We start from the raw sequence: 62,633 nt of genomic DNA, 5'->3' as shown, positions 1-62,633 counted from the left end.
TTGATCGTGAAAATTTTAAATACAATTTCAAATTATATTTGAAATTTTTTAAAAACACGTAAAATCATTTTTTTCTTCAATTTTTTCACTTTCAATACATTTAAGCAATCAAATATTCTTTGCAAAAACTATAACCAAACACAACTTCATCTTCAATTCAAACTTCAAAATTTCAAATAATTTGAAAAACATTTGATTTTCATGGCCAAACGCCTGCAAATTTTATGGGGAGCATTTCATTGGGTTAGCAATTTAGTTTGAATGCTCTTTTTTCTTTTTTTCTTTTTTTGGATTGGAAATTTGGTGTTTACAACACAATTTTTCTTGGTTTGTTTGAGTGGTTGTTACATATTGAATTATAATATTATATTATTATAGCTTAAATATTAAAAAATTCTAATTATTATTATTTTATTATTAAATAACGATCGATTTAATGTGATTGCATCGTTACTTTATTTTTTTATTTTTATTTTCATTTTGCCCTTAGTTATTATTTAGTAAGTTCTACTTTATTGTTTATTTTTTTTATAATAATCCTATTTCTTTTGTAATGTCATATTATTCTTGATAGATAATGCAATCTATCTAAATATTGAATTCATAATAACAAAATAATTGTTTAACACGATACGGTATTTATGTGGCTATAAATTATTTCATTAAAGGTAAAATAAAAAATTAAAACATTGATTTATTTTAAAATTAACGATTAGTTCATTAAGCAATTTTAACTATTGAGTAAAGTATAGGATATCCATGGGGTTCTATACAATAATAATAATAATAATAATAATAATAATAATAATAATAATAATTCAGAGAAAGTAAAAAGTTGTGAAGTCAGACAAAACCAAGAGGTTTCAAAATAGAATCAACTATTTTCAATGAGTTATTGATTTTCACTAAAAAATAAATTATGCACGTTCTTCTATAGATATGGAAATAAAATGAAAATATAGATTCTTTAAGAAAAATTAATTGAATTCTGCAAATAGATAGATGAGGCAAATCAAACTTCTCATCTTGAAATAGAAATGATCTTTATTCTTTCGCCAACAAAAAAATTATCCTTCACTAAATAATAAATAAAAAATTTCTTGATATTATTATTTTATATATCAATCAGAAAACCAAACAGAGTCCCATTACATATTAATTGAAAGCTAATCAATATGTGGGTGTCAGCACGCGCGTGCATGCTTGTCTCTATTACAATCTGGTATGTGTCAAGATTTTAATTGAATTCAAGGTTATTAAGTTTATGTTGAAATTCTGCCAAGGTCATGAACAAATATAATACGATTTAATAACCACAAGTATATTGAAAGATGAAAACTAAGTTTAAATTTTACCGTCAACGAGATGGGCTGAAAATTATAAATTTTTACTTCAAATCTTGAATAAGACAGGATCACTTAGACATTCCTTTTTTATATATGTCGAAACTTTTGTAAATAAAGGTATTTGATGTATATATGATGATGAGTGATAATAGGCATCCGCAAAATTAATTAACTATGTATGAGTTGGTTCGGACACTAAGCACTCATTTGGTACGAGAAATGAGAGATAATGAATCCCGTAATGAAATTAAATATGAGTATATCCCATATTTGGTTGGAATAAAATCATGTAATTAATTATTATAGTGTTTTTTGTTCCCGTGGAAGGTGGATAACAATTCCGAAATAATTAATCTTGAGATAACTTGTTCCCCAACTAAACGACCCTTAAGTAGTTATTTGGTTGGCATACTAAATTAATATTTTTAACTATATTAGAAACATGAGTTTGGAGGTGGTATCGTCGTCCACCTCCGACTCATGTTAATATGTATATATATGGTGGGTCCACCTCCTACTCATGTTAAAAAAAAAAAAAATTAAGGTTGGTCCACCTCCTACTCATGTAAAACAAATAAATAAAAAATAAGGTGGGGATCCACATGTGTGCTGTGGGTGAAAAAATATTTACCCAAAATAACTCATATTTTTAGTATTACCCAAAACGACCCTTTTATACATTATTATATACTTTTATGTAAGATCGACACATTATTTACAGTAGTGTATAATGTTATATATCGTGTGTATAAACACTATTGTAAAAAAAGTTGGCTATACAGATGTAAATTAAAAATATAACTACGTGGATGTAATATTTTATGCTGGATTGTATATTATTAAAACTATTCCTAAAATTAATTGCTAAAGGCAAAAATTAAATACCAACCCATTTGAAGGACAATTCGTGCAATTTTTTCCATTTTTTAAGTTTTTAATTTGTAATAGACAAATTCCCTTTTTTAAAACTAATTTCAATAGTGAGCTATAATGAAGAAAATTCTATTATGCCCTATCCAACATCTCAATCATGTTAATGACAAGAATCACCTCACTAATTTACCAATTTCAAATATTTGCTTATCAAATTTTATTTTAAGGTCAATTTTTTTTTGTCAATTTGATCAATTTCCAGAGCAAATGAGGAATCAATTTACTTTTATATGAATTAACAAATGCTTCATTAAAAACAAAATATCCTACCAACCTAATACCTTATAAATGGTACAACATATTTATTTTGAAAGATGGAATTTTTTCTTTCAACAATTTGTGGAAAATATAATGAATTAAGCCCATAATAGTAATATGAAAAATTGAAATGATTAGTAGTGTGCTTCAATATTTTTACAATGATAGGATCCAAATATTTTATTAGGATAATTTTTTTAATTTGTAATAGACAAATTCCCTAATAGTTTAAAAGATAGGAGACAATTGTAAAAAAAAAAAAAAAACCATTTAAATAATGAGAATAAATTCAGAAAATGGTAAAGGTACGCTTAGAGAAAATTTAAAGAAGAGAAATTCAGGACAAAAGAAATAACGATTTAAATTGAACACAAAAATCGCTAAAAAAGTCATAAAACCAAAAGATTTAAAACTTATACCTTTGGGTAAGGATAAAAATGCACTAATTTTAGACACATACGTCTCACACAAATAATGAGGAATAACATCAAGAAGACGAAATATAAACAGTCAAGAAACGTATATACATATTTTCTTAAAATGATAAAGTTGGTCTATACTTAAATATTTAAGGCTACAACAAATGCTAACACATGAAAGCACTTTTTAGTGTTGTTGAGTAGAAAGAGATAATGACATGAAACTGGTTAGGAGAAGGTGTATTTCAAATCTTTCAATTGGAGAACCAAACCAGGAAAGTCATATATGGGAGAAGCAGGCTAAGTAAAATAATTTATTGATATTTTCAATTAATTGAATTATAATACTTTTTATAATAAAAATTTCATAATTATATTACTAAAAGGTACTCTTTCTGTCCTAATTCATTTGACATAGTGAAAGTCAAAAGTAACAAGTAAAAGTACATGAAGGAAATAAATATATGTCAGAGAATTAAAATTGAAGTGCATACGTCTATACATGAGGAGAGAATAAATATTCAGTACTATGACATATGCCCACCTGAGATAAAAAAGTAGTTTAGTAATGTGATCAAGTAATATGGGGCGAGGAGAGCACTTCATTTATTAATTCTTAAAGAACTTGAAAAGTAAAAAATTAACAAGTACAAGTATACAGAGGAAATAAATGTGTCGGAGAATTAAAATTGAAGTGCATACGTGTATACATGAGAAGAGATAAATATCAGTACTATGATATATGTCTATGTGGGATAAAAAATAGTTGGTTATGAAATGAAAGATCTTTGAAACTTGTGGTATAAAATAAGTCATAGATATTTGTGTGGATTTAAATTATTTCATTAAAGGTAAAAAAGAAAGTTTCAAGTTAAATAATTTCTAAACATAATTTTTTTTTTTAGACAGACTAAAAATAAAAATGTGATACTATTTTTTGTGTTGGGCCCGTGCTAGCACGGACTTTCATCATCTAGTCCGAACTATAATTCTATCTTTGGACTAATTCCGCCTTATTTCTCGTACCAAACGATTTATCAAATTGCACTATAGGGGTCAAAGTATTAAATTGTACCATATTTGTATCAAATTGTACCATATTTGGTACAAAATATAAATTTATCCACTTTCTACCAAACACGATACAAAAATTAGTGCTAGATATCCCAGCTTATAGCTTCTTTGACCAAACGACCTTCTTTGACCAAACGACTCCTAATTCTAATTTCTAGAAATCTCTTTCTCGAAAAAGGGTACACCAACCACTTTATTTACTTCTAATTTTAGCATAGTCGAAAAACACACAAAAACACATCTTCAAAATTCCGAAGCACACAATAAAGAATTATGGCTTTGGTCCCAACCCAAACAGTGAACGAAGGGCCATTGTTTGCTGAAGTGGAAATGGCTGGTGATTCCTCTGCCCCCACTATCCGTGCCACAGTAGTTCAGGCCTCCACCATCTTCTATGACACCCCTGCTACTCTTGGTGAGTTTAATCTATGCCGGTTTTGACTTTCTTGTGTTGTTGATAACATTTGGTGTTGTTGGTATTTGCTTGATTAGCAACTTGTTTGAATGATTGTTGCCTATTGTATTGTGTGGTGTCCTAATCTGTATATTGGTCAATGTTTACAAGGAAAATCGTTACCGTTGAATTTGTGTACGTGGTCAAGGACACGAGGATCAATATGACCGAATAATGAGATAATATGTAAAATTAAGCAAGATAATTATAAAGAAAGCTAAAGGAATTTAAAGCAATTGCCTGAGCCTTGGAGAAGCTTTTGAGCTAGAGTCTCCGGGCAAGCGAACAATTAGATCTTAGCTTAGTTAAACAAAATCAATTAGGAGCTAAGAACAAAATAAGAGCAAGGTAATTCTTGTATATATTTTCAGATGATTCTTACAATGAGATGAGCACATCTATTTATACTAGAACTATGGGGTGCATGATCCACAAATCATGCCCTCTTCATTACCAATATTAATGCCAAAGGTAATAAAGAGATTTAATGCTATGACAATGAATGATAATGAAGGGCAATAACACACATTTAAGACTAGAGGAAGACTTGGGATTTCTTGTAACGGTTGCACATTGAATGACGTTTGAAAGGTGAGTTGGCATGCTTCTCCGGACCCTTTGTAGTTTCTGTCTTCGGACCATTTAACTTGACGGCTTTATAAGAGAGGCCCTTATGTTTCGGTGGTTATGAAGAGGACGTCTCCTGTTCATTTGGGCACAATTGTTTGGATTCGTAATCCTTATTTGCTTTAAGCGTGAGCAAATTTTGATTGATTTCGTTTCATTCGGACGTATACGAGAATATTCAGAACGTGCAAGTTTTCCGTCATTCCATTTCTTGAACGTACAAAAGTGTTTACAGCTTTGCGTATACGACAGTTTAAAGGAAATGAACAAAAATAAATTGCAAGAGAATTATGGTCGGGCTGACATCTACTGGGTCTAGCCGGTTCCTGATTCTGGTTCCTTCTATTTTTTCCAGGATTGATCTGGCAGCCCCCATTTCTTTTCTTTATTCCGGAGCTAGTTCGGGCTATCTCCGGTATGATGCCTTTGGGCACACATTTTTTTTTTGGTTATTGTTCTGGAGCCATCTTTAGATGCTTCCGATACTTATTGTTGTGGTTTCCGCTGCTTTGATGCAACAGTCCCCAGTGTCCGTAGACATTACTGTTCTTTATCTGAGTTGCTTTTCGGTGACTTGCTCCGGAAACGCTCCTGCCTTCTGTTAGTCTGTGGTCTTGACGGGTATGGTTCAAACCGGTGTCTTGAATGCCTCCGGTCAAAGTTCAGGTGACCTTGATTTCGTGCCGTAGAAGATGTCGGTATATTTATTTGTTCATCTTCTACACGAATCTTCGACGTATACCGATTGTGAACATCTTCCCACGTCGCTGCCTCGAACTCTAGCAGGTTTCCTTGAGTTTTCGTGAAGTCACGGAGCAGCTCGGTCTCCCCTTGTGATATGCGGAAAATGTTTGCCTTTCGCATTTGCATGTGCCTTTCGCATGTGCTTTAATAAACATATCTGCGAGCCTAACAAATGAATCAATAGAGTGTTCGGGTAAAAGATTATACCAAGTTAAGGCCTCTTTAGCCAATGTCTCTCCGAATTTCTCGATTAAGACTGATTCTATCTCATTCGGTTTCAGGTCGTTTCCCTTATCAGCCATGGTGTAGGCCGTTGTGTGCTCCTGTGGATCTGTTGTCCCGTCATACTTGGGGATGTCCGGCATCTTGAACCTCTCTGGCATCAACTCCGGCACGGCTTCGGGCTTATATGCCGCTGGTTGTATCTCTTTGCATCTGGGCCCTCCACGACTGGCGGAGCCCCCAGTATTTGATCCATACGGGCTTGCAACTCCTTCGCGTTCTTTTCCGCTTCCTTAGTGCTTTTGTTCATCTTATCAGTTATGTCTTTCATAAATTGCAAGACTTGTATTCGGAAAGGATCATCTCGGACGGATTCCCTCCCGGATGCGTCTTCATTCCCAACGGTCCTTCCCTCCGTTCGGTCTCCACTGGGTGTATTGTTTCCGATAATTGGTGCTGGAGGTGTTCCCCTGGGCCATCTGACTTCGGAGTTTGGGTTGCTAGGAAGTGCTGTGATAGTTTGTCACATGAATTTCATCTCCTCCATCATTGACCGATGTTGCTCCCTCACGATCTGCATTGCTTCTTGGGGGTTTTCGTCAGTAGGTGTTATTTCCTCTGTAACCCGTTGATTTAGACCATTTTCTGGGACAGTTGCTCCATCATTGTTCTCGGTAGTGAGATGAGTTTGGTTATCAACAGTGTTTGTCATATCTGAAATATATGTTCTAACAAAAAAGACTTAAGAGAATTAATATAAGAAAGTGGGTCACAATGATACCACAATTGTCTTGGCCCCACGGGGGGCGCCAAACTGTTTACACGAAAAACCGTTACAGTTGAATTTGTGTATGTGGTCAAGGACACGTGGATCAATATGACCGAATAATGAGATAATATGTAAAATTAAGCAAGATAATTATAAAGAAAGTTAAAGGCATTTAAAGCAATAGCCTGAGCCGGAGAGCTTTTGAGCCAGAGTCTCCGGGCAAGCTAACAATCAGATCTTAGCTTAGTTGAACAAAAGCAATTAGGAACTACGAGCAAAATAAGAGCAAGGTAATTCCTGTATATATTTTCATATGATCCTTACAATGAGATGAGCACATCTATTTATAGTAGAGCTATGGGGTGCATGATCCACAAATCATGCCCTCTTCATTACCAATATTAATGCCAGAGGTAATAAAAAGTAATAAAGAGATTTAATGCTATGACAGTGAATGATAATGAAGGGCACTAATGCACATTTAAGACTTGAGGAAGACTTGGGATTTCTTATAACGGTTGCACATTGAATGACGTTTGACCGATGAGTTGGTATGCTTCTTCGGACCCTTTGTAGTTTCTGTCTCGGGTAGCAGCTGTCAAGTTACTCCTCCGGAGCGTCGTTATACTTTTCCGGAACCCCTCGCTTGCTGACTCGAATCTGACATGTCACCATAGCCACGTGTCATTCTTTGATACGTCCACTTGGTGTCGACGGATTTTACCCTATACAGTCAAAGTCTTTCACTGGTGTCTCAGCTCCTTGTATCCGGATGCGACTTAATCATTGGAACTTTAAGCCAAAAACAGAAGAAAATAAAATCATTGGGCGCATTTGCCCCAATAAGGTCGTTATAGAAGACTTGGATGAGAATTGACAGCGTTATGCGAGGAATTTACAAAGTTTAGTGTAGCGTTTGAAGATTTCCATGGTGTCCTACTAAATATGTGTCTTTAATTAAAGAAAAAAGCTTCTGATTTGGGAGGTTATTTCATCTTACTTTCAAAGCTTTCCTGTTTATTGTGCTTTGCGTTCTTTTGGTATAGTATGCGATGTTCCCCTAAGTGTTAATAATACTATTGACCTTATAGAAAAGGATGCTTTACATTGATTTTTTCTCCTTCAAAAGTTCAGTTGGCATAATCGTTAAGCTTTACCACGTGGTTCTCTTGAATTAGAATCAATGATACTTAATTTCTCTAACCGGTGATGAGCAGAGTTTGTGAGCTGATCCGTTATATTGCAAGGTTGAATAACATGTTTAGTAGTAGTTCCTATTAGCATAAATTATGAAAGTTCAGAGTTTGAATGTTCTTGGTAGTGTGCCTATCCTCAATCAATCATGTCTTGGTCAATTAATCGAATTATGCCTTTTTTATTAACCTTCTTTACTCTCTGTCTTTGCACATCAAAGGAAAGATTCTGTTTCAGTGCATGGAGCGGAAAAGAGCTAAAACTTCGAGTTCACTTCATGATTATATGTTTGGTTACTTTATGGTTGGGAGGCTGGAATTTTCTAATTTCATCTAGATTTTTTTTTTTTTTTGATGAAGAAGTTTCTTGGTTTTGCTAAATTCTTCAATTGGGATTCATTAAAAAAAAAAGTAAATCTTGAATTATGATAGTTACTGCTTGGCATTTTTTCAGATAAGGCTGAGAGGCTGCTTGCTGAAGCAGCTTCTTATGGTGCTCAACTGGTGGTGTTTCCCGAAGCATTTATTGGTGGTTATCCACGTGGATCAACTTTTGGTGTCTCAATTGGGAATCGGACAGCCAAGGGGAAGGAGGAGTTTCGCAAATATCATACTTCCGCCATTGACGTGCCAGGTCAAACACTTTTTGATTTCTTGACCAATTTAATCTTTGCCAAGAAAAATATTTGACTAGAGATGATCTCAAATGAATTCAAATTCGGAAGAATATATTTAACTGAATAGCATACAAAAAACTGAATATATTTAAGAAGATAAGGACTTTGTGACACATTCTTAGGATTAAGTTATAAATTTTCTCTAAACAGTATAACATAGTTCCATTTCCAGTTAATAGTGGTTAGAGGAAAATTCAAGGTATTCAACATTAATTCAGCTTAAGCTGAAAAGGACCTTAATTTTAAAATTCAGAGCATAAAAGTTAAAAATTGTTGATTCGGGGTAAAGAGAACCAACAAACATGTTATGAAAATTGAAATTTCTTTCTGGACTTTGTAGCTAAGATACGTCATGCTAAAACTTACTAAGTCCTTTACATTTCACTAAAACATATGTATGTTGTTTGTCTGTATGTTTCTCTAACCTTTCTTCCCATCTTCTAATTTTTCCCTCCGATAGCTTCGCATCCCTCCCCCACAAACATCTTTCTCTCTTTTACAGAATTTGGTTGCAGGTCCGGAGGTTGATCGTCTGGCAGCGATGGCTGGAAAATACAAGGTGTACTTGGTGATGGGTGTTATTGAGAGAGATGGATACACATTATATTGCACGGTGCTTTTCTTCGACTCTCAGGGTCACTACCTTGGGAAGCATCGGAAGATAATGCCAACAGCACTGGAGCGGATAATCTGGGGTTTCGGGGACGGATCAACGATTCCAGTTTTTGACACTCCAATTGGAAAGATTGGTGCTGCAATATGTTGGGAGAACAAAATGCCACTTCTAAGGACCGCTATGTATGCTAAAGGTCTGACATTTTTTTGCTAATCTCTTAGGTTCTTCTTACCTACCTCGAGTATCATAGCTTTTGGGGACGCTTTGATATTTGTTTCCAGTTTAAGTTGCTCGCATCTTTGGCGATAAAATTCATCTAGGAAAGCGGTTGTTTTATTTGTGCTATTAGAGTAATGAACCCCTTGGCATCAAAGTGCCGAGTTAATCAGGTGCTTTTCTGGCTTGGGGCACCTTCTGATCTGAAAAATATGGCATAAATTTTCATCAATAATTCACAGTGTTTAATCACGCTGCAGTAATTTCTGATCATAATGTATTCAAACTTTTGAATTACTGGATACATTGTGGGTGATTTTGCAAGACTTTTTGTAGGATGGTATACCAGTTGTCTCCTCGTGTCTTTTTTTTTTTTTTTTTTTTTTGATGACAAGAGAACCCGCAGCCGCTACCTTTCGGGTGCGCACAGGGTAAACCCCGCTCCTGTGCAATAGCCCACAAACCACACAGGAGAGATAACCCGTACTAGGCAAGCCCCGTGCGATGAGCTCGACCTAGAAGGCAAATCCCCTGCTGTCTCGTCGTGTCTAAATACTTCATTTCATGAAGCTGAATTTCATTGTCACTGTCCACAGATAGATCCATCATTACTTTTGTGGTTGTGCCTCTTTGGAATGATTGTTGTCATTTAATGGCCTATTCTGTGCCCCTTGGCTTTGGTTCAGTGGCAAAGATAATACATTACAGGATGTGTTTTAAGTGCATTTCACGAGTTTGAAACCTGCTTGTTGCACCATGTTTGGTATTTAAGTGGAGAAGGATAGCGAGATGGATCCATTATTCCTGTGTTGGAAGCTACAACAACAGGTTTTCTCGGTCAAATGGGGGCCAGTTTGATTTGGCATAAGTAATAAGATAAAGTTTGATAATTGATAGTGTAAGTAGGAGAGTTGAGCCACTAATCTTGGTCTTTGTAGGAGTATAAAGGGGAAAAAGTTGTATTTTGAATAGCATTCCTGAATCCTATGTGATTGCTCAGTTTATTTCATTTTCTGTATAACATCGGTTTGAGAAACGGATATTGCTGGAAATGTCATAAAAAGCAAGTGGATGTTCATATTTGCAATGTGTTCCTAAATGGATTTCCACAAAATTTCTAAATTCTTTTCTGTTGCAGGCATTGAGATATATTGTGCACCTACAGCTGATTCTAGGGAAGTGTGGCAGGCATCGATGACCCACATCGCCTTGGAAGGCGGTTGTTTTGTTCTATCGGCCAATCAGTTCTGTAGAAGGAGAGATTATCCACCTCCACCGGAATATGTTTTTTCCGGCACAGAAGAAGACCTTACACCAGATTCCGTTGTTTGCGCTGGTGGTAGTGTAATAATATCACCGTCAGGGGCTGTTCTGGCAGGACCAAATTATGAAGGGGAGGCACTCATCTCAGCTGATCTAGGTACGTTACTGAGCTTTCTTATTTTGCCTTCTCAAATTGACATTAAGTAGGCGTTTGGCCATAGATTCCAAATAGTTTTCACTTTATTTGGAATTTGTGGAGTTAGAGTTGGAGTTGAAGATGGAGTTGTGTTTGGTTATAATTTTGCAAAGAATATTTGGGATAATGTTCATGCTTGAATGTATTTTTCAAATTTGAAATACAACTTTAAAAGTGAAAAGTGAGTTGGAACAAGTTATAAGCTATTTTCCAAATTTAAAATACAACTTCAAGTTGGATTTGGAATTTTCATGGCCAAAAACTGATTTTCAAATAAAGTAAAAGATTATTCCGGGAAATAATAAATAATTTTATGGCCAAACGGGTCCTAAACACCCCCCCCCCCCCCCCCCCGCCCCCCCAAAACACACAAAAAGAGCAGAAAAGCAAAGGAGTCATAGTCCAGCTTTTACTAACTCTCAATTTTACCAGATCTGGGAGAAATAGCACGAGCCAAGTTTGATTTCGATGTGGTTGGGCACTATGCGAGACCTGAATTTCTTAGCTTGATCGTGAGGGATCATCCGGTGTGCCCTGTTAGTTTCACTTCTACATCTAGTACTAGTAAGGCAGAGAGCTCTCCCAAATGAAGACGGCCTCGTCACCACAGCATCTACTACGTTAGAGAGCCGTCCCGAATAATCAGAACCTCTTGGATGATCGTGTAAGCTCGAGGTGACAAAATTGCCACCTCTGTCAGCAAAGGTTGTATAGTAGTCCTTTTGTTCTATAACTCAATGTGTTTTAACTGTATGAGAAACATGGTGATATTCAGTCCTGGTTAATGAAAATCCAGTCTGTTGTTTCTTCTGCTGTTTGATACCTGATTCATTGGCTGTTTTCTATGATCTCACATACTTTCTGTACATTCATTTGGCTTTTGGATACTATGTTGCTTGAATCCTCCGGATAAATGCAATGGGGATTATAGTTTCCATGAAAACATGACAATCACGATTTTTCATACCATGTAACTTTTCTTGTTCCATATCGATATGCTTCCCCAAATTTGACGCATATCCATGAGGCATCTTCAAGTTCTGGACTCACTAGCCTTGGATTGTTTTGTTTCTCCTGTAATCATAGCTCTTTTTGTCTGTAATATTTTGGTAAGTTCATTCTAGCCTTAGCATTATCTTTTGTCTTCCCTTGACATCCATTATTGTGTTGAACAAATTATCAAAGTGATTTTTTCAATATGCTTGACATCAAGATTATGTTGGAAAAGATTATCTTTCCAATATGGTAACTCCGAAAATATGCTCTGGTTAGTCTAATTATGTGCAACACCATACCCGTCGAATTTGTACGGTTGTTTTCTTAGTGATCTTTGGAAAGTTTTGAACCCTCTCCCAACTACCCTCTCCTGGCACTATTGCAGGTGGATAGTCTCGTTCAACTTTGTTCTTCTTGAATGCATTTTTTGTAACTTTGTTCTTCTTGAATGCATTTTTCATACTCCTAAACTCATGATTTATTGGTAAGAAGTGCTGGTGACAATCAAATCATGAGTTTTTTAGCCATGTTTTAAAGTAAACAATTTAATATTTTTCATGTCATAGGGACAAGCTAACTTTTCAACTATCATCCACCTGGACCACATCCTGTATGTAGAAAAATCATTAATAGTCCACATTAAGATAACACGCAGATTAAAATCCTGCTTAAGCAAAACGTCAAGTGTTTCAACCCCTTCAACCGATAACTATTTCAATCATCAATCAAAGATTGCAAGGACACATCAATCAAATCTTTTGAATTACGCGGGCCAAGATTAATGCAAGTAGGAGTAATATATATGGACTGGTCATATATATCTCAAGAGAAGATTATACAGTGTTAAGATGACATGCCAGTAAGAATATGGTGCAACAGAAATAGAATGAGGAGTGGATCCATCTAAACATAAACCCAACCTAATATTCTTTGGTTCGACCGCGAAGTGCGGATCCAAAATGCCTCCAAGCCTCTTCATCTAATGGATGACACAAAACTAGGTGTCCTTTTTTCATACTGCATCTCATATGAGGAGTGGGGCTATTTGATGCATACAACCTCTTTAACCTTGGTATACGAGGTAAATGATGCGTCGCCTAAACTTACAAGATTCTAGATCGATATCATCCTAATAGTATAACATGAAACCTTTTTCACAACATTCAATTCTCATCGAAGATAGTCCTAACGTAGACACCAATTTCTTTGCCTTATAGTAATTATCAAGTATCTCTAGATTTGCGTCAACTAATTCGTGTATAAGGTAAATCACAAAGTCCATTACACCTTGAGGAATATTCCAATTTGATTTGATAAATCTAACAACAGTAGACAATTGAGAGCGCGGATTCCCATTACATAATGGTCGACTAACAACATGTAATTGTTAAAAAAAAAAAAACGTCTAGCTTCTTCAACATGGTCATCAGATTCAAAATCGAAATGCATCCCAGAAGTATCCTGAACAATGTCGTGCATTTTAGAATTTTGGACGTTAGGTTCCATCGACCTACTACTTTCACCACCACCACCAACAACAAAAAAACATACCCAGTCAAATCCCACGAAGTGGGGTCTGGCGACGGTAGAGTGTACACAGACCTTCACCAACAACAAAGTTTTGAAATCTATCAAGCTTACTATCAATTTTCTCCATGACTAGTCCACACTGTATAATTTTATCTAAACCTCTTTCGACAAAGATGAAGCTTAACAATCTCCGGTGTTAAGTATTTCCTACATTGACATATCTCACAAGGACACTTAATCAAACCACTAAGTAGAAAGTGTTCAAGTGTCATTGCATAGTTAATAAAACCAACCGACACTTTCTACTAATTCACCCCTCATCCCCACTCGGCCAATATAATTCCTATTATATAGCCAACTACTATATTCCATCTACACAAAAAACACAAAGTTTGAGATTGTTAAACATCCATTAAGTAATTGATTGTTAAACATTCATTATGTAATAATTCAACACCTACTAATATTTAAACATACATTAAGTAATAATTCAACACCTACTAATATTGTTAATTTCAAATTTAACACTTACTTAAACTAATCTTATTTTAATTTAATTCAAGTTTCAACTTAAGACTAGTCTTATTCCAAAGTTCAATTTGATTCAAGGTTCAATTTATTTTAATTCAGAGTTCAGTTATAATATAAAGTTGAGTTTAATTCAAGTTTCAATGATCAATTAGAACACTCAATTCAAGATTCAAAGTTCACTTTAAGGTTGAAGTTTAACTCAAAGTTCTACAACCAATGTAACTAAGTTCAACAAAATTCAATTTCAATTTAACAATGTAGTATCAATTCGAGGTTCATTTATTAACTATTATTTCTATGTATAATTAATCCAACTAAATTATCCAAAATACTAACATGAACAATAATCAAAAGTATATAAATCAACTAAACTACAATTAACAATGTAATGCATTTAATAATGAATAAGAATGAGATTGAAAACAAAAAAAAATAAAAAAAAAAAGAGAAAAAAAAAATGATCTGATTAAAGTTTGGGTGGCTGGCGAACTGGGGGAGTGGGGCTGGGCTGAGACGTCAGAGCAGGAGGGCTGGCCGACAGTAGGAGATTGCAGGTGTAAGTGAGAGAGAGTTTTATAGCCTGTTTGGTCAAGCTTATTTTCCCCCTAAAAGTACTTATTTTTTCAATAAGTACTTATTTGAAAAAAAGTGAGGTGTTTGGTCAAGCTTTTGGGAGAAAATAAGTGCTTCTGGGGAGTAGCAGAAGCAGTTTTTTAGAAGCTAAAAAAATAGCTTTTGCCCAAAAGCACTTTTTTGAAAAGTACTTTTGAGAAAAATACACATAGAAACACTTTTTAAAAGCTTGGCCAAACATTAATTGCTGTTCAAAGGTGCTTTTTAAATTAATTGGCCAAACACAAACTGCTTTTAGCCAAAAGTACTTTTTTGAAAAGTACTTTTAAAAAAAGTACTTTTTAAAATAAGCTGATTTTAGAAGCTTGGCCAAACAGACTATTAGTCCCCTAAGATCTGAAAAATAATACTCCCCCTGTTTCAATTTGTTTGAATCTATTTCTTTTTAGTCCGTGCCAAAATGAATGACCTCTTTCCTAATTTGGAAACAAATTCACTTTATGAATGATTTACAGCCACACAAATTTTCAAAGCTTATTTTGAACCACAAGTTTCAAAAGTCTTCCCTCTTTCTTAAATGTCGTGCCCAATCAAATGAGTTCATATAAATTGAAACGGAGAGAGTATTAGGGTTGGTTTTTAAAAAAATATTTCACAAGACTAGAATACCGACCTAAGGAGGTCGAGTATTTAAAAAATACTATAGTTTTTTAATTAACATAATAAAATTTTGTATTTTTTTAAAAAAGAAACAGACTTCAAAAGGTCGGTATTTTGAATAAATATTTCGTGGGAACATATTCCAAACCTATTTCAGTAACTTGGAAATATTTAGTTAGTATAGTTTCTTTTTTAAAAAAACTTAAAAAATAAAAAAGAGGCTAAAACCGACCTCCTGAGGTCGCTTTCTTTTTCTAAGCTCTTTTGAGTTCGCTTTTTTCCCGACCTCTTTTGAGGTCGGCTTTTTGGGGTCGCTTTTGACAGAGTTTCTAGTAGTGACACACCCTAATTAAGGATGTTTGGTATTTATTTTTTCAACTTTTTCATATTTGATTGGTCAAGATGTTCTGGAAAATATTTTCTATAAGAAAACAATTTTTTAAAAGAATTAGAAAGATAACTTTTCTAGTGAGAGTAGGGAAAGCAAGTCGCCTAAGTGGCATTTCACACAAATCGTCTCATCCACCCTCCAAACACCCTACTCCATCCCACCCAACCCTACCACTATTACTCGCACCCCCACAATGTTTGCTAGATTAAATATATATGCTTTTGAAATAATATTTTCTGGTACCAAATAGTAAAAAATAAGTAGGAAAATCACTTATTTTAAAAAAAAAAATTTTCCTCACCATACACACCCTAAGAGGCATGATTAATGCCAAAAACTTAGTTACACCCGGTGTTTGGGCACCAATAAATACTAAATGCTCATTCTTCATACACACGTTTATCTATTTACATGGTCAAATAATATGCATCATAAACTTAATTTATTATTGATAAGATTAAATTTTAACTTTACCATAAACACCGATTCCACTTAAAAAGAAATTAATATGGTTATACAATTGATAGGGGTAAATTTGTCCTATTTTCATAGTTGAGGGACATTTTTTGCCCTTTGCCAACTAAATAACTACCATTAACGGTCACGTCCACCTCCGGAAGCGGCAGTTACAATTACAAACAAGATTTCAAAATTCCCTCTCCAGCTAATTCAAGTCCCTTTCTCCAACGCAAAAAAACAATCAGAATACATCTAACCCATTTGCAAATTCAGAAGAAAAAAAAAATCGTAAAACTAACAAAAAATGATTTCGTGCTATTATATGTTGTTTCTTGTATTTTGATTATCTTTTTTATCTGTGGTAGCTGCTGCTTCCTTTTCTCAAACTGCTTTATCATGACATTTTCGCTTTCGTTAGTTTCATTTGCATATTGCTTTGAATTGCTTATGCTTATCTGACCTTTTCTCCTCATGTTTTCTCTTGAGCCGAGGGTCTTTCGGAAACAGCCTCCCTATCTTCCGAGATAGGGGTAAGATCTGTGTACACTTTACCCTCCCAGACCCTACATTGTGGGATTTCACTGGGTATGTTGTTGTTGTTGTTGTAAAGAAAAATGATTTCGGCCAAAACCCGACCAGTGAATGATGAGGACTTGCTTGTTCGAATGTGTATGGATGGTGATTGAACTGTCTGTGCCGCAGTAGTTCAGGCTACCACTGTCTTTGTTGCTCCCAAACGCACACACAAGTATACGTGGTCGTACAAGTAATATAGACTGTTAAGTCCAGATATCGATCCCACAGAAACTTAGATTCTACTGTTAAGCTAATTCAAATACGAATGAAACTATTCAAGAAAGTGAAAATCAAGATGTTTGTTGTACTAAACTAAAACTGAAAAGTAAACAATTTGTGATGGGTGTTTTTGTGACTGGAAATATCTTGACAAAGATTGTAAGAATTATCAGGTGAGAGAAAGATCTAGGGTCATGGCTTTCGACAATCCAGTTGATCTACGGACAATTCCACCTATTTTATTTCCTAGGTTACTAGTTGACGGGTTAATTTTACTTTATGATATTCTCTCGAACTACTCACAAGCCTGTAGATGTTACTATAACGCCTATATCTCTATGGTCATCAGAGGTAACAAGAACGCATTTATTTCTCCGTATTCAACTAAGTAGGGCTAAAGGGTGTATCTCTATCTCAATAGCGAAATGATTAAATCGAACAAACTCTATTTATTCTTATTACGTACGTGAATTCCCTTTCTCAAGTCCAATTCGCGCACCACAGATAGTGTCTACCTATTGTCCAGATAATCAAACAATTAAGATCAAGAATAAATAAGCAACCCAAAATATGGAAAATCAATAGATAATAATTGTCATCAAACCAACTTTCAAGTCTTTCGCCACAACCCTAGAATTAAGAAGTTTAGCTACTCATGATTCGATCATAGACAAAAGAATTCATGAATAATCTAGGGTTGAAAAAGATGAAAAATAAAATAAACCTAGAGAGAGAAAATAGAGCGAGGACTTACAAGTCTTTGAGTAATCCCAGCATACCGTTTTCAGCTAATAAAACGTCTATATATAGTCTAGGGTAAAAACAAAAAATAAGTAAACCTAATCCTAGTCGAACCGGGAAAGCTGCGCAGAACCCCGCTTTCCTTTCACGATGCGGATGAAAAGCACAATGTCCTGAGGCCTCCCGCTTTCCTTCCGCGATGCGGAAGGATCGCCTGATGGTAATGCCTGGGCTGGTCTTCTCTGTTTTCTTCACTCGATGCGGATGAAAAGCGAGACCTTCAGTTCAGTTATTTTTCCTTTTAGTTCATCACTTGTGGTCTTCAACTCGTCACCTCGTCTAATCGTCATATGCTCCAAAATCACTCACTTTAAGCACAGTTTTCCATTGTTTGTCATCATCGTACCTATACACATGAAATATAACGACATAAGTTCAAATATGACGATTGCCTCATGAATTAAGCAATAAAAGTCATAAGAATAGGATGTAAAATGACACAAAACATGATATTTGTGCCAAATATCAGTCTTCTTCTATTCAAAATGCTTTACCATGTTGTTCTCTGGATTTAGGATCAAGGATATTGAAGTTCTCTAACCAGTTATGAACAGAGTGCTGATCCATTATATTGCAAGGTTGAACTACATATTTAATAATAGTTGCTACCAGTGAAAAGTTTGACCGTTCGAAGTTAGAATGTTATGAGTGTGCCTATACTAAATCAATCATGTCTATTAAGTTAGAATTGTCTACCAGTGAAAATTCAGTTTTGATTATATAACTGAGAATGATTTTTCTAGTTAATAAAGTATTAGTCATTTTGTTGCAATACAATACCTTCACTCTTGCCGTCAAAAATCTTTTTGCTAGATATTAAGATTTAGGTAGTTTAATTCAAAGTCCTAAAATATCAGACAAAGTTTTACTGTCATTTAACTAAAAAATTTAAATATTGAAACGAAAATTTAGTATATTCCTAATGTCATGACTCACGACTATATAAGAAAATAATGAACTTTTCTAAATATGAATTGTAACTTTATAATACGTAAAGTAATTTTCTAGTGGTTACAAGAAGATTTTTGCTGAAGAATTATAATTAACTGTGACTTCAGATATTGAAATAAAAAGTTGATACTATGGAAGAAGATTTAATGCATTCTTATGTCACTATACAAGAAAATTATAATTTTTTATATTAAAAAGACTTAAAATGATATTTAATTCTATTTAACCTATGATTTTAGTTTGGGTTGTTCAAATGAGTGAGCAAATTAGGTTAAGTTTCTATCTCTCATTAATTAGTACACATACCCACCCCGTTGGATCCGACTTTCCCTTCTCCCGTACATTTATGTTGCTTTTCTTTCTTCTGTTTATGACGATTTTATATACCATTTTAAACTCAATTTGTTTTAATCAATTATTTTAATTTTCCCATAAAAATAATAGTTGAATGTATTAATCCTTAAAAGGATAACTTTATAGCTTTAAATGGGGAATTTCGAAAAAAATACATGAATTTTATTAAAAATGTTTATGATATCTTATTAAGTTTTCGCACTAGGCCATTGATTGTATTGAGCCGTCCCTGGACTTTCAGGTTAGAAACTTTGTGATTTCCTGACCAATTAACTCTCTTCCATGAAATAAGCACCAGGGAAGTTTTTGGCATTTCAAATTCGACAGAATATATATCTAACTGGATTATTTACAAAAGAATGAACATAGAAGTAGATGATACTGACATTTTGTGATACATTCCTAGGATTAAGTTATAAATATTCGTTTAATAGTAGGGAAATACATTAAAACCCCCCAACGTATAGCCAGATTAATTATGACGCACCCAACCTTTGCGGGCGACCTATTACCCTCCCAGTCTTAATTTTTCTGTATTTTTGTACCATTTTCTGACTGACGTGGCAAAAAAAAAAAATTGAATCCCAGTTGCACAGTGGAGAGTGTTGCACACTCTCCGCCACGTCACTGCCATTTTTTTTTCATTTAATAATTCAAATTAAAATAGCACATTAATAGTTAAATTAACACATTAATAATTAAATTAACACATTAATAATTAAAATAACACATTAATAATTAAATTAACACATTAATAATTAAATTAACACATTAAAATAACACATTAATAATATCTCACCCACCCCCACCCCCACCCCCACGTCACCGCCACGTCTCCGCCCGTTGCTGCTGCTGGCGGCGGCGGCGGTGTGGCGGCGGCAGCGGTGGTTGAGGAGAAAGAAGAAGAAAGAGAAAAAGGAGAAAGAAGAAGAAAGAGAGGGAGGGTGGGGGTGGGTGAGATATTTTAATATAAATTAATTTTTATTAAAATATCTCATTTCACTCGCCATTTTTTTTTGCCACGTCAGCCAAAAATGGTATTAAAATACTGAAAAATTAAGACTGGGGGGTAATAGGTCGCCCGCAAAGGTTGGGTGCGTCATAATTAATCTGGCTATACGTTGGGGGGGGGGGGGTTAATGTATTTTCCCTTATATAACAGTTCCATTTTCTAGTTAATTGTGGTTAGATGAAAGTTGGAGGTATTCACGCAGAGGCGGATCTAGGATTTGAAGGTGCCGGGTGCCATAATTTTCTTCAATGTACATCTTGTTAGGAACGTGTTGTGTCGGGTACATCTCTTTTTAGTTTGTTTGGGTCAACTTAATAGGCCTTTTTTTATTTGCAAATATGAAAATTACATCTCAAAAATAAAAAAACTAACATAATTAACATCTTAAACAAGGAATCACACCCATTAACAACAAGGTAAAATCAACATTTTCACCAAGGGACTTGCATCTTTTATGTATATTAAAAAATGAGCTTGCACAAATAAAATAACATCTTCAATAAGGGAATTACATCAATCAAAATAAGAAAAACAATAGAAAAACTCTTCAATAGGTAATTACACCCCATAAGTAAATGTAGAATTAGATAAACTACAAGTTCTAAAAAATAAATCATAAATTTCATGTTTTTTCTAAGCAATGCTTGTGAAATTTCCATCACAATTTAAGTAGTAAAGTGATTTAAATTGAATTTAACTAGAATAACACAATTTTTTATTATACACTCCCTCTGTCCATTTTTATTTGTCCACTATACTAAAAATATATGTCCACTTTTACTTGTAAGTTGTATAGTTTGAAAAACCAAGACATAATTTACTATTTTATACCTATTTTACCCTTATTATTAAGTACTCCAATTCATTTCTCATTTTATTTATTGCTTATTAAGAGTGTCTCAAGTCAAATATAAACAATTAAACACAGACGAAAGGAGTAATAAACAAAATAAATTATAAAAAATATAAAAAAATTGAATTTTGATCTCAATCCAAAATTTCCATCGAGACCCAAGTTTTTCGATTTAAATACTCACAGATTTGATATTAAGAAAAGTGTTTAATTTAAGGAATTTTGAAGTTTCTATTTGTATGGTCTCGCTAGAGATCACAGATAAAATAATGAAATAGAGGAAAGACAATATAAATAATAAAAAGATAAATAGAAAATTGAGAGAGCTGAAAAGGGAATACTGGTACAAAGGAACTAAAAAGCACAAAGAAAAACGGGAGTCGGAAATGTTCAACATAGATTCAAACTTGTGTCTACTAGCCATGACACTTTTGTCTAATTTGCGACTGGGGGTGACAGGATCAAATATTTAACCTAGTTTAAGCAAATTGCAACATAGGTATATAAATTTTTTTATCAATCTAGGGGGTGCCATGCCACCCCCACCCTAAAGGGTGGATCCGCTCCTGTACTCACGCAAGGAGACTTTTTCACTTTTTGTCGATTTTTTTTTCACTTTATTTAAAAATCGTTGTTTGGCCATGAAGCAAAAACTATAATCAAACACAACTCCAACCTTCCAAAAAAAAGGTGAAAAATGTTTGGTTTTCATAACCAAACGGTTACTAAAAATTGTTGATCCGGGATAAAGAAAATCAACAAACATGTCAGGAAATTTAAATTTTCATTCTTGACTTCCTGGCTAACAAACAGCTCATATTAAAATTTTCGACATCCGTTACATTTCACTAAACATATGTATACTATTTGTTTGTGCAGGTCCTGAGGTTAAACATCTGGAAGAAATGTCTGGAAAATACAAGGTGTACTTAGTGATGGGCGTAATCGAGAGAGATGGATATACACTATATAGCACAGCTCCTTGCATCTGGTGATATTATTACATTTTTGAACCGCTCAAAAGAATAATAGGCAGCAAATGTATAGGTTTTGTATATTAAGTATAAATATACATATAATATACACATTGTATACACAAAATATACATAATCAGTGTAGAGGTTTTGTAAGTTTTTGGCTAGAGCCCGTAATTAATTTTGGTCAACGGACCAAAAATGAAAAACCCTAAAATTTATGTATGAAAACGGTAGTTTCAGTTGGTACTATTAAAGTAATGAACCCCTGGGGCTTCAAAGATAGTCCCTTGTGAGTCATATGGGCAGTTTGGCTAGAGAGGAATAAGAGCTGTGTTGAAGGGGAAAAGAAAAAGCTTGTTTTTTTTTGTAAAACATAGATGTACACAAAATTTATTTTTCTGGCACTAGGAAATTTATAATCAACTTGAGATAAACTATCTAGTTGTTAAACTCTCTTAATATGTAGTGAACAAGTACTGAACTTCTGTACTTTTTACAGTACCCTCTTAGTATGTGTTATTCATAAATTAAAACATCAGCTGTTGAAAATGTTTTAGTTCGACCTGTCGTCACATGTGAAATAACGGACGGTATAAATTTAGCAACCCTTTTTCCATTGGATCCATTGCAGGAAAGGGATAATGTGCAACAAAGTGATTTGCTCAGCTTCGTTAGTCAAGTACTAAAAAACAAAAACAGTTCTTCTCATCCCAAATGAAGGAACAAGGAGAATGCTAAAAAGAAAAAAAATTGGTGTTTGTTTTTTAATTGTCACCACCCCATGCCAAGTTACTTCTCCATGTCGAACGTATGCTCCTCACAAATTGCTTTGCTGCATAAGACTTGTTATGGATGAAATGTACCTTAGATAATAGGAGGTGTGTGTACCAGTCAATATGCATATTGGTTGTGCCCCCATTGACTTAATTTGCATTTAGGTCTCTGAGCTCTTGCAACACGTTATGATAATGGTTCTAATTATTGTGGTCTCTGAGCCTCGGTCTATATCAGACAGGATGTGCGTGGACTCTGCATTTGGCACTCTTACTATATATGTACAATTACTCGTATAAGCAACTGCCGATGACTACAACTATACTTTGTTTCCAAATCCTATACGATCAACGGAAAAAAAACTTTTTGATTTGCCGATGACATCCCCATATTGAACGCGTGTGACATGTATCCATAGACCATAGTTGTTTATGCAACATGACTGACTTGCATCATTACAAAACATAATATCCTGGACTGGGTCAGTGGATGATCAATAAGGTAAGACCCATGGCCTAGGAAGGTGACCTCCATTGCACTTCGGATGAGTGCCTGCCTAAGGTCGGCCCAAGTGGTCGAGCCGACATAATAATCTATGACTTGCATTATTACATATTTTTCATTTCTCCGCCTATGTCCTGCTCTTAAACAAGTCCAGCTTTTGCTAACTATCAATTTAAACAGATCGCCGAGGTATAGCCCGAGCCAAGCTTTATTTTGATGTGGTCGGGAACTACGCAAAACCTGATTTTCTTAGCTTGATCGTGAGGGATCATCAGATGAGCCCTCCCAAATCAGGAGGGCCTCGTTACTCCTCTGGCTGATTTTATAAAGTGTGAGTTGTGACAAATTGCGCGGAAATTGTAAGCCATGTACATCCCTTGAGACTCCATAATAGTGGCTATTTTTCAAATATAGGGCCGGAAATTGTAGATAATTTCACGAGAAACTCCAATTAGGCTAGCTAAATATGAGAAACATGTCGATATTCAATCTTGGTCAATGTAAAATCACCGTGTGTTGTCTGTCTTGATTCATTAGCTGATTTCTTGAAAATCTTATAGCTAAACTCTTCTGTACATTCATTTGGCTATTGGATAGACTTCAATAGAAGAAGTTGCACTAGAACAAAAAGTTGTTTGTGTATAGAAATTATACTCTTTTTATTTTGCCTTCTGTCCAACAAATGAATAGCAGTTGTGAACTATACCTCTTTCATTTTCCTTTCTGTAGTTTGTACTGTTTCCATTTTCCCTTCTTTACTTATATGGTGAATTGCAAGAATGACCACCATAAGGGGGGTGGTATTGAACTTCTGGTCCCGCTTAGCAAAAGTTTTAGAAAATGTCTTTTGTTGTGGGCATAAATTTGTTTTGCCTATGAGGCAGGAGCTTCAGACATTTCTATATTGTGAGCATATTCAATTGGCCACAAGTTGCGCCTCATAGCTGCAAGTTGCCCGTGTTGCTTAGTTGATCACAAGTCATTACAATTGAAACTCCTGTCCAATAGACAACACAGTACACTATCTTCACTGTCTATAACTTCTTGAAATGTCTTGAACTCACGCAAAATTAAGTTATGCGCACAAGAAGTTGCACTAAAACAACCACCACCATATAGTCTCTCCTAAGTTGTACTATTATTATTTGAACTCTGTTATGACTGATCATAAGGCCTAGAGATATTATTTTGAATTAACTTAGAAACTTAATTATATCTTATGATACCAAAATTTTATCAGTAAAATTTCAGTATTTTCGTAACTGTTAGTTATGTTGACAATTCATTTTCCCTTTTTTAAAATTTCAAAATTTTCATTTTCCCTTCTCTAGTTTTCAAGCAAAGTTAAAGGCAGATACTACTTGTTCCAACAAAGTAATCACATTTCTCAAAACAATCTTCTTCCAGTGCAATGAAAGCACACCTATATCTTTCATTAATCTCGTGATAACTATTATTTACTTCAATCAATTTTCATTTTCTTTTTCTTGTTGAGGTAGGGAGGAGGTTAGAAGAAAATGAAAGGTTTAATTACTAGTAGAGGCAAAAAATACTTGATTTCTTCTCATATGTTTATGCAAGATGGACAGAGTTATTCAGTATCTATGTTGGTGGGAGAAAGCCAGTACTCAACGAAGTAGTTGAGGTGTACAAAGACTAATGCAGATATCACCGTTACGTTAATGAAAAAAATGTAAGTTGGTTACTTGGTGAAATAGTTAAGGTGTACAAATAAGCATTAATTGGTTTAGGAGCGGAGGTAGAAGCTCAGATATGTGTTCGACCAATTCATGTTTTTTGTTCAAATAGCGTATCATTAAATATGGGCACATATTGTATTTAGCATTGTCTAAGCTCAGTAGGCAGAGTTATTTAATATCTGTGCTGGTGAGGTAGCAAATACTCGGTAAAATAGTCGAGGTGCACAAGAATTGACTCGGATTTCGCTATTAAACAAAAAAAGCATTAATTGATTACCCATAGAAATAGTCGAGATGTACAAACCAGCATTAATTGGTTACCACTATTACTAGAGATTACCAATTAATGCCTATTGTAGGTATTTGTTTTTTTATATTTAGTCGTTGAAGCTCTGACAAGTGAAGATCAGACATTGCATTTTAAAGAGGGAATTGACAGTGCAAAAAAGCAAGAATATCACATGAATTCTGGCAGGCCCCTACTAACAAGTTATAAGCTTCAAATGTTATCTTTTAACTTTACACACTGTTAAGTTGTCAACTACACCTATATTTCTAGCATGTCCTTAAAAATTTCATTGTCTAGCATGTCCTTAAAAATTTCAACATCTACAAAAGGCGCCCCATCGCACGAAACATCTCGTGTTTATGTAGGGTACGGAGAAAAGCTTCATTCAAAGGGTACAATGTCGACAGACTACCCCACGAAAACATCATCAGCTGATTTCACAACTTGAATTCTTGACCTATGTTACAAAATTTAACATCATTGTTTCCTTTAGAACAAGGATATCCTAGGATAATAATACCGCAATTATAATCCGACATCCTATATGAAATAGATAATACCAATAATCAAACATGAGATAAATGTAATACTAATCCCGATAATCAAATGATCCCGTTGCTATAAATTCCATTGATCTTTAATCCCATGAGTTGACTATATTGTAATATTGGTTTTTGTAGAGATTTAATTAATCTACTTAGCTTGTAATTGCTCACATACACTCGCCTAATTAAAAGTAATGGTTATTTAAAAAAAAAAAGTTTATTACACGTCTTCCTTACACTTATTACGCAACTATGATTGAATAATATACATTCCAAATTTTAGTTTGTAAATGATAAAATTTAAATTTTAAATAAACACCAAGTGCAGATAAATTTACTAGTATGGTTAATTGGAATACAATTGATTGGAGCGAAGCCAAGACAAGAATGGGACATATACATCGCAATATGTTTCTGTTTTTGTCCTTTTCTGGCCATGGAAGTTCGACATTTTGGTCCATACCATGCAAAAAAATAGTTGTTTTCGTTTACTTTGGCTAATAAAATCCAATAAATAAATTTAGAATATAGCAATGAATTATTTGAAATGATGTATGCACATGACAATCATTCTATAAATTAAAACAACTTAACGAGAACCAAGTGAATATAGTATAATATAGTGTGCAACCGTTATATTTTTTTTTCTAAAATTTATATTTTTAATTTGTGGATTATTAGTTGAATCTTGAAATCAATGAGAAGTGCCTTACAACTGGACCTTGGCATTGAAATGATCAAAGTCATTTGGTCTACATAATACAAGACAAAGTCATTATAATTGCCATGGAAATATCAAGACACCAACCCCAGCTGCATGCCACCCCAAAAACAAGTCATTTTATTGGTTTAATCCTTGACTAATGATATGTATCTTTACTTTTAGGGTGTTTTTGATACAAAGGAAAATGTTTTTCACGAAACAATTAAATTATATTTTGGAAATTAATATTTTGTTAACTTAATTATTTATGATATTTAGTAACATTTAAGTATATAATATTATCTCAAAATCATTTATATATGACTTGAGCAAATATGATAGGAGTGAAGGGGATTTTCGAGGGGTGAGGGTGAGTTGGAGGTTGGGGTGGGAGGGGGGTGGAGTTGATGGATTAGGGATACTGGTGGTGGGGATGGAGGGGGATGAGGGGTATGAGGGTGAATTGCGGGTGGGGAGAGGGTTGGGGGAGTGGGGTGGGAATGCGATAGGGGAAGGAAAGGGCGCAAGGGGTGGTTTGGGAGTTGGGGGGTTGCAATGTGGGGAGAGGGTGTTGGGGCCTAGGGTGGGGCGCGGGGACTGGGGTGGAGGGGAGATGATCGACATAAAATATTATATATGGAAATTATTTTTTTTATTTTTATTGGAGAAGTTATTTTCTTAACTTTTAAGGAACTTAATTTTCTGGATTTATTTTTTAACCAAACATGAAAAAATTGGAGAATATTTTCCGATGCCTCTCATTGTACCAAACACTCTTAATCACTTGTAATTTCTTTTTTTCTTTTTCTTTTGGTACAATTGTATTATGTTAAAACTAGTCTTATTGGAAGAGAATTTTTGAATAGGTACTTTCACTAGCAATATTATTGTCACGACGTTACTCATTTTAACATTCTTATCATATCAACTTTTCCTTAGAGTACTAGAGGATCTGATTTTGCAACTTTGGACGGTGATTTATAATATATACAGTAATATATAATATATGATCATATTTATATTTGAGGATGATTTTTTAAAGACATACTACAGTAAAAGACAATCTTGATCAGTTGATTAGTTGATCAATGCCCAACTAGACAAAACGGTGATGACAAAAATACAAAAACAGTTGTTATTATTATTTTTGTTTTCATTTTAGTGTACAAAAAAATCATTGCCATCTTCTTTTTATTTTTATTTTTCATCAATTGGAAGGAATAAATGCTCGTGGTCTTGCTAGCTCTATAATACTTATATCACATGCTTTTATTCCTAGTAAAATCCATCTTGTATTCTCCATACTCCTCATAGTCAAAAAGTAAAGTAGAAATTATGGGGATGGTAATATTTAATTAAACCTCAATTGAGATTAGCTAATATTTTTTTACACGAAAGAGTTGATTAATGATTTTAATAATAAGCTTTAGCACATGGGAAGATTGCTACAATCTAAGATTAGGCGTTTTTAGTAATGATTTCACTAAAAAGACTTGTCTTTTCATCTAATGTGATTTCAGCAACTTCTTCTTATCCAAACATACTAAAAAAATAAAATAAAATAAGGGAAAATACATAAAAAAAAAAAACCCCAACGTATACCCGGATTAATTATGACGCACCCAACCTTTGCGGGGGACCTATTACCCCCCGACCTTATTTTTTCTGTATTTTGTACCCTTTTTTGACTGACGTGGCAAAAAACAATTGATGTCCAGTTGCACACTCTCCGCCACATTGGTGTCACGTCACTGTTGCTTTTCCTTTCTTTTTTTCATTTGATTTTTCTTTTATTAATTATATTTACACTAATTAACCATTAAACCATTAATTTTGTCTTCTTCATCACTAAACCCTTCTTCTTCTTCTTCATTTCAAGAAATCCATCAACTCATTTTCTTTCTCCATTAACACACACACACATTCAACCCATTTTCTTCCTCCATTAACAACACACATTTAACCCATTTTCTTCCTCCATTAACACACACACATTCAACCCATTTTCTTCCTCCATTAACACACACATTCAATTTAATCATCAATCATAAAGAGCTTATTTTCAAGAAACATTCAATCCATTTTCTTCCTCCATTAACACACACATTCAATTTCATCATAAACCCCCCTTCTTGTTCTTCATTTATCAGCCCCCACACACAAAAAAAAATTCGAGATTGTACAATTTCTTCATTTTCTTGTTGTTGCTACTGCCCCCCCCCCCCCCCTCCAAAACCCGCTCCTCTTGCCCTACCCATTTGAAGAAATTGCCATTTGAAGGACAAACTGTGCAATTTCTTCCTTTTTGGGCTATGTTCAATCATGGACTGGAATTTAACAACAATGAAAATTGTTGTTTGTTAAATTTCATGAAAATTGTCCAACCCGCTCCTCTTGCCATTTGTTAAATTTCATGGAAATTTATGGGAAATGAAATTTAACAACAATGTAGACATTACACGAACTGCCCATGATTTTACGAACTGGGCTATGTTCAATCATGGCGGCGGCGGTGGTGGCGGTGGGGGTTGTTGAGGAGAAAGAAGAAGAAAGAGAAAAATAAATTGCAATTAGTAGCTTTAACAATTGAAATGTGGAAGAAAGGGAGGGTGGGAGTGAGTGAGAGGATAAAATATAAATAAAATTTTAAAAATTAATTTTTATTAAAATATAAAAACTATTTTTACTGCTTTCACTCGCTATTAATTTTTTTTGGTGCCACGTTAGCCAAAAAAGGTACAAAAATACAGAAAAAATAAGGCTAGGAGAGTAATAGATCGCCCGCAAAGATTGAGTGCGTCATAATTAATCCAAGTATACGTTGGGGGAATTTTTATGTATTTTCCCATAAAAAAAAGCTCTAGAGCTTAGACCCAAGAAAAAGAATAGATAATCCCTTTTCCAATAATCAAGAAATCTTAGAGGACAGCTGGTGAACGTTCGAAACCGACTTTTCAATCTTGTATTCTCCATACTCCTCATCTCATAGTCATAGAGCCTGTTTGGATTGGCTTATTTCAGGTGCTTTTAAGTCAAAATAGCTTTTAAGCACTTTTAGAGTGTTTGAGTAGGATAAAAAAAATACTTAAAAGTACTTATTTTTAAGCTAAAATAACAAAAATAAGCCAAAAGCCATAAATTAGAATTCCTAACTTCATGGCTTTTGGCTTATAAGTCAAAAGCCATAAATTCATCCAAACAGGCTCTAGATTATTTAACAGCAACATCCAAACTTGTGACATGCGTCTAACTACAATATCATGCAATGCGCTTTTATTACTAACCCACATATATTTCCTTCATTCTAATTTATGTGAATCTATTTGATTGGAGACGGAGTAAGAAATAAATGAAGACTTTTGATTTTTGGCTGTGAAAATACCATTATGTTTGTGCGGTTGTAAGACGTTTGAAAGTTGTGGTCCTAAACGCTATAAAATTTGTGTGGATATAAAAGCTTCTCATTAGGGTAAATTAGGAAGTTTAAGTTAAATGATTTTCAAATTTAGGAAGTTTTCTTTTTTGAACGGATTAAAAAAAAGAAATAGGTCAGATAGACTGAAACGAAAGAAGTAATTTTAATACTGTCAAATCTCTCTATAACGGCGTCATTTGTCCAATTTTTTTTTTTACTGCCATAGCGTATTGTTGTTATAGAAAATAGACATAATACATAAACAGGCCCTTAAATTTGGCCTCAACTGACAAGTTCGTCCTCCAACTTTAGGTGTGCACAATTTGGCACCTTGACTTGTCCTCTACTTTGTCAGTTGAACACTCTAACTTACAAAAATCAAATAAAAACAAAAAAAAAAAAATACAAAATGATCATCTAGACACCTCCAAATGTATGTGTCACATCAATGCCACATCAGCATTTGTGTTTACGTGTTCAACATTATACAAGTTGAAGTGTCTACTTGTGCACACCCAAAATTGGAGGGCATACTTGCCAACTGAGGCTAAGTTTGAGGGCCTGTTTATGTATTATGCCTAGAAAATATATCATACAACACAACATGAAATATAAACATAACCATCATAGTGAAATGTTATTATATATAGAGAATGGTTGTTGTAGAGAGGTCTAACTATAGATATTCAAACTCAAAACCAAACAAGATGATAAAAGAAACTAAAGATGAACAAGACAGTATTGAGATGAAAATGTTCACAAGATAGTAATATACTTATATAGCATCTTTGTTACCAAAAGAAGAGTAGCAAAAATTTGTACAGTTTTATATGACATACAAAGGGGCAAACCACAAAATTGTATTAACCTTAGATGTTTAACTATTGATTTCAGACAAAAAAACAGCAAAAAATATTTCCATTTAATTATGTAAAATAATGTATCAAACTGCAGAAGTAGAGCCAATAAATTCAAGAATTTCTTCAATTTGCTCCTTGCAAAACAGCAAATGCTTCATTAATCACTCTATCAGCATCACTAGGAGGCAAATTCTGTTGGCTCCAATTCTTAGTTGGACTAGAAAAGCCTTGTTGAGACGGCGTTTTTCGCGAAGCAGACACGATATGGTCTCGAAGATCCTTGATCATTTTGTATCTCTCTATCTCATCTTCGCAATCTTTTTTCCAAACTTGAGAAGAGAACTCGAAAATTGATCCGTTTTCAAGAAAGTTAGATCTCCCTTTCTCGAACGTGTCCACGTTCTCTTTCCCTCCCCCCGCGGAGAATTCCCATTCTATGCCATCTGATGTTTCCCTCTCTATGGAAATATTCTGTCTTGGGAATTTATCCGAGATGGACCTCCTCCCTTTGCTTTTGTCAGAAACCGATGATCTCCTTGGATTGTTCTGAAGAGCACTACACCATTGATAGCTTTTCGTGTTATCGTCCATGTTTAGTTCTATTGAATGAAGATCGCTGTCGTCTTCATCATCATCGTCGTCGTCTTCATCATCATCGTCATCTTTATCAAGTACTTTCTCATTTTCCTTCTCTTTATCTTGGTAATAACACGTGCTTGGAAGCGTTTCTCTCAAATGCCTCTCGAGTTCCTTGATTCTTTCATAACTAGGAGATTCACCACCTTGTTCTTGTCCCTTTTTTGATCTCAAATAGGCCTCGAGCTCGTTCCTCAGCTTATCAACAACAGCATTTTTCTCCTCGAATTGATACTTGGCTTCCGATAATTTCATTTGAACTCTTTCCTCACGTAAAACATCAGCAAATTGAAGCATTTCTCTTTCCTTCTCCACCTCTTCACGAACTTTAGCTGATTGTCTCTTCAACTCCTCTACCTCGGCTCTATCTTCCCCGATTCCTCTAGCTAATTCGTTACACACTTGCTCCAATATCTCTCTTGCCCTCTTCTCGCCTTGAAGCTCCTTCGCTGCTTTTGACAAAGAGGTTTTCGTATCAGCCAATTCCTTACCGAGCTTCTTATTTAGTCTCTCGGTTTGCTTCCTCAACTTCTTCTCTACCTTGAGCTCCGTGGCTATAGATCTAAGGGCCGCGTGAATCTTGTCTTGCTCTTTTAACTTCCAAGCTGCCTTTTCTTCTTCAAACTGCTTCAACAGGACATCAACTTCACCATGGTTATTATATCGTTCTTCGTGAATCAATTTAGTCATCTGAATACACGCCCGATCAAGCTCAGCTTTCATAGCCGAGAAAAGAGATAGACACGTCGATTGATGCTCTTCAAGACCCCACACGCGATGCAAAACTTTCAGCAGCTCCTTAGACGCGGAGAGGCCATTCTTGACATCCTTTAACCGATGTCTGTTTATACTCGAACCACAATTTTGTGCCTGATCAACCTGCATTTTTGTACTTGTATCAAGAATTTTATTTTGAAGCAGAATGGATAATGCAAAGTACCAGCAATAGAGGTCAAAAAACTTAAGGTTATAGCCTAAACCAAAGATCTTTTGTGACTATATCCCAATGACAATCAAAAGTGTACAACCTTATATCATTTCAAGAATTCAAGTGTTGGGAAAAAAACATATGACATGTTGACTCTGATGGTATCTGAAACAGATACCAACTTACATTATTGGTCCCTTTCCATGACAATTTGTCCATTTCCTAAAATGAATTTTGAAGAGGCCAAGAGACACATCCAGATGCCATTTATGTCATCTATTATGATAAAATTTTGAGTGGCTCCGCTGTTTTTGTTAATACAATTCAGATTTTTTTTGTATAATCGAGAAATCTTTGAAAGTCAGTCAGTGCACAGTTTGAAATTAGGTAGATCTATCCCTCTGCCCTTCTCACTTAAATACCAAATTTCGGTTTGAACTCTTGATATCCACCTACCTAACCTATAAGGGCTTTTCACTACTTCCTCCGTTTCAACTGTTGACTCGACATGGAGTTTAAATTTTTTTTTTTTTTTTTAAATTTGTGGTCTTAAATATATCATGACATTTGTGTGGTCATGAGACTTTTGAACCTTATGGTCTTAAAGACGTCGTAACATTTATTCGGCTATAAAGAAACGTGTCATTTTTTGAAACGGGTTAATAAGAAAATAATGTCAAACAAAGTGGAGCGGAAAATTCTAAAAAAGAAAAATAATGGTCTAAGTTTAGATTGTACAAACATTGTCTCTAAGAGAAATTTTCATCCAAGACTAAAGAAGTTGCAACCCTTGGATGGGTAAAAGTTTTTCCAGTTTTGTTCTTATTTTACAACTTGAAATAGTTAATTAATGAGAGTAACCACCCCTTCCAAGAAAAAGAAAAGCAGAATTTTCCAAATAGTTTCAGTTACTGTCATAGGAAAAAACTATACAGAACAGTGTATCCAATTAAAATGAAATAATACCGAGAGATGAGTAGCATCCGCCTACCCTTACTCAGAAGTCTCAAGTTCATTTCGAAATGAAAAAAATTCAGGTAAGGAGAACTTCTCGCCCTAATGGTATTACACAGGGCGAATCAATATTAGTCGGGCCCAAAAATAAATATAACACACCGGTTGGAAAAAAATAAATTAAAATGGAATTATTTTATTAAAGTACTAAAAAAATGGTACCTCAATCAAGCCACCATTTTGGAGAGAGAAATCAGCCTGCAGAATTTTCTGTGAGCCAATTGAAGTTCTTCTTCTATGACTGCCGACTTTAGATCTCTCCATTCTCTGCCAAAATTCATAATTAAATACACAAAAAACATGAGACAAAAATTTAAAACTCCTATATAAAAAATAGTAAAAAAGAAGCTAATTTTCTCAAGAAAATTTGAACCCCACTTCAGAAACAAGGCTATGAAAAACAAAAGTGAAAAAAAAGAAGCAATTTTTTTCAAGAAAATTTGAACCCCATTTCAGAAACAGGGCAATGGAAGAAAAAACAGACCAAAAAGAAGTATTTTTTTTCAAGAATATTTGAACCCCACCTCAGAAACAAGGCTATTAAGTAGGGGAAAAAAACAATGCAAAACTCCTACATAAAAATAAAATAATAAAAAAAGAAGAGAAAAAGGGAGCAAATATTTTGGAAGAAAAATTGAAACCAACCTCAGAAACTGGGCTATGATGAGAAGGATCAGATAATTGCAAAGCAACACAATCAAATTTTGATGATGATGACTTCAAATTCTCTTCCTTTTTAGATGTAGGAAGAACTCCATTAATTTCCCACAAAGTAGCACCAAGTTTCCTTGCTGAAACTGACAAATCTTTATTACAAATATTCCCTTTTTCATTACCAATTGCTTTTGCTGTTTGTTGTTGCAGATTCTTGAAAAACTTACTACTATTTCCAATATCATTTTGCAATGATGGTGATCTTGAATTATTCATTTTCCACAATGGTACTGGTGTTGTACTATTACTTGTTCCTCTTTTACCAACCAAAACTGCCCTTTTTAATCTATAACTTTGTACTAATGAAGATGAAGATGATGATGATCCACCCCTTTTTCTCACCTTATTGATGCATTGTTGTTGTCCATTCAAATTTTGCCTAATCATAATTTTTTTTTTCAAGAAAATTTTGTCCCACAAAAAACAAAAAAAGAAATTAATGAATGAATGATAGTATTTGATACCTAGTAGTTTCAATTAAAGCTAAGAATCATAGTACTAAAAACCAAGAAAAGGGCTTTGTTGGGAGGGGACAATTTTTTTTACAGATCTAAAGCTGTATAAGAAAATGGAGATATTTACCCTTTTGTACTTTGAAGTATGTCTGTTGAATATTTTCTTGGGAATGGAAAAAATTAAGTACTTTATCAGTCAAAAAAGAGAAGAAATTGAAGAAGAAGAAGAAGAAGAAGAAGATCCAAGAGAGGAAATAAAGTTTAGTGTACAATTTGAAGATACTAAAGAATATGATACTAAATGATTGCCATGCAAATTAGAGCCTCTTAAAGTTTTGGCCTTTGGTTTGAAATTTCTAAAGAGGGAAAAAAAGAGACATGAAATAGAGAGAAAGAGAGAGATATGAGAAGTATTAAAGGCCAAAAAAAACAAAGGCAAAGACTTGATCTTGAAGAGTTCTTTTCTTGGAAAAGTGATGGAAACAGGAAGAGAGAGTTGAAGAGTGAATGCTGTTTTCTTTTCATGTAAAAGGGAAACAGTTTTGTAGGGGTAGGGGTGAGGGTAGGGGGGGTTGGGGTTGTATTTCTTTTTTAGCTTAGTTATATACTTCCTCCGTTTTAATTTATATGAACTCATTTGACTGGACACGACATTTAAGAAAGAGGGAAGACTTTTAAAACTTGTGGTTTAAAATAAGTCTTGAAAATTTGTGTGGCTGTAAATCATTCATAAAATGAATTTGTTTCCAAATTAGGAAATAGACCATTCATTTTGGCTCGGACTAAATAGGAAATAGGTTCAAACAAATTGAAACAGAGAGAGTATATCATTAGAGTAAGAAATTTTCTTATAATATCATAGGAGTATTATATTTGTCTATTACAGCAAGTAACTTATCTTATTTTACAAGATTATTAAATCTTTTTTTGTTCACCTTATATATGTGTTGAATCAGCTTAAAGGAGGGTAGCAAGCTATGTTACTCGAATTTTTCAAAAAATGTAGTACTCGTGTCAGATCTTATCAAAATACACTACTTTTGAAGGAACTGATATGCACATATTTTCGAAGAGTTTGAACAGCATAGCAGGTACTTGGTACGGAATTACCTTGTACCTGTGTTGATGGGAGATAGCAGGCTGTGTTGCTCGAATGCTTAAAAAACTATCACACCCGTATGGGATTTTAAAAAGATATACCATTTTTGGAGGATCTAGCACGCACCATATAATATTTTTGAAGAGCTCGAGTAACATAGATAGGCGGTAGCAGGATGCCGTAGAATTAGTTCAGGTACGCGAAAGCTAGCTAAACACCATATTTATCAAAACTCTTCCTTTATCCGCACCGAGTGTCTAACTCTTAACAGTGGTTAATTATTTATATTTTCAAATCATTAAATCATGACTTTCACGATACGTTGAATCAATATGGTGTAAACATTTGGTGCGAATAACCCATTCACGATATATATAACTTAAACTATTTTTTTTTTGGAATAAAAGGACATCAAGGATGGAAGGGGACGTGGCATACACGTGAGAAGATTGTGAGAAGCAATCAGGGACGTGATAATCTGAATGGACGGTTAATGATAATGGACTAGGTTCTGTGTATTTATGGTTACTTTCACCATAAATTCAGCACTGTCAATCTTGAGAAATCTCCTATATCTTTTATCAATAGGACTCCTCTTATTTCTTACTTTGCTTAGCGTTGGGGCCTATGTTTTGGGAAATTTCGAAAAACATTCCTTGTAATTCTGTGACGAGTTTAAATTATGTGCACTGATAGTGTATATTTTCGTTGATCTAGTTTGTGCGGCAACATTATTATTTAGGGAATTAAAAAATCCTTGTTTTATCAAGCTTTTCTTGAATATGTTTTAGATATTTTAAATCATTAATTATTATGTTAAAGTTATTTTTATGTAGTTTTCAAATATTCAAATTTTCTTTCAAAAACTTGAAGAATCTAAGTCAGGAATCATGAAACGTTAACTACTTTGACCCTCGTACTCCGGATCTTGTAAATCTTTTTGTGCTATTAAGTTAAGTTAATGTACAATAAGATGAAACCTTTTAATCTGCCAAACCTTAATGGCAGGATTACCTGATACTTGTGTTGGTAGCTGCCAGCCAATAGGAAATTACATGTACTCGATAAGTTTATTAAAATGCGCACAAGTTGGCCTTGAAATGTTATATGATAAATATGAAAAATGAAATAATAGCCCACTATAACAGTGTAAATCATGTAGTGTAAAATTCTTTATAAATTCATGTATATAACTTAAAATCGTTTTGTAATTAGTTTTCCTTCAAATGTTACAACTATTATAAGATGATGGGCTTGATTGCATTGCATTAGTATATGCTTAAAAGCATCATCCTTTGTGTCTTATTATCGCTATCTATTTTTACTTTTTACTTCATTTCCTTTAGATCCATTAAAATTCTTAAATTCCATTAGCTAATCCTTTTATAATATGTGTAAATCTATGATGAGTATACATAGTGACAATAATATCAACCTTTTTTTTTCTGTTTTAAATAAAGGGGATAAGTCAAAAATTAAAGTTGAAAGAACATGATGTGAAATATGATTGATATGTGTTTTTTGTCAATTATCATCCAAAATTCTGAATAGTATCCAACCTACTTCCATCTCATATATTTTTTTTAGGAATCTCAATAGTTTTAGTTAGTAGGCTTAGAGAAATTCTACCCGCCTAAATCATAATCGTTTGTACCCGTTGTCGGCTTATACTCAGTGTATAACAAGTCAATAATGAGTATTTAATTAGTGTCTAATGTAGATAAATTAATTATACGCCAAATATACCGTGATTAAACCTGAATTTTAGTTGTTAGCCATAAAAGTATCTTCAAATGGACATAGATATCAGTTACTACAAAATGTGTAGTGTTTTTGTTGATAATAATAATAATAATAATTGGGAGCAAAAAGAAAAATATGAAAAGACAAGGGGTTGATATGACAAATATGTGGATCCTTGATAATATTGGAATCAATAAGGGAAGCAGTTAATAATTATAGGGAGAACTTAAATAATCTCCACAACCAGTCAACCACAAACAATGTAGTACATCTGTACAGATATAACTGAGACTTATTTCTGTGTAACTGTGTATCTATTCCCATCAATCAAGCTTAACATTTAGTAAAATAGATTTGCGTCGTGTAAAGTTCATTAAAACGGAAAGTGATCGCTACCTAGTTATTCTTCATTGTCGGCCACAATCTACAATTTTGTAAGTCGCTTGATCTTAGTCTAATTTCTTGTCTATAAGGTTAAGTAATATATGAGCAAATATTACATTCAAATCTAATATTGTCCGAAAATTTTCTAAGGATTATATTTGCACAACTTTTAAAAATAAAAATAAAACATAAATGATACTTACAAAGGAAACATTTTCATAAATCAACCATCATAGCCATCCCAAAAATACTTACTCGCGCTCAATACTATTCACACTAAACTAAGCAGTTTGATATTTAATTTACAAGCATAAATCACATAATTAGGGGCGGAGCCAGATAGGGCTTAGGGAGTTCATTCCCTTCGGTTAAAATTTCATGGTTAATATTATTTTTATGTATATATAGTAGATGTTGAACTCTCTTATTGACTTCTTCGTGTGTTTGCTTTTTTATATTTAAACCCCCTTAGTGAAAATTTTGACTCAGACAGACCACCGCTGCACATAATTATGATTAAGTGACAAATTTATTTTGCATTCATAAATTTGATATAAACATCAATTGCAAATAAATTTGTTTTATTTTTTGAATAAAGGTTGGATTGTAGTTACTGTCTTTTTCATAATCCTATATCATGATTTTTATCCTATTTATCTGTGGTAGCTATTGTCTTTCTTTTCAAAATGTTTTATCATAACTTTTTCGCTCTCGTTATTTTCATTTTCATACTGCTTAATTTGTTTGTCCTTATCTAACTTTTTGATCAAGCTTTCTCTTGAGCCACAAATCTTTCGAAAACAATCTCACTACCTTTTACCTTCTAAAGTAAAGATATGGTTTACGTATACTTTACCTCCTCTGTACAACATTGTGGGGTTGTAATTTGTAATAGAGTGAGTGGTGTTGCGTGGAGAAACTTGGAGGCACGAGGTTGGGCCCCATAAACGGCTTAAAATGTTTCGGATTTGTGGGGATAGCACTACTGTATGTGCAGGGAGAATCACAAATTTTTCCATAAAACACCCAAATCCATATAATTTATATGGCCCCACTCAACACGTGATCAGAGTCAATATTCCACACAATTTCTATGGAAATTTAGTTTTTTTTTGTCTCTCGTTTTTGTCATCTTAAAATAAAAAAAAAATAAGAAGTATTTTTGATGAAGTCTTAACCTAATAATTTTGTTATAAGGTCTAGAAATCAAGAGATCCATGTGTATTTTACTTCCAATTTTTTTTTTTTTGATCTGCTTCGTTGTGAACCTCAAGTTCATCAGAGATATACATTACGTTAAAAAAAAAAAAAAATAGCTAAGAAATTCATTGTTAAATAGCCGATAGCTAACCAGATATTTTGATAATTCATTGTTAAATAAAGTTACCGGCGAATCTTTGTTTTTTTAGTAATAGGAAACTTCTATCACTGATGTTTGTTTCTTTGTAGTGATAAGATCATAAAATGAGACACTGTTTTTTTTTTTTTTTTTTTTTTTTTTTTTGTGCTGATAATATTTTATAGGTTCACCATTGTATTCATGTTATGAAAATAACAAATTTTATGGATCTCATCTTTCTAACAAGTATTGGCTTTATATTTTATCATGATATGTATGTTCAAATTTTCATTAGAATTTGAGAGTTCTCTCTAGTTGGTAGTTAAAATAATAGTTCTATTTTATTAAAGGGAAAAATTAGAAATAATAGTTGGAGATTGACACCATAGAAAGGACAAATTCAATGAACACAAAGGAGAATGTGAGGGAATATAGATTGGCCATAGATTTATATTGATTTCATGATAGCATAAATCATAATGGCAAAGATGCTGGGGACAAGTTCTACTAATGAAAAAAATGTAGAAAAGTCAAGAGTTAGCTTTAGTAGCGACTATCGACTAACAGATTCTCTATGATTTGATTGAGAGGTTTATGGGAGGATTATTGTAACTAAGATAATTTGCTTCCTTAATTACTTTTTCCAAGATGTTAATTCTCATGATTTTGATTGATTTTTTTTTTTTTTACAAAGGCTGGATGGAAAAGACAGCAATTTTGGGCAAGATAACAACAATGACAGACTTTTTTTCCCCCCACTATATACAAGGGGCAGAAGAGGAAAAAGTGCAAATAAATTACTAGGTGAAGAATCGAACGTCCATCAAAGAACTATCTTAATTCTCATAATAAAAAAATTGTCAAATCGTAAAGCTATTATTATTACCTACTGTGACCAGTCTCTTTAAGCCTCCATTTCCTATGCCTCCAAGTAGGGGTTTGGAGGATATTTGAGTGAAATTGAAAAAAAATAAAACTTGATGTCGACTTTTAAAAAAAGGAAAAAAGTTTGTGAAAAATTGCTTGTGTTAAAAAAGAAGTTCATTTGAAAAAAGAAAAAGCTGAAGATTTGTAAGCGGAAATTATAAGTTCATGAATTGATGAACTTTTTGGTAAGCGTAATATTTCTTTTTATTTTTCCTTTGGCGTTCGATATCTGCTTTGGTGATCCAACTAATCTAGATTTGCGTCAGATAAAGACCATTAAAGGAAGAAACGCTCCCGATCATAATTTTTTTCATTCCAAGGCTCGAAAGGAAATTCTGATTAATGTAACATAATAATTCAATATATTGTACTGTTGACACCCATTAGACATTCCCAGTCTCAATAATTTACCACATGAAATAAATGTGTGACGCATATATACACTTATTATCTTAAAAGAGATTGAATAATTGAGAAAAAAGAGTAATTGTGAAACTTCTTTCGTATACCCTTTTTGGTGGCTTCTTAATATCAAGGTCAAACGTTATTATGACTTGATTCTCCAAGTTAACTACCGCTCTTCAATTACGTACTTTTTTTCCTTCTTGTTTTTGCATCATAAGTTGTTTCCACTTTTCCACCAATGGGCCACAAAAATCAACTACCAAATTGACTACTTTTACTAAACCAAATTAACTTCTTCATTTGTTAAATATGGACCGCCCTATATCTTTTGGCCACTTTACACAATCATGGACCCTATATATATATATATATATAGATGACAATGTCAATGCTACAATGTTGTCATTTGGTAAATTTTGTCAGGACCTTGTGTTCAAGTTTCACTCTAATTATTGCCCTTTTCAACTTCTTACCATCTTTCTTTCCTGAATGGAAACGGTTTAAATTTGTCGACTTATTATTTGAAATTGCTCAATTTTATCTTCGTTACACTTTACGTTCATCGCAGTAAAGCGTGAGAGCAATAAGAAAATTGTTTTTGTGTCACCCCATTTGGATGCGCGGCGTTGGAGACTTGGAGTACCCTATTTATGCTTTAGTTTTATTCATAGTTTTGTAGTTAATCGTCTCGTATTTGTCCTTGCCATTCAAGAGCTCCAACATATAATGAGCGAACTCATGGGACAAAATAATTCGAGAAAGGAAGGTCCAAATTTACCCATTTAATTTTTTGCTATAGTTTGAAGTTGGCTTTCATGTTTGAAATTCCGTTAGAAATCATGAGAAAAAATGAGATTATTTCTTAACGATGAGAGTAAAATTAAACCAAAAGAATAACTGAGAGTAAAGTTACTCAAGTTAAAAAATAATACATAATTAAATATGACCATTTTCCCTTCTTTCGCTATTAATTATTTTGCTACTTATCCTTTAGAATTAATGAATCGTTGTCTACGGGTCAAAGATTCAAAGTCTAAGCCTACGGCTATAAGTTAAAACCAATTTGGGTCAACCTGTATGGACAGGCATGAGAGATTTGCACAAATAGTATTATGTCGAGCTACAGTTTAAATGTTGTCCTCATTAAAATATTGTTCAAAAATAGTCTCCATGCTATACACTCGAAAAATAGAAAATCATATTTTCACAAGTTATGTTAAACGGGACGTAATTTTGATACCATCTTCGTTTTACATATCTTATTAAATTATTCATATGTCTTGCCAGATTGCAAATTCTATAACATAATAATAATAATTCAATTGTACCATTAAAACACATTAGACTTTCACAAGTTACAGGTGCATATAAATAGTATTATTCCGAGCTACTGTTTAAAATTTGCCATTATTTAAGAAATTTGTGTAAATATAGCCTCGAAGCTACATATCTGGAAGAATGGAATTTACGTTTTCACAAGTTATGTCTGATTGGGCATCATTTTGGTACAATCTTCATTTTACCCTTTTGATTAAGTTGTTCACATATATATCTTGCAGGATTGATAAATATTACCTTCTTCACAAGTTAAGTCTGACGAGACATAACTTTAGTACCATCTTCAATTGTACCATTGGTTTTATAACATAATAATAATTCAATTTTATCATCGAAACGCATTAGACCCCCACAATTTACATAATGTTGAAAGCATTCACCCCATGATATAAATGTGAGACATGTACATTTATCTTAAAAGTGATAGAGGTAGTTAGGGAGATAAGTAATTGTGAAACTTCTTTGAGATATATGATTAATTTCATAGGAAATTTTTGTGTTGAGAGGTAGATGATCGGTAATATAAAACACATTAGGTATTTATAATGTTATTTTCTATTTATTGAAATTATAATTGGTTGTTTCGTAGCATTTCCTTTGATTTATTTGCTTTTGTTTTTTACTAAAACTTTTTTCCACCAATGGACCACATTAATCAACTAAGCAAAGCTACTTACTCCCTCCGATTCAAAATAAATGTTTGCTTAGACTTTAGCACACCCCTTAAGAAAATATTAACTTCTAGCAAAAAAAAAAAAACATTTTAACTAAACTATCCTTAATTAAAGTTTGCATATTGATATTAACTTGACACATTAGGATTTGATCGCTTAGCACTTAATACGGGAAATCTGAAGAAAAAAAAAGTTAATTCCTTCTTGATTTTATAAATGTACACTTTATTTCAACCAAAATAAAAAGGCTAAGTAGTCACTTCTTATGAAACGGAGGGAGTACTAAACTAAATTACGTAGCATCTTCCTTTTTAACAAAGTGGACCACGCAGAAGTTTAGACTACTCCTACATTGTCAATGACCATAAATGACCAAAAATTTTAGGCTAGCTACTCCTTTTTCTATTACCTTTTTCATCATCTTCTTTTATTTATTTATACTAGTTATTAAAGGCCCGTGCTAAGCCCGGGCCTAAACTCAAAATATGAAATAATATGTAATTTTTATTAAATAAGTATAATTTGTATTATATTTTTCTGCCACATAATTAATTTAATGTAATTGTAGGTTAATCATAGCCCCACAAAGGTAGAGTTAAGGTATACATCCTGTCTTCCTCAGACCCACTTGTGAGATTACACTGGATATTGTTCATGTACGTTAATCATATCTTGTTGATAATTTTTCATAATTATTAAGTCTCTTCGGTATATAATTCGATAATTTTTAGAAACAATATATTTATAAGGAAGGGCGTTTAGTAGGAAAATTAGCAAATATCAAAAGGATGCAAGTGATTCGTTATTATATAAACTAATATGATAAAGTATGATAATTATAAGTCGGCCAAGATTATAAATAAAAATTATTTTTGTATTTTTGTTATTTTATGAGTCAAGTGTTTATGCTAGTTAAATGTGATCGTTAACCTTAGTTTTTGATGAAATTCAAAAAATAATTTAAATTCATTAAAATGAACCTCAAGAATCAATTTAGCTCTTTATTTAATTTTTATGCTTAAAAAGTTTAATTCTTAATTAACCAAATAAGAGATCTTAAAGACAATCCGATCTTGATTGATAACACTACCTTCACTTTCAACACCATATGACACCATGTAATATATATATATATATATATATATTTTTTTTTTTTTTTTTTTTTTTTACTTTCTATAGTTGTAAGCAGGTATGAGCTTACTAAAGAAGCAAAAATTTAGCAGGTTTAAAAAAAACAGAAAGTAGAATATGGAGAGGAACATATGATGTGAGACATATTTAAATGTAAAGTAAAACTTAATGATGCATCAGTTAAAAATCATTTTGCTCCAAAGTTATCTAAATTAATGTACAAGGACAAATAACGTTAAAAAGGTACTCTCCACCCGGTTCCTATTATAGGTGTTTTGCATTGGCACGCTCCTTAAAATCACTCACCCCTAAAAATTAAGAAATGTTTTCACTAAATTATTCTTAATTAAATATAACAAATTTAATATGGGTTCTTGGTTGTGTAAAAATAGACTTGTCTAAATGATTTTTTTTTTAAATTAATACTTTCTTGATTATGTTAGGAGTCATTTATTATGGCCTAAATATAAAAGTTAAAAACATCACATACTCCCAAATAAACTTATACTTGAGAAGATGAGAAATAAGACTGCAACAAATTTATGAAGGATTAGAAATATTCTTAAGCTTTTAAATGTAATTCAAAAATTGTTGATTATAAAAAATAAAAAAAAATATGCTGAAAGAAATTTAAGGTTGTTGGTCGCCGGTTGCTGAATTGCCTCTACTGTCAAAAAATTTAAAAGAAGGCTTAAAAGAAAACCTGATATCAGAAATCCCCGAATGTCTTACTGTGGTTCTCGCATGTCATCTCTTACATGAAAAATTTATCAATTAGGCGTTACAGAAAGACATGTAAAGATGGTCTTATTTACAAAAATATATTCCCTCCTGTTTAACAAGAGTGACAACTTAACCATTTGCACACCTCTTAAGAAAATACAAACTCCTATACAAGAATAGGTAATTTGATTAAACTATCTCTAATTAAATAAGTATTGAGATTTGATCATTTAACACTAATAAGAAAAAACATAAAAAAATAAGATTAATTGTTTTCTAATTTAATAACTTAAAACTCTTTTTTGATAAAAAAAAAATAAAGGCTAAATCGAAACTCTTTGTTAAGAGGAGGGAGTACAAGACAATTGAAGTAATAAAATGAAAAACAAGGACAATAAATAACGTGCAAAAGTTGAATTGGATGTGGGACCCAAATATAGAGGTCTTTGCGGGTTTGGTATCCAAAATTGAATGAGGGCAATGCAAGGAAAAGCCAAAATATAGCCCCTACGCATAAAAGGATTTGAAATTATACAAAAAAAAAAAAAAAAAAAAAAAGTACAGTTACTTATATTAAGTTGTATGTAATATTGGCTACTTATCCAGAAAATGACAAAATCCATACTTAACTGAAAAAAGAAGAAGAAGCCATATTCAACCTCTGAAGGGATGATCAATCATTGTCGATGAGTCAATTTGTGTCTTCACATTTAATTTTGCGATGATTAAATGTAAAGATTCTTTATACGGTGATTAATGATGAAAGCTGCATTATTATACAATAATTTTTACATGATATAGATATACAGGTGATATACACCTGATATACAAAACCAGCAAATGTATATGAAGGGCAGTTAATCCCTTCCAGCTGTACAAGTTAGTTAGTTAAGTCCAAAGTTAGTTATCATAACTGATCAGGTTAAGTTAATCACACGTATGGTTAGATTAGTGGTTAGTTAATCATGAAGGTTAACAACTAACTACCTTCTATATAATGAGCATTGTACATCATTTCAATACAAGCTTGAATATACAAGTTCTCTATCTTTCTCACACAATCTTCTCTTCTTGTATTCTTCTTCATTCAATCTGTAATTCATCATGGTATCAGAGTTTTTAGTGTTTAATCCAATCAAAGTTCATAATCTTCTTTCTCAAAATCAAATTCTGAAATAGTTACTGCTTCCGCTACAAACCAAATTCTTGAAAGAACAAGAAAATGTCGAATATCAATCATGAAAACAATGTTGAAACTGTTCATTCAACTCAGCCAAATGGGTCAACAGAGTCTAATGGCCATCAAGCCCCAGGAATCAATTATCTTCATCCTTTGTACTTGTATTCATCAGATGTTAATGGCATACAAATCATATCTTTTCAACTAACAGGTATTGAAAACTAAGTTGTATGGTATCGATCTATGAGAATTGCTTTTGCTTGGTAGGAAAAAATTTGGGTTGGTTGATGGTTCATGTAACAAAGAAAAATATCTAGAATCTATGTGTGATCACTGTGAACATGTAAATGCCATTGTATTGTCATGGTTAATGAATTCTGTGTCTAAACAACTCTTGGGGGGAATCATGTATGCTTTTGATGCTAGGTCTGTTTGGTTAGATTTGCATGAAAGATTCACAAAGGTAGATGGATCAAGAACCTTTAATATCCATAAAGAAATAACAACTCTAGTTCAAGGGACAAATTCTGTGTCTGATTACTTTTCAAGACTAAAAAATCTATAGGAAGAATTTGAGGCATTGATTCCAGCCCCCAGTTGTAACTGTGAAAAGTCTAAGGATTACATACTACACTTACAGAAATTGAAATTGTTCTAGTTCTTGATGGGCTTAAATGAGTCATATTCTTAAATTGGATATGGTCATAACATACCAGATCAGACTAATAGAATAGTTATGCAAATTCAACAAGGAAATGCACCATTCACCAGAGATCAGTACAATTAAATTGTGCAGATGTTGAACCAAGACAGTTTCACTAACATTGGAAATGCTATAGCTAATTCTAATGTTGGAACTACTTCTACTACATCCACTGATGTAGCAGGTATGAATTAGTCAATAGTTATGGTAGCACCATGCAATCCAGAATGGATTGTAGATACAAGAGAATCAAACCATATGGCATCTGATCTTGAGTTGCTAGATTAAGCAACCATAACTAAAACTATATATCCTAAAAGAGTGAAACTACCAAATGGTGATGTAACTCAAGTTACACACACAGGTGCAAGTAACATATCTGTAAGAAGCACTGTGACTAATGTGTTTTATGTACCTCAGTTTAAATATAACTTACTCTCAGTGTCAAAAATTACTAAAGAACTGCAATATTTTGCTTCATTTTTTCCTGACTTCTTTATTTTTCAAGATCTCTTCACTGGGAGGGTGAAGGAGATTGGTAAAGTGGACAATGGACTGTAGTTTCTGCTGAATCACAATGAAAGTCAACTGGTTAATCTAGTAGCAGCTCAACGTACTTCAACAGATTGCAAGATGGATATCAATCTTTAGCATAAGAGACTAGGACATAGCGCATCTGTAGTTTTGAATAAGTTGTTTCCTATCACTGTACAACATATTAGAGAAAAGATTACTAATTGCTCAGTGTGTCCTTGTGCTAAACAAATAAGACTACCTTTTCCTTCTAGTAGTACCAAGAGTAGTAGTACATTTGATTTGATTCATGTAGATCTGTGGGGACCTTCTAAGGTTGCCACTTATGATAGAAACAAGTATTTTTTTTTACAATTGTAGATGACTATTCCAGATTTACATGGTTGTTCTTGCTCAAACAGAAGTCTAATGTCTGTGTCTCGTTACAGTATTTTTTTGCAATATGTAAACACTTAATTTACTAAGACTGTCAAAGTAGTAAGAACTGATAATGGGACAAAATTCATCAACACTGTGTGTGACATTATGTTAAAAAACTATGGTACAACCTGTGTATACACACACCCCAACAAAATGGGGTGGCTGAGAGAAAGCATAGACATATACTTGAACTAACTAGGGCACTAAGATTTCAAGCAAACATACCAATAAAATTTTGGGGACATTGTGTACTTGTAGCTAGTTAATTGATAAACCGATTGCCTAATTCTGCTATTAACTATAGATCACCCTATGAAAAACTATACAAAAGAAAACCTTCTTTTCAGCACGTAAGAATCTTAGGCTGTTTATGCTATGTAAAGAATGTTAATCAACATGATAAACTCATGTTTAGAACTAAAGTATCTAACCATATGGGATATTCAGACTTGCAAAAAGGATATATGTTATATGATATGACTAATTCCACCTTTTTTGTCAATAAGGATGTCATATTCAATGAAAAAGTGTTTCCTTTTCAAAAGAGGACAAGAGTGGATCCTCCCTTTGTGCATAATCCATATGTATCATATGAAGAAGACTGGAATCCTACTCACATACAATTCAACAAAAACTATGAACAATATACTCCTGATAATGCAGTGTTGCATGACACTACCACTAGCTATGAACACACTACAAATACACCAGCTGATGTTCCAAATGAACCGGCACAGATTCCACAACCAAATCCTATACTTCCACAACAACCATAAAAATCCTGGTCTTATAGTTCAACAACTACCACAAAATCCAGATCCTATTGCTCAATAACAACTACAAAATCCAGATCCTATAGTACATCAACCACCAGTGGCTGAAAGAAGATCAACTGGAGGGAAACAACCTCCCATTTGGATGAAGGACTTTGCATCTCTTAATATACACGCAGATGTCCCATACAGTCTAGATAAATACATTGGTTATGATCAAATCAAACCAAAGTACCAAGCATATTTGTCTGCTTTTTCTAGTATTGCAGAACCAACAAGATATGCTGAAGCTTCAAAAGATCCTAGATGGATAAAAGCCATGCAAGAAGAAATCAGTGCATTAGAAAGTAATCACACATGGTACTTAGTCAAGTTACCTTCAGGAAAGTCAACTATAGGCTGCAAATGGATATACAAAGTCAAATAAAAGGCAAATGGTGATGTTGAAAGGTTTAAGGCAAGGTTAGTTGCAAAAAGCTATAGTCAAAAGGAAGGCATAGATTACCAAGAGATATTCTCACCAGTGGTTAAAATGGTGACAGTTAGAAGTGTTTTGGCCCTAGCTGCATCTCTTAAATGGCATATCCGTCAGATGGATGTGTACAACGCATTTCTCCAAGGTGATTTACATGATGAAATTTATATGGACTTGCCTCAAGGATTCAAAAGTCAGGGGAGATTGTGGTGTGCAGACTTGTTAAATCCTTGTATGGACTTAAACAAGCCCCTAGGCAGTGGAATGCTAAGCTATGTGAGGCCCTAATTGGTTTTGGATTTAATATAAGTCAATATGATCATTCTTCGCTCTTCAGGATCATTATAGTACTAGTTTATGTAGATGATATGCTTATAACCCGAGATAGTCTGCAAGCAATTGAAGAAACAAAAGCTTCACTACAAAAGGCATCCAAAATGAAGGATCTTGGAGAATTGAAGTACTTTTTGGGAATTGAATTTGGAAGATCAGAACTTGGAATCACCATGCATCATAGGAAATATGCACTTGAGCTAATATTAGAAGCAGAACTAGCTGCAGCAAAACCAGTGCAGACTCTTATTGATACAAACATCAAGCTAACTTCTATACAATATGATTCTCACATTGGTGAAACAACTACATCATAAAAGGATCCTACAGCTAGCCAAGAGGCCTATCAAAGGTTAATAGGCAAACTGCTATATTTGACAGTTACCAAACCAGATATAGCCTTTGCAGTCCAAACACTAAGCCAGTTTCTACAAGCACCTAAGAAATCTCATATGGATGCTGCATTAAGAGTTGTCAAATACATCAAGAATCAACCAGGACAAGGGGATCTTATTATCTAGCAGACAAAACAACACAGTTACTGCTTACTGTGATGCTGACTGGGTTGTTTGTCATTGATAAGAAGATCAGTTACAGGTTTCTTCATCAAGCTGAGGGACTCTTTGGTGTCTTGGAAATCAGAAAAACAAACTACTATGTCTAGAAGCTCTGAAGAACAAGAATATAGAAGTCTTGCAACAACAGTAGCTGAGCTAGTTTGGTTACTAGGATTATTGAAGGAGATTGGGACCAATATTGCTCAACCAGTAATTATCTTCAATGATAGTAAATCAGCCATACAAATTGCAGCTAATCCTGTATATCATGAAAGGACAAAACACATTGAGATTGACTGTCACTTTATCAGAGAAAAAATTCAGCAAAAGTTAGTCACTACTCAGTATATTTCCACCAGTGAACCACCAGCTGATTTGCTTACTAAAGGGCTATCCAGGGTTCAACATGAGTACCTAAAGAACAAGCTAGGGATGTTAAATATATTCACCCCTCCCAGTTTGAGGGGGAGTGTTACATGATATAGATATACAGGTGATGTACACCTGATATACAGAAACCAGCAAATGTATATGAAGGGCAGTTAATCCCTTCCAACTGTACAAGTTAGTTAGTTAAGTCCATAAGTTAGTTATCATAATTGACCAGGTTAGGTTAATCACACGTATGGTTAGATTAGTGGTTAGTTAATCATGAAGGTTAACAACTAACTACCTTCTATATAATTAGCATTGTACATCATTTCAATACAAGCTTGAATATACAAGTTCTCTATCTTTCTCATACAATCTTCTCTTCTTGTATTCTTCTTCGTTCAATCTATAATTCATCAATAATTAATAACAATTCTAGACAAGATTGAAGTCCAAAAAATAGCAACATATAAGTTATGCGATGAATATAATTAACGACGAGGATATTTATACAAGAATTACTTACTTTAAGGGTATTTTCTCCTTTAAATAACCTAATTTTTGTTTTGCTAATACGCATATTCTCTAATATTATATTCTGCATTACTACATATACATAAAATTCTCGCATAGCCTAATAGAGGTATTCGACACGAATACTACATTAGTTATGAATGACTATTTCTCTCATGACTTGGGCCAACCAAGCGATAAATTATTTTATTTTTTATGAAAAAAAATTATGCTGAGATTAACTAGAATAACAATCAAGTGATCAACCATTCTATCCCTGTCAATATATTTAAAATTCGATACAAGTTTTATTAATAATACACATATATGCAATCTGAATTCTTTAACATGAGTGCAGTCACATTCGCTATTTAACCAATGCATCTGCCTGAACGAGACACACTTCGTTGGTTGTCGGAATACATGCTTAAATGATCAGCTTTGTGCATTTTTTTAAAAAATTATTATAGGACGATTTTTTGATTTCTCGTCTAGTGTTCAATATCAGTTTGGGCTCGACTAATTCTGAGTCATGTCGTGCAAGATTTATCAAAGGAAAAACGCTCCCTACTAGAATTATTTTCATTCATAAGGTTCGAACCTGAGATCTCTGATTAAAAGTGAAGAAATCTTATTTATCCCAAAACAATTTAAAATACACACATATATATATATATATATATATATATATATATATATGAAAATATTACTCACGCTAATGTATACGTCAAAATAATAAGTGTTTTTGGTTAAAATTTATTATGCAACTATTATTAAAAGGTCTGGTTAAAAAAAAAAAAAAAAAAAAAAAATGAAACTATTATTAACATAGTCTTATCTTAGCAAATTCGAATAAGATTACCAGGCCACCAGAGCTAAAATGTTTTCTCCATCTTAATCCATTTGAGGCTGGGCCAAGATCGGCCCGCGGACCAAATTAGAATAAAGTTTTATCTTTTTGAATTAACAACTTAAAAAGAAAAGGTAGAAAGAAATAATGAAAACAAAAACAAAAAAATAGACAAAATACAAAAGTCTTCAATCTAAAATTGAAATCCCTAATTTCATTTTTCTCTTCTATCCCTTTCCTATTTATTGCAATACCATAGAAATTGAAGTATTCTTTTACAATTTATGCATAAATTTTGGGAACTAATCTTAGAATTTAAAAGTAATCCTCGGCCCAAGTTCCAACAGATCATCCACATCCTGTTCATCATTCAAACACCCACATTACAAAGCTAACCAAATTCTAAGCAAAACATTAATATAATAATCTTTTATTTTATTTTATTTAAGTAATATATACTGATGATATAAATAATAATTTTTAGCTATCAGTACAATTTCATATGTTATAGCAGATTAGTTACTCTATTTCTAAATTACCAGATCGTGTTTGCTATAAACAATTACTCCACTTTTTATTACAAACTCACACACACACATATATATAAAACCTGATGGTATAAAAATAGTACACATTATCAGGACCAATGGATTATGCTCTATCTCTTTTTTTTTCTTTTCTTTTATCCTTTTCCAAAAGTCATTCTTCTCAAGTACATTGTATCAAGACTCTCGGTTTTCTTTTTATTTTCACTTATATCGAGCACATGCACTAGAATGGATCACCAACACGATGTGCAAGATGAATACTACTCAACGCAAGTAAAAATATTTTGTAATAAACGAGATTTTGTCAAACGCACTGGATCTATTGTGAATGAATATGTGGAAAAGGCTATGTTAGCGTGTGTGGTAAATGCCGTGAAAATACCTATAAATCGAAAGGGGTTCTAAACGTTTATGAGAAAACACGTGTCGAGCTGAAAGACCCTAACATTGTTGACCATAAATTTGCGCACGAGCCAATGTAAGCAAGTTGTAAAAACAGCAGATAGGAGTAGATACATATAATATTTCTATTGAGCTTAATAAAGATGCAGTTTGATGCACAAAACTCTTAGTCTCTTACTATGCACGAGGTTTAAGAAAGGGACAAACTACGGTGTATATTTTACACGATCTTACCTTAAATTTTTTGTAAAAGACCATTTTCATGGTTTTGAGTTCAATTCTAAGTATAAATTTCAATTTGCAAAACTGTCTCATTTTGCCACAACGCATAGAAGAAATCATGTTTGAAAAACTTAAACATGAACGTACTTTTGCATTTATATCCACTTCAAAAGTGTAATTTGAACCATAGTGGTCAAACTTTGTAGTCATATATTTTGGCAAAAATGTAAGTACTGATCAAAGCAATTTTTGCCATTGTTCTCCCAGTGTCATATTAGACATTAATGTCTCCAAAGTTTTTTCCCCTTGAGTTCCCAAATTTCCATGTTGTGTAGTTCCAATACTTTTTGAAACTTCAACCTACTAGAAGTTTTGAAAGATAAAGTCTAAGGGTCTGTAATTGCACTACCATGGACTTTCTGTTTGGAAATTTTACACAACACAACACCCAAATAAAGGCACGATAAAAATAATCTTAATTTTCATTTATTCATTATAATTTTAGCTAATATGCAGTATATAGTCAATGTATAATATTGTATAACTTGTGTGTAATCAGTCTTTACATTGATTATACACTGATTATGCACTTATTATTTTTATATTTTATATATGTGTCGTCCACTGGGTACACATCGGCGAAGGCTACAAACTGTTATGGTTAAGCGGGTGAATTGTTTCTTAGCCGGCTGCCTAAAAGTGTTAAGATCCCTTAAATCTAAAAAAGGCGAGAACTAACTAAATTGTTCTAAGGAATTTCATCCATCTTTTTGCACGGATTGCCCTTGGTGGTCTTTAATTTTTTTCCCCTCAAATTGCCGGTCTTTAATTTTTACCCTCCGTTTAAACAAGGTTCTGGGTTCGAACCCCAGCTCAATAAAAAAAAAAAAATTGCAAGGCAAGAATTTTGCAAAAAGCCTGTCTTATGCGGCAGACTTTGCCTTAAGGCATAACTAAAAGTCTGTCATCTCTGACATATGTTCTATGTAACTTCGCCTGAATAAGCATAGGTTCATACCTATGCCTTGCAAAATTATTATTATTATTATTTACTCTACTGGGTTTTGAACCCAGAACCTCGGGGTATTTTCGGCCACCTTTTAAAGCTAAAAACAAAAATTAAAGACCATTGAATTGAGGGGGGGGGGGGGGGGGGAGGAATTGAAGGACCATCGTGCAAATTGCCCATTTCATCCACAATTGGTTTCTTAGCGATAAGGCCCAAGAGTGACTTATACACAACTGGGCTTCTAGCTATAATCTTATATATGCCCAAGTCCAGACAAATCCCTCCCATGCTGATAGCCGGTTAAAAGTGTAAAAATTCCTTTTTATTTTCCCTTAAATCTAAACAAAGCTAACTAAATTTTCCGAATGGTTAGCCATTTTCCGAATCATTTTGGAAAAATTAATCAGTGTTTGGAAATTTGTTGTAAAGTGACCACTTTTGGTGCAAAAATCCCATGATAGTGTGATAGATTTTGAGCTTAATCAAGTGAAAAATCTAAGATATTGTCATGGATTCCGAAAATTGGTTATGTTTGAATGACTTTTGAATCAGTTGCTATTTTTCAATTACAAATAAGTATGAAAAATAGCTATATTTAATTTTTACCTGAAATTTCATGCATAATTCGTTTCCATGAAATTACACCCAATAATCTTGGAAATGGGGGGTCTTGAACTTTTAACCCCCGCTTATCTCGTGGCAGAATTTCAAGTTCAAAAGTCAGAAGTTTTTCCTGTGGGACAAAACTTGTTAAACTTGAAGTTTTGTCTATGGAACAAAGGGGTTTGAAGTTCAAGCTCACCTACCTCGAAGGTCAACCTTGTAAATCACCCATTGGTTTCTTAGCCAAAGGCCACCAGGAGTGGCTTACACAAGTGGGCTTCTATCTTAGACTCCTATACAAGTCCAAGTTTCAAGCATAAATTCCTCACATGCCTATCAGTTAAGGGCCCGTTTGGCCATGAAATTTTTTCACTTTTTTTTGGAAAACATTTTCACTTTATCTGGAAATCAACGTTTGGCCATGGAAATTCCAAATAAAACTTGAAGTTGTATTTGAAATTTGAAAAACACAAAAAAACTTGTTTTCACTTTCAATACAATCAAACAACCAAATATTCTTTTCAAAAACTATAACCAAACACAACTCCATAACTCCAACTTCAACTCCAACTCCAAAATACCAAATAAAGTAAAAAAAATATTTGATTTTCATGGCCAAACGCCTACTAAGCTTTGACAAATACAGCTACTATTAAATTTATTGGGCCTCTTGGGTTCTTCTTTGATAGCAAAAAGGCCCATAGTTCCATACAGAGCTTTCCCTGCAGCTAGTACTATGAGAACTATCAATTCATATATCTTTAAGAGATTTTTAACTATCAATCAAATGTAACATCATGTTATTTCTTTGATTAAATGCTTCAAGATTAATTGTTCTGAAAGCCTTGTAACATCATTTTCAACTAATCTTTACCGTATCTGATATCTCCAATGCAACCACTAAAGAATTATCCATACGCTAAATATTTTGTTATAGGAGGTAATGACCGACAATTTAACTAAATGGGTGAAGTCTTGAGATCCGCTCTAGTCAAGTTGTTAGATGTCTCTCTCCGGAGTCAAGATATTTTTTCCGATAGAGAGTGTAGCATTACAAAATGCCTTTGAATGATATTCTGAAAAGACTTAGATACACAATATCCTCATGTCTTAGTATTATAATCAAATAATTTTGTTTTTCTTTCAAAAATAATAAATTTTATATTACAAGACGAACCGAAAAAAATTGACCGATCGTATAAGACATTCAAGTTTACTTAATGCATGCAAGACTTAGAGCCCGTTTGGATTGGCTTATAAGTTGCTTATAAGCTGTTTTCAGTTTTTTTGAGTGTTTGACTGGCCAGCTTAAAGTCATTTTGTGCTTAAAATAAGCTCAAAAAAAATAATTGGGTCCGTTTGACTTAGCTTATCTAAAGCAGCTTATAAGCCGAAAACAGCTTATAAGCCAAAAAAAATAAGTGGGGCTACCCCAACTTATTTTTTTTTTTAGCTTATAAACTGTTTGCAGCTTATAAGCTGCTTAAAATAAGTCCATCCAAACAGGCTCTTAACCTATTTAGTTGGGTTTTGCTTCTTATCTATATTTTGTAAACTTTGCATAGAAGCTATTGATTAATAAATAAAATATTAGATTATACTAATAATCTAAGAAAATATTATGCCATCAATATATAACTTAAACTCATGCGGTTATCTCCTTTGCAAAATGTCTTTGAATGATATTCTGACAAGACTTAGATATACAATTTCCTTAAGTCTTCGTATATAATCAAATGAGTTCCTCCTTTTTTTTTTTTTTTTTTTAGAATTAATAATTTTTATATTACAGGACGAACATACAGGAAGTTGACTGACCGTATAGGACATTCAAATTTACTGACTTAAGATATCAAGTTGGGAGTTGCTTCTTATCTTATATTTTGTAAGCTTTGCATAGATGAATTAATTTATAAAATACTATATTCTATTTCTACCGATAGTGCAAGAGAATATTACGCCATCAATATATAACTTAAACCCATGTGGTTATCCCATTTGCAAAACGTTAATTATAAATCATTGAATACTTTGAAGCCACGCCCTTCCAAATTGACCTGTTCGGTTTTTGTTACTTCTCTGTCCATATTAATTAAGCAAGCACCAAAATCAGTACTTAGGGTGTGTTTGGTGAAATGAAAATTACTTTTGATAATATTTTTCATAAAATACTAAATTATTTTCTTATGTTTGGTTGTCAAAAATTCTCATAGGGAAAAGTGAATCAGAAATTACTTTCCTTCAAAAATTATTTCAACTCTTAATTTTATATCACTGGTTTAATAAATATTTAAACATTGTTATCAATCTTTAATGATAAAATAAAACTCACCAAAATACTACTATCTGGTTTGTTAATAGTAATATCAATTCATAAAAAAAAAAGATTGAAAAACACTTGTACTCTCCAACCAAACAAGAAATTTTTTTCCAAAAGATAATATTATCTTTTTTGAAAATGACTTTCATCTTACCGATACATCCTTAATGTCTAACAGGTTCGAGAGTTCTCTTTGAGGTTACTATATTAACAAGTTCATGTTCTAAGAATATTTTTAATTTGTATGTGACATTTTCTTAAAAAGTTATATTCACTAATACCGTCATATATAAATTATAATAAAATAAAAGGGAGAAAGTTGTGGTTCATGAGATCACTTCTACCTAACACTCGAAAATCTTTTTCTAGAATGTGTGAGCTCCATTTTTGGGTCAATTCGTAAAAGTCAAGTACAACGGCTAGCCAATTTAAAGTACTTCAATTTTTTTGGACCAAATAGGTCCTTTTTGCAATAGAAGTTCAATTCGATGCCATTAAGAGCTCTAAATTGAACCATAGGTTAGACATATCTTCTTGTTCCCTTCTATTAGGTTATTATTAATAATAACAGGCTATTAACAACATCTTTCTAATATATTTAAAGCTGACGAAATTGCTAATTTAGGTACACATATCATGTCCTTACGAAAGGGATTAAGCAACAACCACCGAGGATGGATTTACGGGCTCAATAAAATTTAATAATTTTGATTCAAATTCTATATTTATGTAAAAAATTCACTTAATTATATGTATATAATTTTTGTCCCCAAACCAGTGAGTTGCTTGTTATTTCCTTCAATTTACTAGACTAAATAGAGTTAGGTGTGGCTCCTAATTACATTCAAAGATAGAGTTAGGTGTGACTCCTAATTACGTTCAAAGATTAAAGAATCACTTCGCAACATGTCTATAAATATCTAAAAGTATGTCCTAATAGTGAATGAAGTAGAATAAAAATCAAGCAAAATTAGAGTTTTAATTTTAATAGAGGTAACAAACGTTGGACAAGGTTGGGACCGTGGTCGTGCATGATCGTACATCTATGATTTGCTAGCGGATAAGATCCCTTCTTTTCTATGGAAAAGAAATTTGATGACCAACTAGGTGATTATTACTTTCCTAGATTTGAGCCTTTGTGCAACATCTTTATCAGATTATACATCAAGGAATTGAAGACAAAATGTCATATTAATCACAACCTAACATAAGATTTTCATGCGATGTTTCATCGTTTTGTATTTGATCAATCAGGATGAAGAAAGCGTCACAATACAATTGTCTCTTGCTTGCTTTTTATTGAGAAAATAATTTAATAAAATGAAATAATTTTAAATTATCATTCTTTTTTCACATTTCTAACTAAAAAATAACTACTACTTCCATTAACTTCTTATACCTAACACAATCAAAGTCCAAAAAGCCACAAAAATTGTAATTCCACTTGCTATACACATCATATCCATTCTTTTTTCTCTCCTTTGTTTCTTTTCCTTCCAAATTTTCTTTAACTCCAAAAATTTCTCATAATTTTCTTTTATTTCACTTTCTCTTCTTTTTTTCCTTCCTCCTTCAATAACCCCTTCTAAAATTACCAAACTATCCTTCCCATTTAAAACTTTCCCATCCATATCCTCTACTTGCATGCTTACTTCCCTCACGTGCAATTCACCTCCTTCTTTCCCTTCACACGTGACAACTATCACACATTGTACCATTTCTTCACCGGAACCGATCACCGTTGAATATTTGACTTTCATATCTCCGGTTAACCAATGTCGTCGTATCGATACGGGGTTCAAACTTGATATATTCATGGCTCTATTCTTCATTTTGTCTATTAATATCCAGCTCACTTTCATATTCTTTAAATTTAATTTGCAATTTTCATTATCACCGTTGAATATCACCGGTGTCGGAAAATGTTCCTTATGACCTAATAATTCAACTCTGAAGGGTGAACTCATAAACCACGCGCTTTTTGTCTCGGTGGTTAACACTTTCGAGTACAATAAATTGCCATCAAAGTGAATATCAACTGCTGATATCAATTCTTGACCGTTTGCTTTTACTTGAGCTGACGGTCTATCTGAAATAGATTCTGTACCTCTTAAAGTAGGGTTAAGGTCACCGTACGCACTACTTTTACTGGACTCCACTTGTGAGATTAGACCTGATATGTTATTGTTGTTGGATTTTCCAGACCCCACCTGTAAAATTATGCTGAATATGTTGTTGTTGGATTTTCTGGACCCTACTTGTGAAATTACACTAGATATGTTGTTGGATTTTTCGGACCGCACTTGTGAAATTACACGGTTGTTGTTGGATTTTTGGTCGTTTATGGAGGGAAAGGAATCAGAGAAAAATGACCGGTGACCGGAGGGGAAGGTGGAGATGATGTTTTGGATTAGTGGATGGGAAGTAGAAGGCCAAGATTTATTACAAATTTTTTGCCATAAATTATCATCGGAGCATAGATTTTGTAGATTTGAAGAAGCAAAACTGGCAGAGATAAGAGTTGGACCGTCGAGTTTGGTTAAAATTAAGGTTTGAATTATGTCGGGATGGACGGCGGTTATCGCCGTTCTTCCGCCGTCTTCCGCCGTCGTGGTGGTGGTGGAGGAGGAACACGATGACATGAGAATATGCAAACTATATAATAACTGTAACTGTATAGAGTGTGATATTGTTTATATTTTGAGTTTGTATAGTGAAAAATTATTGCAAGTTTTTGGAGTTTGAATGGAGGTTTTATATAGGGGTTTATGGCAAGGTGTAATAATGATAAAAATAAATGTATATAAAAGAAAAAAAATGCCTAGTCAAAACCGGCATCTTATCACACGTACGTTTTTATCCATTTTTTTTCCAGATATGTGATATAGATATCTACGTGTGAACTATTGGCATATGGAAATCATTTAGCTAAATTTTAAAAATGTATTTAGCCATAGTTTTTCAAAACATATTTAACTTTTTGTTTTGAAAAAACATAAAACGTTCTTATACCCATAAATTTTAAAAACTATAAAAAAAAAATCCAACCATACATACTTGTTAATCCCAAATTATGCATAACGGGATATTTTCATAACAATTGCTAATAACACTTTTACTAGCTACTACAATTCAAATTACAATACAAAGATCCATCCGTGCAAGAAAAAAAAAACATCGGTAGTAACTAGCTATTCTTTAATATAACATTGTACGAACAATCTTCACTTTATAGAAGAGATTGTTTTAATTGTGAAAATATGGTACATATGGCTTTAATAGAGGAACATGGTAGATACAATTAGTTGGGTCATAAAAAGATGGGTTTTTTTTATAAAATACAAAAGTTTGGGGTAGTTTTTAAAAGTTCTGAAAAGGTCAAAACATAGATCTCGGCCCAAAAACAGGTTTGCGCCAGAATTTGGGAATTTGAAGATTTGCTTTCAAAATCTGTCAAAAATTTATGGAAAACAAAGATTTGAAGATAAATCTCCAAAACATGCTCCCAAAATCTATGGCCAAACTGGAGCTAAAAAACGAGACTATTTTGGCGTAGCTGCTATAATTTAAACTCACATTTTCATATCCAAGAGTAAGCCAAGGGTGTTAGTAGTTCAGTACGGTTGATTATTTTAGAAAATTAAAACTATATTACACTTTTAATTACTTAGTTATGTACAATTAAATAGTTTTTTGAAACCCAAGCCATCGATAAAGAAATATTAAACTTTACTCGTGTGAGGCCTCCTAATTAGGGAAAATCATAGAACTGGAGGATTATATTACAACGTTGGCGAAAAGATCGAGACGCCTAAATATAGCTTTAGAAGCCATATTAAGAAAGTGTTTCTCGAGTTAGAGCAAATGCAATGCAACGTCCAGATAAATTAGGTTCGATTTGCGCATACACCACTAAAGAAGATAAGATATATGGGGGAGCACGATTGGAATAGGGTATGCTCCTATGAGTGCAACCGTCACAATTATTTAAGTTTCTCTTTGGTATTGGTACCATTCAGTTGATTACGATACTGTATTTTTTAAATGACATGTAACAGTCACGTTATTATTAGGATATACCATTTGATAATCTAAAAAGAAAATACATGTGTAAATATAACATATGAAATACAGATTAAGATTATTATATGTCCATTGATCGTAATTTTTACTACAAAAACTTGTATACCTGAAATGTTAAAGCAGATTTTGATTTATTGAGCAGTACCTGCAATAATAATGTAGTATAAAAAATAAAAAAAATAAAAAAAAATGCCTAGGCAAAATCGGCTAGTTATCTCAACGGACAGAGGTCTTTATCCATTTTATTTTCCAAATATCTGTTATAAATATCTACATCTGAACGATTTGGATATTTGCATATGGAAATCATTAAAAACATTTAAACGTGCATTTTTATCCAAGGGCCAATAAATCCGCATGAATAATCATTTTTATTTTTCTAATTGTAGATTTCTTTGTAAAATATCTTCTGATTTTGTAAACAATCCGGTGAATTTTGCTTCAAAATGATTACTTCGTCCTACACAAGAATTATAACTGTAGGAAACTGAAAATTTATTATGTCTCCCATTTAAAATAACACAGAGATTTGATGGGAAATGTGTTACATTTTGAGAGAAAATGACAAAAGCTGTTTTTATATTTGGGCGGGTTTAAAATAGGGAAAGATTTTGGTTCTTTAAAGTTGTAAAAAGTGCTACTTTTGATCTCAGATAGATATTCAATAAACTATTGCTATTAGATTTATTTGAAATTGTGACAAAAACTATATTAGATGTTGTGAGAGGCATTTTATAATATGTAATTGAAGAGTTTAAAACCTCGCTTTGTCTCTAGGTCCCTTACTTCTTTCCTCCTCTTTTTTTTCGACTCTTTGGAAAATATTATTTAATTTCAAATGCATATTTCAATTATGGCTTTCGTGATTCTTAGATCCAGATGTAGCGTTGGTCCATCAATAACATTTTCCTTTCAAAAATGGACAAAAATAACAAAAAAATCACCTCAAAAAATGTATTGGACACCAGAAATAGACCGAAATATAATCTTCAAACATTGCATCTTCAAATGTGATTCCCGTTTTTTTTTTTTTTTTTTTGACAATTCCTTAATTGTAACAGCCAAATTTATTAAATATTTTATAGAGACAATATCTAAGGAGTTATTTTAGACATATCCTAAACATAAAAGATTATTATTGTCATTTCCTCTACTTTTTAATAAGTATTTGGGAGGAAAAAAGATAATACTCACTTTTCCTAACCCCACTCCCACCACTTTCTCTTGGTCTCCTCAATCAATGAGAAGATCAAATTGTTGCATGGAAGGTCCAAAAGAACAAGTGGAAGACTCCTCAATCAATGAGAATTAAGATCAAATTGTTGCACGGAAGGTCCCAAAGAACAAGTGGAAGACGGCTAAAACTTTTTGAATATTCAAGTCAAGATGAAGTTAGGATTTTAGACCAATTCCAGAAACTATCTTTTAAAAAATAATAATTTCTACACCATTACACGTCTATTTAAGTAGGCATTTGGACATAAGAAAAGTAAAATTTCAAAAATATTAAAAATAGTATTTGAAAGTTAAACTTGTATATAGACATGCATTTATTCAAAAATATAAGTTTTGTGTGTGACGAGGGAACTTATCACAAAACATTGTTTTGAATTTTTTAAGGAAAAAGAACCATGTCCAAACAAACACTTAAGTAATATTTTGAGGTAAAAAAAGAAAAAAGAGAGTTTATTTCTTATCGACGACATCAATAACTTTTATATCATCAAATGATTTAAATACCAAGTACAAGTAATTATTTCTAGCGATCCTCAATCAATATATAATCCAAAACAAAAAGATATATACAAAATCTATGGAAAATTATAATTTTAACAGCCGATCCCAACTTGTTTGATAATGAGGTCTCGTTGTTGTATCATTTCACATAAATTAAATAATTAAAAAAAAGTTTGTGTCATTCAACTTAATTGCTACAATATACTTACGCAAATATTTTCTTGTTTTTCAGGAAAAAATAAAAAAGAGGAAGTGACATGGAAGTCGCAATGGCTGTCCTTATCAAATTTAGTTACAAACGCCAATTGCAAAATTAGTAAAGCAGCTGAATTCAAGAAAGCTATGGGAAGTCAAATATGAGGGCAGCAAATAATCTTACATAAGATTTATAATAATCAATATAGCAATCCCTTCACTAGCCTTATCTTATATTTGCAATTCAAAATGACGCACGTATAGGATGGCCAGCAATCTTGTTACAAAGTTGTGGTACATATTATTTCAGAATTTTACCATAAATTGTAAAGACATTATTTAGACCATCAAAAATGTGGTAGAGCTGTAAGTACTCTCTAATTCTTAATTAGAAGACTTGTATTTGAGTTTTGAAAATAAAATCGTCTTTGATAGAAAACGTTTTACCTCCCAAAATGAAATTTTCTAATGCGAACTCAGATCAATCGGATTCCAATGAACATCGACTTACTAATGTAGGCCAAAGTTGGATATATTATTAGAGGTGTATATTTTTTTTCCTATTTGTGGTACAATCATCTAATATCTAAAACACACTATTCTGACTAATAAGC

General features: G+C 33.0%; 3 protein-coding genes across 4 annotated transcripts; 1 reads left to right on the top strand and 2 right to left on the bottom strand.

The window, feature by feature from the left end:
• The first annotated feature begins 4,217 nt into the window (after positions 1 to 4,217).
• LOC132600618 (bifunctional nitrilase/nitrile hydratase NIT4B) lies at positions 4,218 to 11,814 on the top strand. Its single transcript, XM_060313911.1, has 5 exons — positions 4,218 to 4,445; positions 8,494 to 8,673; positions 9,232 to 9,525; positions 10,687 to 10,968; positions 11,440 to 11,814. The coding sequence occupies exons 1-5, from the start codon at positions 4,304 to 4,306 to the stop codon at positions 11,595 to 11,597; spliced, it is 1,056 nt and encodes a 351-aa protein (XP_060169894.1). The 5' UTR covers positions 4,218 to 4,303; the 3' UTR covers positions 11,598 to 11,814.
• Positions 11,815 to 30,561: 18,747 nt separating this feature from the next.
• On the bottom strand, positions 30,562 to 34,963 carry LOC132600617 (uncharacterized protein At5g41620). Of its 2 annotated transcripts, XM_060313909.1 has the most exons (4): positions 34,555 to 34,962; positions 33,904 to 34,351; positions 33,421 to 33,525; positions 30,562 to 32,195 (listed from the first exon to the last, which is right to left on the bottom strand). In XM_060313909.1, exons 2-4 carry the CDS (start codon positions 34,186 to 34,188, stop codon positions 30,804 to 30,806), a joined length of 1,782 nt encoding a protein of 593 aa, XP_060169892.1. In that variant the 5' UTR covers positions 34,189 to 34,351; positions 34,555 to 34,962; the 3' UTR covers positions 30,562 to 30,803. The 2 variants fall into 2 exon arrangements, with proteins under 2 accessions (XP_060169892.1, XP_060169891.1); XM_060313908.1 differs by having other exon boundaries at positions 33,904 to 34,963.
• A 22,249-nt stretch (positions 34,964 to 57,212) lies between these two features.
• On the bottom strand, positions 57,213 to 58,756 carry LOC132600616 (F-box protein At2g27310-like). Its single transcript, XM_060313907.1, has one exon. The coding sequence runs from the start codon at positions 58,644 to 58,646 to the stop codon at positions 57,390 to 57,392; it is 1,257 nt and encodes a 418-aa protein (XP_060169890.1). The 5' UTR covers positions 58,647 to 58,756; the 3' UTR covers positions 57,213 to 57,389.
• Positions 58,757 to 62,633: the final 3,877 nt, after the last annotated feature.

This window comes from Lycium barbarum, chromosome 6 (genome assembly GCF_019175385.1).
Source record: "Lycium barbarum isolate Lr01 chromosome 6, ASM1917538v2, whole genome shotgun sequence".
NCBI classification, from domain to species: domain Eukaryota; kingdom Viridiplantae; phylum Streptophyta; class Magnoliopsida; order Solanales; family Solanaceae; genus Lycium; species Lycium barbarum.
The sequence above is the reverse complement of the archived record's forward strand: the minus strand, read 5'-3'. Positions and strand labels throughout refer to the sequence as shown.

Coding starts and splice junctions, on each gene's coding strand:
- LOC132600618 (XM_060313911.1), top strand. CDS start 4,304: ATGGCTTTGGTCCCAACCCAAACAGTGAACGAAGGGCCATTGTTTGCT. Junction 4,446..8,493: donor TGACACCCCTGCTACTCTTG/GTGAGTTTAATC, acceptor GCATTTTTTCAG/ATAAGGCTGAGAGGCTGCTT. Junction 9,526..10,686: donor GACCGCTATGTATGCTAAAG/GTCTGACATTTT, acceptor TTTCTGTTGCAG/GCATTGAGATATATTGTGCA.
- LOC132600617 (XM_060313908.1), bottom strand. CDS start 34,359: ATGATTAGGCAAAATTTGAATGGACAACAACAATGCATCAATAAGGTG. Junction 33,526..33,903: donor ATCATAGCCCAGTTTCTGAG/GTTGGTTTCAAT, acceptor GAATTTTGGCAG/AGAATGGAGAGATCTAAAGT. Junction 32,196..33,420: donor AAAATGGTGGCTTGATTGAG/GTACCATTTTTT, acceptor ACAAAAATGCAG/GTTGATCAGGCACAAAATTG.
- LOC132600616 (XM_060313907.1), bottom strand. CDS start 58,646: ATGTCATCGTGTTCCTCCTCCACCACCACCACGACGGCGGAAGACGGC.